The sequence below is a fragment of the Henckelia pumila genome, chromosome 1 (genome assembly GCF_033568475.1).
Source record: "Henckelia pumila isolate YLH828 chromosome 1, ASM3356847v2, whole genome shotgun sequence".
NCBI lineage: Eukaryota > Viridiplantae > Streptophyta > Magnoliopsida > Lamiales > Gesneriaceae > Henckelia > Henckelia pumila.
The window spans coordinates 32,872,196-32,944,284 of NC_133120.1; positions in this window are offsets into that span (position 1 = coordinate 32,872,196).

Here is a 72,089-nt window from a genome sequence, read left to right on the forward strand (position 1 = left end):
AGTAATAAAACCTAGACGAAGCTCCAGCTGGCCAACCACTGACTAGCCCCTCCTGGATCCACCCTCCTCGTCCAATCGCAAACCTACCCCATGGAATAGGGTGTCCAGAAAATACAGAGTACGAGACGTGAGCATAAAACGCTCAGTGCAAGAGTATGAGTATACATGCATGCAAAGTGAACTCCCTATAGACTCGAGGTCAAGGATCAGATAACAGAGACAGACCGGGCCCTGGTATGTAGCACGCTGTGCCGTCGCTTCAGGAGGTGGCTCCCATACCGAGATAACCGTGGAAACGCCGGACCCAAATCGATGGAAGTCCATCCACTAACTAGATAGGGTACAACCCTACTAACAGACATCTCGAAGGAGATACAGCAAGATGAAAATGAATGCAGCATAATATCATGGCATATAAATCATGCAGTCATATAATACATGCATACTCAGTCAGGATATCTCGAACAGTACTTTCGTACCTCAATACAGTGCAAGCTCTACCAACTCTAGGTCCACGCCTATAGTCTGCTCTACACTGCCAAATGATACTACTATCATTAAAGTGCTCTAAAAGCCTTAACTAAGCTATTGCATACGCCTAAATATTTATAGGGAGCAAAAGCTATACCTTCGTCCGTCGTTAGCCCTTTGATGCCGATGCCTCCAGAACTTGGGCACGACTCCGCTACGACTACCGAACGCCTCTCCGACCTCCGGACCAAGCCTAAGAAGACTAGAACAGCTCCAAAAGGACTAGAAAGGAAAGGAGAACTCGGAATTGGCAAATGAAAGTGAAGTCTCGGCCTTCTATTTATAGACAACGATCGGAACTTCCGATCCTTGATCGGAACGTCCGAACCTCGATCGGAACGTCCGATCCTGTCATCGGAGCTTCCGAAGATCCTGATATGCCACGTGTCAAAATATCACTTGATGACTCCGGATAGGGGTGATCGGAGCTTCCGATCCAACCACACGTCATGCCTGACGTAATAACATCGGTGCCTCCGATCGTTCATCGGAGCTTCCGATCCTGTTCGGAGCTTCCGATCATGCCTTCGGAGCTTCCGATCCGTCCGATGCCTAATTCAATTAATTAGCATTAATCTTTTAATTACTCAATTAGGGCACGGGCTACTACACAAACTTAGCCACATACTCTTCAATGTTCAGATTCCCTTGCCTCAGGTTGGCAAACTCTGCTCCCTTGTCTTTGCGATACGAGATAGGGAAAAACCGCTTATAAAACTCAGATTTAAAAAGAGTCCAAGTAACTTCCGTACCTCTACTCTCAAATGCTTTCTTTGTCATGATCCACCAGCTCTTAGCACCACCATGCAGCTGATGAATTACTAACCTGATTCGGCGGTCATCTGTGTAGTCAATGGAATCAAACAACTGATCCATATCATCCAACCAACTCTCACAGTCAACTGGATTTTCTGAACCCATCAACAACGGCGGATTGAACGACTGAAACCTCTTCAGCAAGGTTTCCATAGGCGTTGCTGAAGCATCCAACTGATCAACTTCAGTGCTAGCTTGCTCAGTCGCAGGGATAACTGGCGGTGTGTTTCTATTTATCACTCGACGAGGACCCATCTAAATAACAAAGGTTAGGACACGAGATATCTCAATCGCTATAATCAGTGCCTTACAACCGCTTGGAATACCGGATACCAGTCGATAACAGAAACATTTATATCTCAAGTAGATCATGCTTTATAAATTAAATCACATAACCATGTAATTCAATAATTCTCAATAATAAAGCATGCTCGCATGGAATTAAGTACACAGTTAAAATAATTCAAACACATGCGAGGAGCCAATACACGCAGACTCGATCTACCCGCTCACTCTAGTTCGACCTAGAATCTTGATTCTCTGATACCACTTAATGTGAGACCTCGGTTCTAAACAACTAATCTCGGCTTAAACAACAATTAAGCATACAAGATCCAAGACCAAAGTAAGAAAGGAAAAAAAATTTAAAGGGGGCTGCGCTCGGGGGGGCAAAAACTGCCGCTCGAGCGCGTCCTAAACTCCAGCGCTGCTGGACAGTAAAAAGGGGGGTGCGCTCGGGCGGGCAAAAACTGCCGCTCGAGCGCGCCCTCTGCAACTAGGTAGACATGCTGACACGACTTCTAAACCGAGTCTCACTATTAGCTCTCCCTCTTGTTGCTAACCAGGCTTTTGCTGACTTGGTCCTGCCCCACCTGTTGCCAAGTACACATACAAAACAAAGCAACAACCGGATAAACCGATGAGAATGATAATCCCAGTAAAAACAACATATCAAGTAATACAACAATAAGCATGCTTTCAAGACAACAACGAAATCAATAACGATGTAATGAAATGCATGTCTTTAAACCGGGATATCAAATCTGATAACGAGGGATTGCTGTTGTGCTTTTGGGATCTCGAGGGTGAGATTACGTAACGACTCACCGACTCACCCAATCGAGGTGGTGCCACGTATCCCACTCCTCTAGACTTTGAGAAACTATAATGAGTATGCTAGCACTAGGCGAAACGACTACGACCTAGGCCACTCAATCATAGTTCCCAAACGTCTAAACAAAAAGGGAGGTTCTGCCCGCTGAAAACAAGATTGGCTCAAGATGAATGCATAACAGAAACATAAAACATGGCCATATAACAAAAACTCAATCAAAACAACAAAACACAAGTTCCTCATGCTAGAACAAGTGTAGATGAAAGTATGTGATTTTAAGGGAAACTCGAGAACCAACTGTCCCGAGTATGCTATCCCGCTATCGATGTCTGCTTTTATCTTTCAATGCAGTAGTTCCAACTCTGGATAAGCTACAACAAAAGGTTTAATCAACAACTAAACAATCCAACAACAAAGGCAACGGTTCAAGGTAATCTCTTTACCATTCTTCGTCCAATTCTCGACGACCAAATGCTGCTAACACAGGACTTGACAACTCCAAACGAATCTGTTCAGATACAATCAAAGATCAATTACCATGATCGACTTACAAGCCAAGTTCAACAACTTCAAAAACGGTTCAAATCTCCAAAACTCAAACCGACGGCATAACGGCTATAACTGAACAAACCGACAACGCAGACAACAGTTCAATAGAGATATAACCTCATAAATATTCTAAGACAAACAAAACAAGGCAATCCCAACAAATCTCAAATCACAATTTTCGAAAATAGCTTCCAAAAATCATAACAATTCCGAACGTCGCTCAAATTCAAAACCGACAGATAATAGACGATCAGAACTTTGTAGAGAACAACATACTCGAATCTAGAACGATTCTAACAACATCCAAAAACTAGAATGTATCTGATCGTAGAAAAACTTACAATATAACAGAGCTCTCACTGCAGTGATCGATAATCTGCCTTCAGAAATAATTTCTAACGGACGGATCGAGCTCGGACTAAAATCTAGAAGCTTGAAAAGGTGATGGGGCGTTTCAAAGGAGGAGGATCCGGCTAAGGAAGGAGAAGGATTAAAGAGAAAAGTCAAAATTTGAGTAGATAATATATAAAATCCACTATTTGTGTTTTAGTCCCTGAAATTTCCAAAATTTTCAAAATAGACCCCGATCAAAATCAAGTCGGATCGTGAACTCTGCAATCTCTAATTAACTCAAATAAACTCATTTAAGATAAAAACGGGGCGTTACATACTTTTTCCACCTTCACCCATTTGAGTATTTTCATAGCTAATTTCAGTCTATTCTTTTTCTGCTTGAATTTCTTGGAAGTCCCTATCTCTTGATAACTTCGTCTTTTTTCCATTGATATTTGTTTAGATCGATCTGGAGGAAGTTTTTGCTCAATTTTAGATACCTGCAAATCAGAGAAAAAAAATCTATTATTAGAATTTTCACCAGGTCTTGCAACAATCTCCTCTAAATTATTCTTTTCCACAAATTTAATGTTGTCTTGTGACAAGTGATCGGTGATATCAAGAGTATTAATAGTACTTTCACAACTTGGATATTCCATGGTATCATAAATATTGAATTTAACCACTTCACCATCAACTTTCATAGTGAGAGTACCATTATTAACATCTATGATAGACTTTGAAGTTTTTAGAAATGACATTCCTAGAAAAATTGGACTATTTAAATCACTATTTTTCATATCAAGCACATAAAAATCAGAAGAAAAAACAAATTTATCAACTTACACAAGAGCATCCTCAATTACAACCCTAGGATAAATAATGGACCTATCAGCCATCTAAATTACAATTGTAGTTTCAGTCAAAGGACCAAGTTTCAAGGAAGCATAAATATAGTATGGCATTACATTGACTGATGCTCCTAAATCTAATGGCCTTCTCAAGTTACACATTTCCTATCGTACAAGGAATAGAAAACATACCTGAATCCTTGTATTTTGCCGGTATATTTCTCTGAATCTTAGTAGAAATATTTTCTCCTAATTCTACTTTCTGGAATCCCTTCAATTTATGTTTCTTTTCGCAGTACATAATTCTTTAAAAAATTTAGCATAGCGAGGTATTTGTTTAATAAAATCTAACAAAGAAATATTTACCTCACATCTACAAAAAGTATCTTATAGTTCCTTGATGCCCTCATCTTTCCTAGACTTCTTCAATGCAAGGGGGAAAGGGGGTGCATGTTTGTACTCAGAAAGGGGAGGAAACTTACCTTTTGGTGTGCCTTCCTGAATTGGCTAATTCTCCTCCACCTTGGATTCCTCCTCATTTTCATTCTTTGATGATGCTTGTACAACTTGTTCTTGTATCTTCAACTCTCTTCCAATCCTTAAAGTGATTGCACTTACATTTTCTTTTGGATTTGGCACTGTTTGAGATGGTAAACTGTTAGAGTTTTGTGCCTCCAACCTATTTATTGTTGTCTCCAACAGCCCCATTTGAGTGTTCAAATCTTGAATGATTGCCTTTGTTTCCTGTTGAAATTTCAAAGTATTAGTGGCAAGATCCTTAACAATATTCTCCAAAAACTCACCAGGGGTTGGAATTTTAGAGGATTGCTGTTGTGGAGGATATGACGACCTATATGCTTTGATTATTTGGCTGCACGTGAGGTGTAGGCTGGTTTATCGCAGGATCACCATATTTGAGGTTTGGATGATCCCTCCAACCAGGATTATACGTGTTTGAGTATTGATCATGCTTTTTTTGTTTTTGTCCCGGAAAACCTCCTACTGCATTGACTTGTTCAAGGGATCCCTCTTAAAGTGTGGGACACATATCAGTTGAATGCCCCATCGCAACACAAATTCCACATACCTTTACATTTTACCCATTCCCTAGAGAAATTTTACGCACAAAATACGTCAGATCTATCAATTGTTGTCCAAGGAAAGAAACTTTTACCTCATTGGTCCTCTTGGGTGCGGGGTCAAGCCTGATGGTGCCAAATTGTTGAGAATTTGTTGTCATATTCTCAATTAAATTTCTCGCATCTTGTGGTGTCTTGTCAACAAAAACTCCTCCACTGGCAGCATCAACCATGCTCCTATCCTGGGGTAAAAGACCTTCATAATATTGAATCAAAAGATTTTCACTTATCTAATGTTGCGGACACCTAGCACAATGCTTCTTGAAACGCTCCCAATATTCATGAAGTGACTCCCCTGCATATTACTTAATGCCATATATCTCCTTTCTGATGTTCGCTACTCTCGAAGCTGGAAAATAATTTTCTAAGAAAATCCTCTTCATCTGATTCCAAGTTGTGATGGATCAAAGAGATATATAATATAGCCAATCCTTTGGAGCATCCTTTAGAGAAAAATAAAAGGCTCTAAGCTGAATTTTTTCCTCCATCACTCCAGCTAGTTTCATTCTTGTACAAACCACATGAAACTCCATCAAATGTTTATGAGAATCCTCACCTGCAAGGCCATGAAAAGAAGACAAAATATGTATTAGTATAGATTTAAGTTCAAAAGAAGTTGTAGCCTCTAAAGTAGGAAAAGTAATGTATAAAGGCTGTTGATTCAAATCAGGTGTGTCAAGCTGTCTCAAGCTCATATTTGCAGTCATCTCTTCTCTGTGTTCTTCAAATGGAAACTCTTATTTCTCTTCTTAAGATTCACCTGCACGCATGAGCAAACAAGAAAAGCACTGGAAGAAAAAAAAACACAAAAACACAAATAAATGAAACAACGCCTCCCCGGCAACAGCGCAAAAATTCGATAGCACGTAGTCGTGTCACACCCAAATTAAACCACTCAATTCAAATAAATAAGTATGTAGTAGCAAGAGTATGGATCGTTCTCATGAGAAAGATTGAAATTTATTGTGCTATGAATTAAGAATACGAAAAATAAATAAAAGGGTTTTTTTTTTCAAATTAACTTCTAAAAATTCACGAAATAAATAAATACTAATTCTTAAATTCAAACTAAATAGCATTCAAGATTAATATTAAGTTTACTAACAATAAATTAAACACGCCTTGGTATCGGTCGACTACGCCCTTGAAGTTTATTCACTTGATCATCGATTCTCTAAAAATAATCAATTCACATATGAATATTCATCATTGAAAATTAAATTCTATCTCCCCTTAATTTTTGTTAAATAGAAGCAATCGTTCTAATATTAACTCTTACCAATGAATCAACCAAAATACAAGCAATTAAGGTTTAAGCCCAAGGTATCATTCAAATTAGTGAGATTTATGAAGCTAAACAACACAAACAGAAGCGGTTGTATTTAATCTAATCAAGAGATGTTCCTACGAATTAATAAATTCAAAAGCAAAAATTATCAATCGTAGTTGCTTCGCAATTTAGAGGGATCAAACAATTACGGATTCGATAACTAATTTATCTTTAGATTGTTTGAGAAAATTACTAGGTGATCAAGATGATAATCAAACTCACAAACATGACAATAAAATTCAAACAACTCTTGATATTCAAACCAAAATCAAACAATAAAAGTACCAAAATCTCACGAGAAAAATAAAACTTTAAGGATTCGTCTTCCTCAACCAAGAATTAAAACTTAGCCACGCAGGGCCATTGAAAACTAACAAGAAAAATTGAAGAACAAAAATAATCTAAGAACAAATAAGGGAAACCTAGCCGCCAAAATGTGTTCCACAAGTTCTCTGCGTCCAAAAACTAATGATTTCGTGTGTTTTTATCTATAAATAAAGACCTAGAGTCCTCCCAATCTTTCCTTCTTTTTAAAAATAAATTTTATTTTTCGCGGGCGCGCTCGAGCGCAAGAAGTGGCCGCTCTAGCGCGCCCCTCTTCTGCCCAAGAAAATTTTTTGTGCACAAGCGCGCTCGATCGCAACATCTGACAGCTCTAGCGTGCTACTTTTCTATCCCAAATTTATTTTTCTTGCACAGGCGCTCTTGAGAGCAAGATTTCATGGTTCGAGCGCGCTATACTTCTGTCCATCTTTGAATTTTCTTCTCTTTTTCTCCTTTTTTCTCAATTTTTTCCCCTTCTCTTATATAAAACAAAAAACATCGATTAGGAACTATAAAATCAATTTAATCACTATAAATTCAACAAATCATATAAATTAACTCAAATAAACATAAGAAAATCTCACCACATCATGGTAAATGGGCTTATTTGGGCTCGGGTGGTTCTGAAGGTTCGAACCCAAACATGGTAGGGATCGGAGGGTCCGAAGAGTTTGGAAGCTACAGTACGTTCGGAACTTCCGAAGTGCGGTCGAAGCTCCTGATCTTAGTTAGAACATAAACATTATCGACGTGTCAACTCAATTGGACACACAGGAGATCGGAATGTCCGAAGGTGTGTTCGAAGCTTCCGATCGTTGCATTTCTGCGACGTGGATGGCATGCGAGCTTGGAGCTTCCAAAGAGAAGTTTGGATCTTTCGAACTCTATCTATAAATAGGGCATTCGGGAGCCCATTTTGACTTTCCAATTCACTCTCCCAAATCTCGTTTCTTGGTTAGTTTAGGGGCTTTCTAGCCACCTTTGGCAAGGGGCAAGGCCTTGGCGAGGCGTCCAGAAGTAGTAGTGAAGTTGTGCCAAAGTTCTGGGGCATTCGACAACAAAGGGCTGACGACGTAAAGTGGTATACTCGAGATCCTATAAATAGTTTGAGAGTATCTATTAGCTTAGTTAAGACTTTTAGATGCTATTTAGTGATATAGTAATCTTTTGATTATAGACTTGGACAGTGGAGCTGGTGTAGCTTGCCTAGTATTATTAAGGAATGAAAGTACTGTTCGATATACCCTGACTGAGTTTGCATGTATTATGTGTTGCATTATTAATATGGCATTGGTAGCGCTCACTCGTATCGCGCCCAAATTACCCAACTCAACTCAGATACATAAAATGTAGTAGTGAGATTAGGGATCGTTCCCACGAGAAAAGTGAATTATTTGTGTTCTTAAATATACTGAAAATAAATAAAGGGGGTTTTGGATTTTTTAAAATTAACTACTAAAAATTAAAAGTAAATTAAAATAAATTTTGTCAACTAGCATGCAGTATTAAATTTATAACGAAATAATCAATTAAAAACAAGCCTTGGTATCGATCGACTACGCCCTTGAAGTTATGTAGTAGCCCGTAACCAAAACCATTGATAGTTTGACATGTGGCAGATGAGGATCTTCGGAAGCTCCGATGGAAGGATCGGAGGTTCCGATCGAGGAACGGAAGTTCCGATCGTTGTCTATAAATAGAAGGGTCGAGATTCAGATTTAGACGCACCAATCACCTCTTCTCTCTCGATTCCTTAGCCTTCTAACTCAGATCTAGGAAATTCTAGGCGTCCCATCAGGAATCCGGAAGTGGCATAGCGATCTAGGCGTCGTAGAGGAGCTGTGGCCTAGTTTTGAGGCACTCGACAGCAAAGGGCTAACGACGGACGAAGGTATAGCTTTTGTTTCCTATAAATATTTAAGAGTATGCAATAGCTTAGTTAAGGCTTTTAGAGCACTTTAATGATAGTAGTATCATTTGGCAGTGTAGAGCAGACTATAGGCGTGGACCTAGAGTTGGTAGAGCTCGCACTGATTTGAGGTACGAAAGTACTGTTCGAGATATCCTGACTGAGTATGCATGTATTATGTGACTGTATGATTTATATGTCATTGATTTATGCTGCATTCATTTGCATACTGAGTTATCTCCTTCGAGATGTCTGTTAGTAGGGTTTTCCCTATCCTGTTAGTGGTTGGACTTCCATCAATTTGGGTCCGGCATATCCACTGGTATTAGGGTATGGGAGCCACCTCCTGAAGAGACGGCACAGCGTGCTACATACCAGGGCTCGGTCTGTCTCTGTTATCTGATCCTTGACCTCGAGTTTATAGGGAGTTCACTTTGCATGCATGTATACTCATACTCTCATACTGAGCGTTTTATGCTCACGTCTCGTACTCTGTGTTTCTGGACACCCTATTCCATGCGGCAGGTTTGCGATTGGACGAGGCGGGTGGATCCAAGAGGGGCTAGTCAGTGGTTGACCAGCTGGAGCTTCGTTTAGGTTTTTATTCTGTTGTATTGAGATTATACACTATTCGATCTGGTTGTATAATATTTGGGTATTTACAGATTCCTTTCCTTGGGATTGTATATTGTTTTGGGTTTCCGCAATTTTATTCTGATATCCATTTAATTAAGTTAATTGCATGCCTAAGTTCTGTTTAGTAGGTGATCCAGGTAAAGGTCACTACATTTATGGTATCAGAGCATGCAAAGTATTCTTGGGATTTAGATTCTACATAAAGATAACCGTTAGGTTAATTTTGTAGATGGCAGATTGTGACGACCAGAGTTCTCATGGCAGTATTGGTGGGCGTTGGGGTGATGCCGACCGGGAGACTCGTCGGGAACGCCGCCATCGTCATCGAGATGAGGACCGTTTCAGTGTACGTCGATTCTTGTAGATGGGGCCTAAGCCCTTGGTTGGAGGTGAGTCTCCGGAGGATACGGAGAACTGGTTAGACCGCATGGAGACGACTTTTCAGACTTTCCACTGCACCGAGGAGTAGAAGATGGAGACCCTGGGATATCTTCTAGATGGACGTGCGTGCAGGTGGTGGAGGTTTACTTCTGCACCTTTTGTTGCGGCGAGAGGAGTGGCCACCTGGGCCGAGTTCCGCACAGCTTTTCAGAAGCTGTATTTTCCTCCTGCACTCCGTCAGTCGAAGGCGGGCGAGCTACTGAGTCTGCGACAGGGCCTTAACCCTGAGATTCATGACCGTGTGGCGGTTGGCGACGACATGTCCTACAAGGGTTTGGTGAGCCGTTGTCACCAGGCGGAGGATAGCATTCGGCGGAACAGGTCTTTCTCTCAGTCGAGGCCTGCAGGTGTTGTCCGTTTTGGAAAGAAGGACAAGTGTGATCACTGTGGGAAGAACCATCCATTCGACAAGTGCCGTAGAGCTTCTGGAGCTTGTTTTCGTTGCGGTGAGGTGGGTCACATCCGGAGGGATTGTCCACTATCTGGGGGAGGCGGTTCTGGTTCTGGTTCAGGATCTGGTTCTCAGGCCACCGTTTAGCAGAGGTCGCAGGGACAACCTGCTGGGAGTTCTCATTTGGGGCCATGAGCTTCTGGCCAGGTGTTTGCCCTGAGACATGATCAGGCAGTGGAGGAGAATGATAATGTCATCGCAGGTACATTTCTGCTTTATGGTATACCTGCTCTTGTACTTATTGACACTGGTGCATCTCATTCTTTCATTTCTGCACGTTTTGTTAAGAGGCATAAGTTACCATGCATTGCACTAGACGTAGTGATGTCTGTTTCTACTCCGACGGGCCAATCTGCTTTGGCTAAGCATCTAGTGATGGGTTGCCCTTTAGAGTTCGAGGGGAACATTCTGTTAGCGAATCTCATGGTTCTTGCGATGGATGACTTTGATTGTATTCTGGGGATAGACATGCTGACTACCTATCGAGCTTCAGTGGACTGCTATTAGAGATTAGTACGCTTTCATCCGGAAGGGAGTGAGGGCTGGTTTTTCTATGGAAAGGGAGCGCAACCCCCGATGCCACTAGTATCAGCTTTGAGAGCCTGTCGAGCTCTAGAGTCTGGCGGAGAAGGCTACCTTATCTATGCAGTTGATTTGTCCGCTGAGAGCATTGGGATAGAGAGTATTCCTGCTGTGAACGAATTCCCAGATTTATTTCCTGATGAGATTTTGGGTTTTCCTCCTGTTAGGGAAGTCGAGTTTGGCATAGAGTTGATGTCGGGTACTTCGCCTATTTCTCGAGCACCGTATCGGTTGGCTCCGTCAGAGATGCGTGAATTGAAGAATCAGCTACAGAATCTTTTGGAAAAGGGATACATTCATCCTAGTGTATCTCCTTGGGGAGCTCCTGTTCTTTTTGTAAAGAAGAAGGATGGGTCGATGCGACTGTGCATTGACTATCAGCAGCTGAATCGAGTTACTGTGAAGAACAAGTATCCTTTGCCTCGTATTGATGACTTGTTTGATCAGCTGCAGGGCACTTCAGTTTACTCCAAGATTGACTTGAGATCTGGGTATCATCAGTTGAGAGTCCGAGTTCAGGATATAGCCAAGTCTGCATTCCGTACTCGCTATGGGCATTACGAGTTTCTAGTGATGCCATTTGGTTTGACTAATGCGCCGGCTGTATTCATGGATCTGATGAACCGTGTCTTCAGGGAGTATTTAGACAAGTTTGTCGTTGTCTTCATTGACGACATTCTGGTCTATTCGAGGAATATGGAAGAACATGTTTCTCACTTGTGGTTGGTACTGCAGACTCTTTGGGATGAGCAGTTGTACGCCAAGCTGAGCAAGTGTGAGTTCTGGATGGATCGAGTGGTCTTTCTTGGCCATATCATATCCAGGGAGGGGATTTCTGTTGATCCGAGCAAGATTGAAGTTGTACTTAATTGGTCGCGACCGACGACGGTTGCTGAGATTCGTAGCTTTCTGGGTCTAGCAGGATATTATCGTCGCTTCATTTTGAATTTCTCTCAGCTAGCTCGACCTTTGACGCAGCTTACCCACAAGGGTGTGGATTTCGAGTGGTCCTCCGAGCGTGAGGAGAACTTCTGTGAGCTTCGACGGCGGTTGACTTCTGCGCCGGTGTTGGCATTACCGTCAGGATCTGGAGGGTATGTGGTGTACACTGATGCTTCTCTTCAGGGGTTAGGTTGTGTCCTGACTCAGAATGGGCCTGTGATCGCATACGCTTCTAGACAGCTGAAGCTTCACGAGGACAAATACCCAGTCCATGATTTGGAATTGGCAGCCATTGTGTTCGCTTTGAAGATCTGGCGTCATTATCTATATGGCGAGAAATTTGAGATCTTCACCGACCATAAGAGTCTCAAGTATTTGTTTACTCAGGTGGAGTTGAACATGAGGCAAAGACGTTGGATGGACTTGCTTAAGGACTATGATTGCGAGATTAAGTACCATCCGGGATCTGCTAATCTCACCGCTGATGCATTGAGTCGCAAGGTGCGACTATCCGCACTTCAGACTTGTTCGATGTCTAGTGCGATCAGTGACTGTTGTACTTCAGGATATACTTTCAAGCATAAGAAAGGTATGCAGAGTATCCAGATATTTGCAATATTATCTGAGCCAGCTTTGTATTCGCGGATTTGAGATGCTCAGATGTCTGATTCGAAAACCCAGCATTTAGCTCGTCTAGCTAACGAGGGTAGCTCGTCTGGATTTCATTATCAGTCAGATGGCTTTCTGTATTTGTCTGTTAGGCTTGTGATTCCACAGGATGTAGAGTTGCGAGAGGAGATTTTGTCTCAGGTGCATCGCACTAAGTTGAGTATTCATCTAGGGAGCAACAAGATGTACAAGGATCTACGTACTCGTTTCTGGTGGAAGGGAATGAAACGCAGTGTTTATCAGTTTGTTTCGAGATGTTTGGTGTGTCAACAAGTCAAGGCAGAGCACTGAAGACCTGGAGGATTGCTTCACAGTCTGCCTATTCCTGAATGGAAATGGGAGTTTATCACAATGGACTTTGTGACCCATTTGCCGGTATCCCCAAGGAAATGTGATGCTATCTGGGTTGTGGTGGACCCACTCACCAAGTCAGCGCATTTCATTGCCTATAGTCGGGAGTACAATGTGGATCGTATGGCTCGGTTGTACATTCAGGAGATCGTTCGACTTCATGGAGTGCCTATGAGCATTGTCAGCGATCGGGACCCCAGGTTTACTTCTAGATTCTGGGGGAGTGTTCAGCGTGCGATGGGTACTACTCTCAGTTTGAGTACTGCCTATCATCCGGAGACTGATGGTCAGTCAGAGCGCACTATCCGTACTTTGGAGGATATGCTTAGGGCGTGCGTCATGGATTTTGGTTCAGCCTGGCAGGATCATTTGCCAATGATCAAGTTCGCGTACAACAAGAGCTATCATACTAGCATTGGGATGACACCTTTTGAGGCATTGTACAAGCGACGTTGTCGTACTCCACTCTTCTGGGAAGAAGTGGGGGAGAGACAGGCTGAGGGACCGGAGTTTATCCAGCAGGCGGTAGACATTGTTGGTCAGATCAAGAAACGGATTAAGACTGCATAGGATCGTCAGGCCAGCTATGCTAACACTAAGCATAGGCCTTTGCAGTTCAATGTCGGGGAGAAAGTATTTTTGAGAGTGTCACCTTTCCGCAGGATTCTCAGATTTGGCCTTAAGGGCAAGTTGTCTTCCAGATTTATCGGTCTGTTTGAGATCTTGGAGAGCATTGGCGATTTGGCTTATCGACTAGCTTTGCCACCGCATCTTTCCTATATTCACGACGTGTTCCATGCATCTTTGTTGCGACGGTATGTGGCGGATGAGTCTCATATTCTGCAGCGGTCTGAGGTTCATATGAGCAAGGATTTGACCTATGTTGAGAAACCTATTCGTATCCTGGATCATAAGGATAAGGTTTTACGGAACAAAGTCATTCCTTTGGTTTAGTTCAGTGGCAGCGCCGAGGCACTGAGGAAGCTACTTGGGAGCTTGAGGACAGGATGCGTGAAGACCATCTTGAGTTGTTTTGATTTCATTCTTAAAGTTGTATTCAGTTTCAAACTCTGTAAATGTTTGATTTGAATAAAGAATGTTTCTGATTTCTGTATTACATTCGGTACTTAAGATCTGATTTCGAGGACGAAACATCTTAAGTGGGGGAGAATGTAGTAGCCCATAACCAAAACCAGTGATAGTTTGACACGTGGCAGATGAGGATCTTCGGAAGCTCCGATGGCAAGATCGGACGTTTTGATCGAGGAACGGAAGATTCTGCATGATTTATATTTCATTGATTTATGTTGCATTCATTTGCATACTGAGTTATCTCCTTCGAGATGTCTGTTAGTAGGGTTTTTCCTATCCTGTTAGTGGTTAGACTTCCATCGATTTGGGTCCGGCATATCCACTGGTATTATGGTATGGGAGCCACCTCCTGAAGCGATGGCACAACGTGCTACATACCAGGGCCCGGTCTGTCTCTGTTATCTGATCCTTGACCTCGAGTTTATAGGGAGTTCACTTTACATGCATGTATACTCATACTTTCGTACTGAGCGTTATATGCTCACGTCTCGTACTCTATGTTTCTGGACACCCTATTCCATGGGGCAGGTTTGCGATTAAACGAGGCGGGTGGATCCAAGAGGGGCTAGTCAGTGGTTGACCAGCTGGAGCTTCGTTTAGGTTTTTATTCTGTTGTATTGGGATTATACACTGTTCGATCTGGTTGTATAATATTTGGGTATTTACAAATTCCTTTCCTTTGGATTGTATATTGTTTTTGGTTTCCGCAGTTTTATTCTGATATCCGTTTAATTAAGTTAATTGCATGCCTAAGTTCTGTTTAGGGTCACTACAAGTTATTTACTCAATCATCGATTTTCTAAAAATAATTAATTCACATTCAATATTCATCATTGAAAATTTAATTTCTATCTCACCTTAATCTTAGTTAATTACACACAAGTGTTCTAAATTAACCCTTACCAATGAATTAACCCAAATACAAGAGATTAAGATTTAAATTCAAGGTAGCATTTTAAACTAGTGAAATTGATGAATCTAGACAACACAAACACAAGCGATTGTATTTAATCTAGTCAATCGTTGTTCTTACGAATTAACAAATTCACAAGCGGAAATCATTAATCATAATTGCTTCACAAATTAGAGAGATCAAACAATTACAGATTTGATATCTAATTTAGCTTTAGATTGTATGAAAAGTCATTAGATGATCAAGCCAACAATAAAACATACAAGCATATGATAAATCCCAAACAACTTTTTCTATTCAAATAAAATCAAACAATGAAAATCCAATCTCACGAGTAAAATAAACTTCAAGGACTCGTCTTTATCTATCAAGTATTTAAACTTAGCCACAAATACTCATGAATTCTCTCAACAAAATCCAAAAAGAAAATAAGAAGAAAAACCTAACCGCCAAGAGTATTCTCTGTGTTTGCTACTACTTAAATTGTAATTCACCCAAGTGTAGGTTGTCTGCAAGTAATATACTCGTGAGTACGAGATCGATCCACAGAGAGGATGTTGTAAGTTTAATTTTAGCAATGTTATATTATAGATGGTAAGATTATTATAAAATTTAAAGTACACAAATTATAAAATTGTCAAATCTTCAAAGGCTCATTGTTGGTTTATTTAAGATTGCTTAACAAAAATAAATAAAAGAAACTAATATAACATAAAAGAACAATTAAATATTTAAACAAGTATAACATATAATATATTTCCCACTATATAAATATCAGATTAACCGATATTTAATACATGGTACCCATAATATATATATATATATATATATAAATGCATAAATATAAATTGACATAAAATTAAATGTACAAATTACAATATTTCATTTAGAACAACCGGAAGAGACACACTATTGCCTAAATAAAATATATGACTTTTTTTTTTATGTTAGATGCAAGATAATAAATTTTAGTTGCGGAAAAAGTAAATGTTAGTTGCGGAAAAATAAATGTTAGTTGCGAAAAAGTAAATGTTAGTTGCGGAAATGTAAATGTTAGTTCAAATTATAATATATTATTTAGAACAACCGGCAGAGCCACGCTATTGTCTAAATAATATATATGACTTTATTATAAATTGATACATATATTTATAGGATATAATTATTGTAGTATTTATTGTATCATATTAGACAACAAATCAAGGTAACCACATTCAAGGTACCAAGTATTTTATGTAAACAGATAACAATAAATCATCCAAATTATACCTACAAATAAAGATCAATTAGTAAAACAAAAAAAAAAAGATAAGATAAGAAGATAAAAAATATAAATAATCTTACTTGACCAACAGTGAAACCTTTTCACCTTGACATAAAATGATTTAGATTGCCATGAACTTAAGACTCAAGAGTAAGGATAAAGAAAATTTCATACTTGAACTTGAGAGATATGCCCACTAAAATTTTATTCTCACACACACAATATTTATTTTACAAATGAGGAATTTCTCCACACTCTTGCACACTTCAAAGCTTATACAACACATCTATTTATAGGATAAATAAGGGCAAGATTCCAAGACCATTAAATGTGGAATAGTAAAGTTGGTGGTTGCTTGTCTCCTTGAATGTCAATACCATGACCCAACTTAATTGACATGTTTGATGCTTTAGATTACCGATTCAGCCTTTATATTTAATATAGAACAGGTAGAAAATTTTGAGTAGATGCGTTTGGACATATGATTCACCTTTTTTGGATAAAAAGTAAATTATTTATGATATTTTTACTCCAAACTGGTCATATTAAAAGTAAATTTGTCTTCATTTTGATGTCTGATCATTTTGATCATCTTAATGAGGTTTTTGGAATTTTTTGTCTTGTACAAAGTTGAAGAAACTTCTTTTGTGATTCTACAGGATTTAAAATTATTCCAATATGACCTCTGTAGCTTGAGTAAGTTTACTTTTACTGAACCTGCGTAAATCGTAAAATTTAACATTTTTAGTAAAACATTTAAATATAAACATATAACACTAAAATAATACAACTTCATAATTTTAATGAAGCTTTAATTTTAAAACACAACTTTTAACATATAAATAATTACAAATTTTAAGTTTCATCACACCCCCAAACCGGCTTATACTAGTCCCTTAGTAATAAAATATCATAAAATCACAAGTTAGATTTTTATTCCTTATTATATATATTCAAATTTGCAAACTTTGAAATTTTAAAACACATGAAAATGAGAGGAGTGTTTTTGGAATGAGAAGGATGGAAAGGACTAACAAATAGAAGCACCAGAAGATCGGGAGATACAAGGCGTCCCACTAACAGCCCATCACAAAAAATAGAAGCACCAGAAGATAGGGAGATACAAGACCTGAATGTATATTTAATAAGCACTCATGAGATATGGCCCATACCTGTTTCTCAAGGGGGCAATGAAACCTGGAGCCTTAGAAGTCATAAATCTATCTATGGGCAGGCCAGTACCAGCTAATGCGCATGCACCTAGGGGATAGAAATTCATTCTCTCTCGACAATCCAGCAAACGGCCTGCATCTCGTTCAACTGCTTTGATTCGTTCTGCTATTGTTTCCAACTGCATCCACGACCAATTCAACACGACAAAAAAACATTCCAAGGAACAGAACCAGAAATGCAGTCTCAAATGAATTATTAAAGTCAAATGCAAGACAACTAAATTTCCAAATTTTAACAGAAATAGACAATATCATTTATCAATAATATTCAATATTTTTAGTAAAGACGAAAGCTCCATGCCATAAGTGTAAAAAAATCAATTATATCAAAGAGCTAACTAGAAATAGATGATTCCGCAAATGAGTAGTTTGAACTAGAATAATAGGCAATGGCCACTTGAAGTGTAAAAAAAAATTTAGTAAACAATTCAAAATCGATCGCTTCCATCACTTAGAAGTTAGAAGTGCAAGCTTAATACCTTCTCATGATTAAGAAAAACACAAGGGAATCGGAAAATATTCCCCTGTTTGGCAAGTTAACATATATTTCAAAGGATTATGAACCAAAAGAAAACGAGCAAACACCTGGTGCGAGACCCAAACTCGACCCCCTGCGTGTGAAGAACCTCCTTCGCTGACTCAAGCGAGGAGACAACCACATGATTACGCCGACCTATAAAAACACGTGCAATCGAATGAAATAAGAAATCACTTACGAGATCCGCCATCTTGATGAGAGTTACGAGGTGAGAGTCTTATATAACAAATCGGGAGCAGGAAGGAGGAGGAGGAGGAGGAGGAGGAGGAGGAGGCGACCGGTGAAATCGATGTTAGAAGAAGAAGACACCGGTGGCAGCGAATCGGGCGACTAGGGTTTGGTTTGGGTTTGGTGGTGGTGGAGAATCGATTGTGAGAGTGGAAGTCTGTGCGACCAGGAGAGATGGAAGAAGAAATACTGTAGCTTGGGTGCTCATTAAAAAAACCGCTCATCCACTACGGTAAAACATAACTGTAGTTTATTTATTAAAAAAAATGTTCATAGACTACGGTACAAAAAAATCCGTAGTCTATTTATTTAAAAAAATGTTGATAGACTACGGTACAAATTAAATAACCGTAGTCTATTTATTAAAAAAAACACGCTCATAGACTACGGTATAAAATAATCGTAGTCTATTTATTAAAAAAACGCTCATAGACTACGGTTTTTAAAAACGGATGTTGTAGAACACAAACAACAACGGTTTTTACAAAACTGTAGACATATATTTTAAAAAAACGTTCATTAACTACGGTTTCTGTAAAAACCGTAGTTAATTGTAAAAATACTACAGTTTTATTAAAAACCGTAGTCCTTATGGTGTAGTCTATTACCAAATTTCTTGTAGTGACACTTGTAAGGAGATCATATGTTTATTTATAAATCTTGTTATCAACTAATATAATAATATATAATTGGATGAGTTATACATATATATTTCACACAATATCAAAATATTAAATATATATAATTTTTTTATATAAATATTTTCTAAAAACTTTGAGAATAATATAATTAAAATGATAATAGAAATTATTTTCATAACATGTATATCATCAGGAATATTAATGTAAAAGTCTCAACTCCATATTATCTCGGGTTATGATATTTCATATATAGCTGTTTTTCACTCATGGAGTTGGAAGAAAATTATACACTCATTGAAAATGGCTAATATGTAAAGCAGACAATCAAATAACCTAATATTGAAAATAAGATAGGATAATTTACAAAGAATAAACCAATTTTTTTTTGTTTTTTGTTTTTTTTGATTTTTTTTCTTTTCTTTTGCACTTGGCTGCAAAATTGTTTTTACATAACCAAATACCTCCAATAATCTTTGAAAATGTAACATTTTTTTTTTAAAAGATTATTTATTTGTTTATTTTTTACGAGGTAAAACAATAGTAATGATAATTATAGTAATAATAATTATACTTATCATTATGATCATACTTCATAAAACTTTGCAGCCAAATTTATTTGCACATATTTTATTCTTTTTTTTTTCAAAATGAGTTTAATCTAGTAATCAACCATTTCTTAATAATCAATAAAATCTTATAAGTTGTTTTCTCAAATCTCACCTCTCACTCACAAAATTTATGTGAGTTGTTGTGAAATTTCCTCGCAAGTGTATTAGTGTCAAGTTTTAATATAGTGAATAATTCAGATATCGATCCCACAGGGAGTAAAATGAAAATATTTAGTACTTATAATTAAAATATTCTAAACTTTATCTAGAAAATCAATAATCAAGAATTTTGCAATAAAAATAAATAATCAATGAAGTTTTGATATCACGCACACAACTTTTAGATTAAAATCAATCAGAGAAAAATGGTCTAGAGGTATAGATTTCACCTGGTTTCAACAACAATCAATCCTAATTAATTAATCTTCATGAATTCCAATCAATTAATAACCAAGAACACTTACGTTTATTATTTCCCTCTCCCAAGCAACAAATAATGTTTATCAACTACAATTAAATTCCAATATCCCTATTAAGAATTTATCGCAGTGATCTATCACAAAACAATGTTCTTTTTAAAAGCTCTGTTAAAATCATACACTCTCCCGAGCTGTATAAATAATTAGCAGTGTATTTTCTAATGTCCTATTCAAAATCCCCTCTCCCGAGCAATGACTTCAAATAAATATAACAAATCAATTATTGATCAGATAATTGAAAAGACAATCAATTCTAGAAAAAACAATTAATCTAGAAGAAATCCAATTCAATAAAATCAAAAATTCATGAGAGTGTCTACACCAGGTTCCATCCGACCTCTAGACTATAAAAATTAGTTCATAATAAAATTGCGAAAACAATAAATAATAAATCCAAACATGTTCAGAATTAAATAAAAGATAAGAAACAAATCCGTCGTCGATTCCGTGTCCGGACTATCGAACTCCGTCTTCGTTCTTCAGATTAAGCTCCAGAAAAATCCTCTCAGGAAAATCACACAATCAAACCCTTTGATTTTTGTATTATGAGTGTGTGGCGGCTCTCCCTTCTCTCCTCTCATAATAATCTCTTTTATATCGCTCAGCAAAAGCCCACAAAAAGCCCAAGAATTTATTGCCCGAAATAATTAAAATTTCCAAATCAGCAACAGGGTGGGCGCTTTAAGAACGACGCGGGTGCGCCTTCAACTCGAAATCTCAATTCTCAGATTTCAGAACTCTGCGTGTTATCTCTTGAAGAAGCGCTAAAGATAAGCGCTATCTTTGGCCCAATTGTGAAAAGTCCATTAACCTCTCCTGACTCTGTACGTTGTTTCCTTTTCTTTTCTTCTTTCTTCTTTTCTTTTCCTTTCTCTTCTAAACTTCTTATTTTTCTCCTCAAAATTTCATAATTCATAACATCTCGATAATTTCCTACAATCACAAAAACAACACAATACCCACATAAATTTTCTCGAAACAAATATTTAACAATTAAAATCATATATAAATTAAGTGTATAAAATACACTTATCAAATACCCCCAAACTTAGACTTTTGCTAGTCCCGAGCAAAACTATTAAATTCCAAAAACTCATTCTCTCAAAAACCAACAAGAATAGTCAAGAAATATTATGGAGCAATGACCTCATCAATGATTTCAAAAATATCAAATCCAATCATATCCAACCTACTAACACTTGAAAGTTTTAGCCAATCACAAAATAATAACCGCATAAACTCACAATCTCCGCAACTCAAGTTCAAAACACCATTCTCCAAATTCAATTCAAACATTCATAGATCATGAGTACTTTTCAAGGATAGCATAGGATCAAAAATAGGATATAAATAAAAAACACTCACAATTAGGTAAATGCAAAGAATAAACGTGTAAGTGTTTAGATCAAAATTCATAATCATTAAAAGCATCAATCAACAGTCCATAGGCTAAATTCTCGCAACTCTTCTCCACTAGTATATTGGACAACTGAGACTCGGTCAATAGGACTTATTCAGCTTATAATGTAAGGCCTGGCTCATGGCTACAAATGAAGGATAATAATTCAAAATAAGGAGTAATTCATATTTTTATGCTCATTCTAACTTCAACTCCTTTTTCATTCACAATTTCACATTCTTTCTTCCTTCATTTCATTTCTCAACTTTTTCACAACTCTCTCACAAATTTTTTATTTCTTTCACAACTTTTTCAACCACATTTTTCAACTTTTTTTTCTACTACCTTTTTTTTTTCTCTTTTCAATTCATCCACCACACCAATCCTTTTTCTCACAAATAAAACTAGGAGCATAAAACATTTTAGCATTCAAATTACTCCCTTAAAGGTAGGAAATAGTGTATAGGCTATTCAGATAGTCAATGTAGGATCTTGAAATAATTACGAATGGGGGTTTAATCACACGTTTACATGCATGCCATTTGATTTTCAATAAAGCTCAAACAAGGTACTAGGGATAAAATAGTAATAGGTAGCTTGAAAGGCTCAAACGAATTCAGAAAAATCACCTAAATTTTTCCTAATCTCAATTTTACCCGTATTTCGCCTCGAAGAGTGTTCGAACTAGTTCTAGACAAGTCTCAATCCACAATTAAATCATACAAATCTCAATCAGTGCAGAAAAAATAATCATCAGCAGTTAACGATGATTTTCACAAAAAAATTCAGATTTTCTCTTACCTCAATGTACTAATATACAAGTGTAGCTCAAATGGGCAACTAAGGATAAATTCAATGAAAATTAGGCCCAAAAATTTCAAACAATGCCTCAATCATATCTATGTCTGTATGTCTCAAAAATCAGATTCAAGTATTAATCACAGAGTAAATAAGAAATTGTTCATCTAATTGGTCCATATTTTCAAAAATATTTGTCAGATAGGTAGACAATCATGGATTTCAGTTATAGCACAAAAATATTTTTCATTGACCATGCATCCATATATTTCTCAACTTCTTTTAAATTCAACTCAACTCAACCAAAAACAACTAAACTCAACAAAAATTTTATCTATGAAATTCAAAACTCAACTTTCAACCAAACAACCAAACAACTAAATCAAACATTGATTCACCCCCCCAAACTTAATGTAATCATTGTCCCTAATGATTAAAAACAATAAAAAGAACAAGGGACTCATACCTTCGACACCGAGCATCAGGACTCGGCGTCAACATCATCATCTCCATGGAAAGAAGGTGCAGCAGCAGCAGTATCATCAGAAGACCACTGCGGAGGAGCTGGATAAGGCACAACAGTGGGCGGATAATTCTGGGCAAGAGCGGCATTGAAGTCATGCATATATGTCATGTGTGCTCGCATCATCTTCCACTGCTTCTTCATCTGAGAAAGCACGGCCGTAGAATCATCACGAGTAAAATACTCAGTGGCCGGATGCGTCGGTAGTGACATAGGTCCTTCCAAATGGGAAGGTGCTGGCTCAAAGTGTGGTAGTGGCTCCGAGGGTTGCGGTGGTTCAGCTGCCTGTTCAGAAGTACTGGCTGCTTTCTTCTTCTTGTCCCGTCTCAATGCACCAGTAATTCTTATAGGACCTCGAATTGGAAGAATCTGCTCCGTATCATCCCACACAACACCAGCTAACCGGCAAAGTTGAGTAATCAAAGACGAGTGGGGTAAACTGATAGTCGAGGAACCCCTAACTGCAGCAATAATAGACTCCTGAATCACCCTCCCAGCATCAACAGATTTTTTAGTGACAATGTAGTACACAAGACCAGCTCTAACCTTAGTCACATCAGATGTATGCCCAGATGGAAAAATTCTGGCAGCCACAAACTCATGCCAATTATTCGCTTCTCGTCTAAGAAAGATGGATGGAAATGTAACAACTTCATCCTTTGAATTCCTCTTCCATTCCACCCCATCATGACACAAAGTCTGAATTACAATATTCTCTTGATATGACTCATTCTTAAATACCTCATACTCATCATCAGAAATGTCCAAATCCGGCATTTCATAGAGACGGTTAATTGTACTCTTATCAAAAGGCACCAATTTCCCCCGAACTCGAACTTTCAGATTCACGTCTTTGACCATCAAATTTGCATAAAACTCATGAATCAATGATATAACAGCATCTGGTGGACTCCTAACAAATGTCTCCCAACCTCTTCTCTTAGCTTCAATTAACGCCGGCGCACTATGCTCTCTCAAACTCATTCCTCTTTCTTTGTGCATCCCTCGCTCCATTACATCAAAACAATATTCCTCTGCTGTGGCATTCCAAAATCTGTGTCTATCATATGAAGCAGCAGAGGACGAAGTTGCTCCTTTCCCTTTGGTTTTCGGTGGCATTGTAACTCAATAATTCAACTCAAATCAAATCAAATGCCTCAAACAATGCACTAAACTCCCAATAATTCCAGCAACCAACGTTCAAATATAACCCAATCAATTCAAAAAACACTTGGTAGGCACGAATAAAATGATATAGAATCAAATGTACTACACACCACAGCTCAGACAACCCAATAGCCTCAAATCACAACATTTATCAAGAATCAAATGTAAGAGATAAAATTTCAGCTTTTGTACCGTTCACAAATAACATTTTCCAAATTCTCCAAATTACCCTTTCTCGACAAGCGTAGATGGAGCAAGATCAATTCTGAGAATATATGCCTTGTAATAAAGATCAAAATCCTTGAGATGATGATATTTTGTTGAGTGGAAGATTTACGATGATCGTGCCAGTGCGTGAGTTTTAAAGATGGACTCGAACGAGGGATCGTGATTTAAGTCTGGGAGGAGTAGACTCTGGAGTGTGCTTTTAAATTTCTGAAGTAATGCTTGCACGATAGCGCCTAGTAATGCGCTGTTCAGAAGCGCGTTAGCGCTTGATGTGGTGTGGTAAAAGAGCGCGATAGCGCCTAAGATAGCGCTATTACTGAGCGCGATAGCGCCTGAAGTGGAGGGGTAAAGGACCGCGTTAGCGCTAGGACGCAGCGCTGTAGAGAGAGCGCGATAGCGCTTGTGTGGCGTGGTAGAGGATGCGCGTTAGCGCTGTCTTAGGCGCTATTGAGAGGGCGCGATTGCGCTGGTGGAAGAGCTATCGTGTATTAGTGCAACGAAGGGGAGGCACGGGGGCTCGAATGGAGTCGCGCGAGCGCGCCTTTAAGTCGCAAAATAACTCCACTTTCGTCCAGGTAAGGCGCGGGCGCTCCCATAAATGGGGCGGGCACGCCTCTTGCTCGAATTTGAGATTTCTGGAGCCTGCAAATTTTTGAAAATTAAGAAAAATTAGCTCAAAAATTTAAAATAAATAAATAAAAACTTAAAATAATTAAATAACAAAAATTAAATAAACTAAAAATAAAAACAAATAAAATAAAATAAAAGAAAATGCTTGGGTTGCCTCCCAAGTAGCGCTTGGTTTAAAGTCGTCAGCCCGACTTTAACGGGATTAATTCTTCCCCCTCTCTTTCACTCGCCAAATAAATTCCACGAACCGCCTTTTAAATTTTACTTTTTTCGTGGCCTTCTTTGGTGGTTTTGGCGCTCTCTCGTTCGATGAATCAACCGCAATATTGGCTTTTGAACGACCCTCCAAATTCATAACCGGCTCTATCAAGCATAATTTTTCAATAGGGGTGTTAGATGACTTCATGAATATATTAAAAATTACACTCTCACCGTCCACACCCATTGACAATGCACCTCTCTTCACCTCTATCTTGGCATCGGCAGTGGCCAAGAAAGGTCTCCCCAATATCAGGGGCATGTTTGCATCCTCCTCCATATCTAACACAATAAAATCCGCTGGAAAAATAAATTTATCTACTTTTACCAAAACATCTTCAATGATTCCAAGCGGATATGTGATAGATCGATCAGCCAACTGCAACGCGATCATGGTGGGCTTCACCTCACCAAGTCCTAAGCTCCTGAAAACAGACAAGGGCATGAGATTAATGCTAGCTCCTAAATCGAAAAGTGCATTATTAAAATAAGAAGAGCCAATAGTGCAAGGAATAGTAAAACTCCCTGGATCCTTAAGCTTTTGTGGCATCTTCTTTTGGATCACCGCACTGCACTCTTCCGTTAAATTCACTACCTCATTCTCGAGCAGCCTCCTCTTCTTGGACATCACCTCCTTGATGAACTTCACATAATTCGACATTTTCTCCAAAGCTTCAGCAAAGGGAATGTTGATGTGAATCTTCTTAAAAATCTCCAAGAACATGGAAAATTGCTCGTCCAATGATTTCTTCTGAAAGAGTGGGTGCCCAGTGAGCCAACTTGTGGCTATGGGCTTTGATGACTCTTTGTACAAACGATCTTTTGTTTAATGTAATTTACACTTTTATTAATGGCAATGACTTTATCTTTCTTCATATTGTTATATTATGATATACTATTGTTGTTTTGATAAAGACCTTGAATATACTATAGTGTATGTAAGATGTGGTAGAACATGGGGATGTCTATCATGAAATACATCTTATAGTCACTGTATATTCTAAACTGTTCCTAGTCGATTGAGCCGTCCGATAATAAGGATAAGGATCGCTCGAGTTTGAGACTAGCATTTGCGATGCGGAGTACCACGTTTCATTGGTAGGGAACATGGAGATGTTCGAAGCATGCAAATGGATATTCATAGGATGAATAATCGAACTACCCTATCCGGACTTTCCAAGTGGTTATCACTTATCGAGTGGATAAAGTCCGCGGTTTTGGTTGTACACCATTAGTCCTTACTACTTGAAACATCATGGAGACTCTATATGCTAGTACTGTGCTTTGACTCATTTACCGACTCTATGGGGGTCATCAGGTGTCGGGATTGGGTACAGTTACAACACATATAGGAGTCGATGCATTGTTGTCAAGGATTCACCACATACTTGCGAGTGTGGATATCCTATGCGATCTGAGGAAATATTAGTGTGACGAATCTCTGGCCAGAGTACTTGATGTGATTTAAGAAATGGTTTCTTAGTAGCACATGCGATGTCACTAATTTGATCTTCAAGATGTATTGCATAGTTATCGAATCTTGAGCGACTCTCGATATACCAATGGTTGTTGATTCGATCGGGATATATGGATGAAGGGACCGTACTGTACGCTAACCAAAATCTACTGGTTCTTGTAGGCACTATTAGTGATACCTAGGGAATCATGGGGCGATGTTGCTAGGCGCTTTACCATGATTCGTTGGGCAAGTCGGAAAGTGTTGTTCTGAGTCACAAGGAGTTGTGAGCCCACGGCTAGCTGTATCCCTGAACCATTGAGGGTCACACAGTGTAATGGAGTTTTAATCCCCGTTGAGATAGTTAAATTTAAAGAGTTAAATTTAATGAATAAAGAAGTTGGACTTCTTAAATAAGAGTAAGGGAGTAGGATTTCCTAAAATGACATAGGGATGTACATTTTTGGAAACCACTGAATTCGGATTCAGGAAAATTTATCTTGACTTTAAAATGTGCAGAAATGGTTTCTGTGCACATTGGTAAAATCGGTTTATCAATCGGAGTCACGATGAATTTTATATTAATTTCTGAACATGCGGGCTTTGCTTGTCGGGCCTCAACTTATGACTAATGGGCCCTAAGGTGTTAATGGCCTGGCCTGCATTATAAATAAGTTATTGCAGTACAGAAATTACATACAACTGGTCATAATTTGAGAGACAGAAAATCGAAAACCCTAGCTCTCTCTCAAAAGAAATTCGGCCGCCCCCCTCCCTTCTCTGCGTGAGAAATTCCGGTCTGTGATTTTGAATTGCAGTCTGGAATAGCGAATCAAATTCGTTTATTCTCTTCGTAGAAAACTTCTGATAGATTTTCTAGTGCAATCTATCAGAGGGATTAAACCTCCATTCGTGGACCTGATTGAAGGACAGAATATTCATCAGTTCCAGGGAGAGACAACAAGAGCAGATTAAATCTGTTGGTGTCCAGAATCTCGATTCGAGATTAAAGGTAAAAATTACATAATAGTTATTTAATTTTTACACACACAAATAATTTAATCGTAAAAGGATTGATACCCACACTATGGAATTGTTCCATACAAAATTTTAAACTTCCGCTGCACCGGGTATCAATACCGGTTGATCTGAGAGCCGCGTTTTCCAACAGTGGTATCAGAGCCAGGTTGCTCAGATCAAACGATTAAATTAATCGATTGTACAAAAATTTTTGAGTCTTGGTTTTTTTTTTTAAAACAAAATAAATATTTTAAATAAAAATTTTTTTTTTTCGGGCAAAACCCGGGCAGCGATTGGATCGCTGCCCGGTGGGGCAGCGACGGTCGCTGCCCCGGGCGACGCACGGTGCCGCCCAAAGGGGGTGCACAGCGCCGCCCACGGCGGCGCTCAGCTCCTCTAGGGCAGCGCTCGGCGCAGCGCGGCGCAAAGCGCTGCGCAGGGCAGCGCACGGCGCCGCCCAGGGGCGGCTCCAGGCGCCGCCAGGGCAGCGATTGTCGCTGCCCTAAAGGGGCAGCCGGGCTGCCCCGGCCCGCGCCCACGGGTGCGGGCCGGCCCGAGAGTGTCCCAGGCGGCCCGCGGGAAATTTTTTTTTTTTATTTAAATTAATTTTAATGTGTTAAAATTTTATTTTTTGGTCCGGTCAAAAATTGTTTTTGATTGCTTCACGAGGCATCGGATCGAATTGTTCGAGTCCGAAAATTTTAAAATTGATTTTTGGATAAATTTGAATTTTTGGAAAATTTTAATATTTTATCCTTAAATTGAATTTTGAAATCAATTATTTTTGGTACAATTGATGATAATATTTGATCTTATGTATATATTAAGTAAAATATGATTTTATCTATAAAATTAGATTCTGTAGATAAAATATGATTTTATTTAATAAAAGGTAAAATATGATTTTATATGAAAATATGATTTTATATATAAAATATGATTTTATCCTGTTTAAATTTAAATTGCCATATGCATGATATCCAATAAATTAATTTTGAATTAAATGTTATTGGATACGGATGATCGATTGCCATGACCAATTTTGTAGGTCTATGTTAGGAATTTACATTTGTTTTATTGTTGTTGGTTTTATTAATGGGCCTGGTTTATGGCCCAATATGAATGTCATATGTAATAAAAGTGGGCTTGGTTTATGTCCCGTTCCCACCCCTAAAATGTATCCCCTACTTGTCATTGCTATTTATTGTAAATACATTAGATTTAGTGGGAGATCAAGATTTGAAGATGGTGGGCCCAGCAGACAATAAAGACGAAGAAATGTAAATTGGAAGCTAATGTAATAGGATTGCATTGCATACTGCATATTACCTAGGATTGGACTAAGACTCGTGATTGGCAACCACGAGTCAATTAGAAATGGAATCGATCATCCTATATATAATATATGATATTATGATTGTATGCATGTTTTAGACATAATTGTATGAATCCGGCAAGCATACAATAAATTGAAAAATGATGAGACAAATTTTCATAATTAAAATCCCTCATTTTAAATATAATTTAAAATTGATATCAAGATAAATAAAGGAAATTTAAATTTGTTTAAATGTTCCTACCTTCCATCAACGGTCAATGTATGTGATGCTACCCGCGGATACGGTCCGGCTCATATTATTGGGGGGGGCCCGTCCGTCGGAAAGCTGTACATTGGATCGACACATGTTGTAAGTTGGGTGGAACTCCCATGGGATCGGCTCATATTATTGGGGGATCCACATGGCGACCGTCCATCACAACTTAATATTGATGGGTCATCTTGACATGTCACTATAAACGGCGTCATATTATTGGGCCCTTATTGGACATGAGGTAAAAACATGGGGGTTGCTTTGGAAGCAATTGGGCTCTACCTTTTGAGAATTATGGTTGGCTGATATTATTCGGGACCATAAGTTTGTCAATTGGACTCCATGTTCTCACTAAGGAAAAAGTTTCCCGTTTTCACTAGAGGGTAGTGAAATCGTTAAAATAGTGGGAGTGAGATTCATAAAATTAAATTCGCCTATTTTATGTCTTAGTAAATTGCTTAAACAATCATTGATATATGTCTGTTTTTCTTTTCAGTATTTCATACAATGAATTCGCGTAATCCATTATTCTCGATCCTCGAACAAAACAAGTTGACTGGCGCAAACTATACGGAATGGTTCCGGAAGTTGAAGATTGTCTTGACTTCGGAGAAGATGCTCTACGTGTTAGAGAAATCACCTCCGAAGGAAGCACCAGCTGACGTAAGTCCGGAGGAATTGGCCAAACTTGATGCATGGTGGGACCATGACATCAAGACCAAATGCTATATGCAAGCCTCGATGTCTGATGAACTCCAAAGGCGATTTGAGGACACCGTGAATGCTGTTGACATTCACGCTCAACTCAAGGAACTTTTTGGGGCTCAATCGAGGGCTGAAAGGTTCGCTACTGTTAAGGAGCTAATGACGTGTCGCATGCGTGAAGGGACTTCGGTCCGTGATCATGGGGTACGAGTGATTTGGCTCATACAGAAGTTAGCAACTCTTGATTTGGTGTTGGAGCATGAACTCAACGTGGATTTACTGCTTCTGTCTCTTCCTTCTTCGTTTGATGGATTTGTGGTAAATTTTAATATGAACAAGATAGAGGCCACCCTTGTAGAGATGGTCAATATGCTTGTGACATATGAATCCACACTAAAGAAGGATAAACCAGCTTTCTTGGTGGGCTCCTCATCTTCTGCTAAGAAGGGGCCAAGTACGAAGGGTAAGAAACGTTCTGCCCCACCCAAGAAAGTCGAACCCGAGAAGAAGCACAAGACAAAGGCTTCAAACAATGGAAAATCCAAGGATGTTTGCCATTACTGCAAGAAGCCCGGTCATTGGAAGCGCAACTGCAAGGAATATCTAGAGCAGTTGGGAACTGCAAAGGGTATGTTCTATATTGAAATAAACATTTCACTTAATACTACTTCTTGGGTATTGGATACCGGATGTGGATCTCACATTTGCAATGATTTGCAGGTGATGACAAGAAGTCGCAGGCTTAGAATGGGTGAGACCCAGCTGAGGCTCGGGAATGGTTCCAGAGTTGAAGCTACAGCCATTGGAGATGTTTGTTTAATTTTGCAGAACGGTTTTAAGTTATTTTTAAGAGATGTTTTATTTGTTCCGGATTTAATTAAAAACATTATTTCTATTTCTATGCTAGATAGAGAAGGTTATTCTTGCAATTTTGTGAATGGGATTTGCAATATTTACAAGAATGAATGTTTGATTGGAAATGGACAACTTGAAAACATCTATACAACTTAAAACTAAAAGACGTTCCAATAAATTATGTTGATAAACCGGCGACAACAAACAAAAGAAAAATCGATAGTCAAAATCCGGCAAACCTTTGGCACGCTAGACTAGGTCATATTTCCTCAAGGAGGATGAACAAGCTAGTGGGAGAGGGCATGTTTGATATGTCTGATATTAACTCTCTACCTACTTGTGAATCCTGCCTAAAAGGGAAAATGACTAAATCTCCTTTTAAGGGGAAACCTGAGCGTAGTCAAAATCTGTTGGATTTGATCCATACAGATGTTTGTGGTCCATTTAGAGTTGGGACTCAACATGGCCACACCTACTTCATTACCTTTACTGATGATTATTCAAGGTATGGGTATTTATATTTAATGAAATATAAGTATGAAGCATTTGAAAAGTTCAAAGAATTCAAGGCTGAAGTAGAAAATAAGCTAGGTAAAAGTATTAAAGCACTTCGATCGGATCGAGGTGGAGAATACTTAAGTACCGATTTTTTGGACTATCTAAAAGAGAATGGGATTCTCTCTCAGTGGACTCCTCCTATGACACCACAGCTTAATGGTGTATCGGAGCGTCGTAATCGAACTTTGTTGGACATGGTTCGATCCATGATGAGCTTCACTGAGCTTCCACCTTCGTTTTGGGGCTATGCGCTTGAAACGGCGGTATTGTTGTTGAACAACGTCCACACTAAAGCAGTGGACAAAACACCATACGAGTTATGGAATGGCAAAGCTCCTAAGTATTCGTACTTAAGGATTTGGGGATGTCCTGCTTACGTGAAGCAGACAGTGGGAGATAAGTTGGATAGTCGATCCAGCTTATGTTATTTTGTAGGGTATCCGAAGAATTCAAGGATATTATTTCTATTATCCTGCTGAAACAAAGGTGTTTGTTTCTAGGAATGCCACCTTCTTGGAGAAGGAGTTATTATTGGATAAGAAAGGCGAGATGATGGAACTCGAAGAAGTTCGAGAAGAACCCGAAATACAAAATAACGATCCTACGCCTCAGGAACCATTACTGGACACGCCTGAACCTAGAAGATCCGAGAGGACTTCTAGACCTCCTGTTCGATATGGTCTTCTTCTTGAAGGGGATCAAGATGAACCCGACATTGGATGTGATCCAAGAAACTTCAAGGAAGCAATTTCTGATGCGGATTCAAATTTATGGCTTGAAGCTATGCAGTCTGAATTGGATTCAATGCATACAAACCAAGTTTGGTCTTTAGTAGATCCTCCTGATGGAACTGTTCCAATAGGGTGTAAATGGATCTACAAGAGAAAGCTTGGGCCTGATGGTAAGGTATTGACCTACAAGGCGCGATTGGTGGCGAAAGGTTACACTCAAAGACAAGGAGTTGACTATGATGAAACCTTTTCACCAGTTGCAATGTTCAAGTCCATAAGAATCCTTATTGCCATAGCTGCATGGTATGACTATGAGATATGGCAAATGGATGTGAAGACTGCTTTTCTTAATGGAGACATTAAGGAAGAAATCTATATGAAGCAGCCGGAGGGGTTCACATCCATGGGAAGCGAGCATAAGGTATGCAAGCTTCAGAGATCAATTTATGGTCTAAAACAAGCATCAAGAAGTTGGAACCAAAAATTTGATGAAACAATAAAAGATTTTGGTTTTATCAAGAACCCGGAGGAACCGTGCGTGTACAAGAAAGTAGTTAAGGATGCTGTGACATTCTTAGTACTTTATGTTGATGACATCCTACTCATTGGGAATGATGTAGGGATGTTGCAGTCAACAAAGATATGGTTATCAGGTAGATTCTCGATGAAGGATTTGGGTGAGACATCCTACATTCTTGGGATACAGATCTATAGAGATAGATCTAAGAGAATGATAGGACTCACTCAATCAACCTACATCGACACCATATTGAAACGGTTTTCAATGGATAGGTCCAAGAGAGGACATCTACCCATGTGTCATGGAGTTTCTTTATCCAAGTCTATGTGTCCCAAGACTGATGCAGAGATAGAGAATATGACACATGTACCATATGCGTCAGCTATAGGTAGTATCATGTATGAGATGATATCTACCAGACCGGATGTAGCATTTGCTCTGAGTGTCACGAGCAGATATCAGGCTAATCCTGGTCAAATGCATTGGAAAGCCGTGAAGGACATTCTTAAGTACTTACGAAGGACTAAGAATATGTTCATGGTATATGGAGGACGAGATCTGAAATTGGAAGGCTATACCGACTCTAGCTTCCAAAGTGACGTGGATGACTCAATGTCAACCTCTGGATTTGTGTTCATGCTCAATGGCGGTGCTGTCTCTTGGAAGAGTTCCAAGCAGGACACCACAGCGGATTCCACCACTGAGGCTGAATACATTGCAGCATCAGCTGCTGCTAAAGAGGCCGTTTGGATGAGGAAGTTCGTCCAAGAGTTGGGCGTCATTCCTGAATTTGTTGGTCCAGTCCCGGTGTACTGTGACAACACGGGTGCCGTTGCTCAAGCAAAGGAACCAAGGTCTCATCAAAGATCCAAACACGTACTGAGGAAATACCACATCATCCGGGAGATTGTGGAAAGAGGAGACATCACTGTCGAACGAGTGGCCTCTGCAGGCAATATCGCTGATCCGCTTACTAAGCCCTTGCCAGGACCATTGTTTGACAAACATCGCGAAGCAATGGGTCTACGTAGTATGACTAGTTGGCTATAGGGCAAGTGGGAGATTGAAAGAGTGGGTGCCCAGTGAGCCAACTTGTGGCTATGGGCTTTGATGACTCTTTGTACAAACGATCTTTTGTTTAATGTAATTTACACTTTTATTAATGGCAATGACTTTATCTTTCTTCATATTGTTATATTATGATATACTATTGTTGTTTTGATAAAGACCTTGAATATACTATAGTGTATGTAAGATGTGGTAGAATATGGGGATGTCTATCATGAAATACATCTTATAGTCACTGTATATTCTAAACTGTTCCTAGTCGATTGAGCCGTCCGATAATAAGGATAAGGATCGCTCGAGTTTGAGACTAGCATTTGCGATGCGGAGTACCACGTTTCATTGGTAGGGAACATGGAGATGTTCGAAGCATGCAAATGGATATTCATAGGATGAATAATCGAACTACCCTATCCGGACTTTCCAAGTGGTTATCACTTATCGAGTGGATAAAGTCCGCGGTTTTGGTTGTACACCATTAGTCCTTACTACTTGAAACATCATGGAGACTCTATATGCTAGTACTGTGCTTTGACTCGTTTACCGACTCTATGGGGGTCATCAGGTGTCGGGATTGGGTACAGTTACAACACATATAGGAGTCGATGCATTGTTGTCAAGGATTCACCACATACTTGCGAGTGTGGATATCCTATGCGATCTGAGGAGATATTAGTGTGACGAATCTCTGGCCAGAGTACTTGATGTGATTTAAGAAATGGTTTCTTAGTAGCACATGCGATGTCACTAATTTGATCTTCAAGATGTATTGCATAGTTATCGAATCTTGAGCGACTCTCGATATACAAATGGTTGTTGATTCGATCGGGATATATGGATGAAGGGACCGTACTGTACGCTAACCAAAATCTACTGGTTCTTGTAGGCACTATCAGTGATACCTAGGGAATCATGGGGCGATGTTGCTAGGCGCTTTACCATGATTCGTTGGGCAAGTCGGAAAGTGTTGTTCTGAGTCACAAGGAGTTGTGAGCCCACGGCTAGCTGTATCCCTGAACCATTGAGGGTCACACAGTGTAATGGAGTTTTAATCCCCGTTGAGATAGTTAAATTTAAAGAGTTAAATTTAATGAATAAAGAAGTTGGACTTCTTAAATAAGAGTAAGGGAGTAGGATTTCCTAAAATGACATAGGGATGTACATTTTTGGAAACCACTGAATTCGGATTCAGGAAAATTTATCTTGACTTTAAAATGTGCAGAAATGGTTTCTGTGCACATTGGTAAAATCGGTTTATCAATCGGAGTCACGATGAATTTTATATTAATTTCTGAACATGCGGGCTTTGCTTGTCGGGCCTCAACTTATGACTAATGGGCCCTAAGGTGTTAGTGGCCTGCATTATAAATAAGTTATTGCAGTACAGAAATTACATACAACTGGTCATAATTTGAGAGACAGAAAATCGAAAACCCTAGCTCTCTCTCAAAAGAAATTCGGACGCCCCCCTCCCTTCTCTGCGTGAGAAATTCCGGTCTGTGATTTTGAATTGCAGTCTGGAATAGCGAATCAAATTCGTTTATTCTCTTCGTAGAAAACTTCTGATAGATTTTCTAGTGCAATCTATCAGAGGGATTATACCTCCATTCGTGGACCTGATTGAAGGACAGAATATTCATCAGTTCCAGGGAGAGACAACAAGAGCAGATTAAATCTGTTGGTGTCCAGAATCTCGATTCGAAATTAAAGGTAAAAATTACATAACAGTTATTTAATTTTTACACACACAAATAATTTAATCGTAAAAGGATTGATACCCACACTATGGAATTGTTCCATACAAAATTTTAAACTTCCGCTGCACCGGGTATCAATACCGATTGATCTGAGAGCCGCGTTTTCCAACATCTTCTTGAACCTTTGCGGGTAGGGAAGTGGAGGCTTGTACATCGGTTTTGGCTCCACTTCAGGCTCCTTCTCTTTCTCCTCAACGTTTTCCTCAAGTTTCTTATCCGCAACAGTAGGAATTTGAACTCCAACGTCTTTGGCACTCCGCACTTTTATGGAATTGCACTGCTCCTTAGGATTCACCTCAGTATTGCTAGGGAACTGGACGCGATTGTTGTCCTTCAGTGCGTTCGCCAACTGCCCAATACTAGTCTCCATGGATTGCAACACTGCACCCATGTTGGCCATGTGCGTCTCCAAGCTGTCAAGGCGAGACTCAGTTCTTGCCATCCACTTACCTGATTCCTGCACAAAGGTACTAACCATATCCTCCAAAGACAACTTACCATCACCCTTATTAGTATTGTTAGTATATGAAAAATTTTCATTATTCCGCAAATTAGGGTGAAAAGTATTGGAAATAGGATTACCTCTGTACGCTCCATAACCTCGGTAGCCATTTGGATTTATATAATTGACTTGCTCTATGGCCGGTGATCCTTCAACTCCTGTTGAATCTGCAACATTAATTTTATTCAGAGAAGCTACCTGTGTAGTCAGTGCAGATAACTGAGCAGTGATGGACATGAGAGGATCCACTGCATACACTCCAGCTGGTTTCTTTACTCTTATACGCTCCGATGGCTATTGGAAACTATTGACCGTCATCTCCTCCAACATATCATAAGCCTGAACATGATCCTTCGCAAATATAGTACCTCCAGCAGCAGAATCGACATTCATCCTTGTAGGCGCATTCAGTCCGTTGTAAAACCACTCGATCTGTTCCCAATCTGCAAAATTGTGGTTAGGACAACGTCTTAATAATTCTTTATACCTTTCCCATGCCTCGTATAATTGTTCAGTGTCCATCTGCCGGAAGGTGCTGATCTCGATCCTCAGTTGGGTGGTTTTGACAGGAGGAAAATATTTTGCAAGAAATTTTTCTGCCATCACCTCCCAAGTAGTGATTCTTCCAAGTGGCAGTGATTGCAACCAACTTCTGGCTTGATCCCTGAGAGAAAATGGAAACAAGCGTAAGCCTATAATATCTTCAGGAACACCATTAAATTTTACCGTATCAGTAATTTCTAAGAAGGTCCTGAGATGCAGATGAGGATCAGCTGTGGCACTCCCATTAAATTGGTTCGATTGAACCATGTTTATCAATGCAGGCTTCAGCTCAAAATTGTTTGCATTGATAGTTCCTCGAGCGATTCCAGAATAGTGAGCCTGGATCGTCGGTCTGAAATGATCTCTAATTGGCACTAGGGGAGCTTGATTTGCTTCTTGTTCAGCCATTCTTTCAATTTTTTCTTTTCTAGCTCGTCTTAAAGCACGTGCAGTGCGCTCGATCTCCGGATCAAACAGTAGAGAATTAGCACTTTGAGATCGTCGCATAAACTGCAATTAAAAGATAAAAAGAAACTAATTAGTAACTTAAAAAATAAAATAAAAAACTCTAAATTAAAATCTAGACTAATTGGTAACAAGACTAAAAAATAATCAAAATTTACTCCCCGGCAACGACGCCAAAAACTTCTTGTGAAATTTCCTCGCAAGTGTACGAGTGTCAAGTTTTAATATAGTGAATAATTCAGATATCGATCCCACAGGGAGTAAAATAAAAATATTTAGTACTTGTAATTAAAATAGTCTAAACTTTATCTAGAAAATCAATAATCAAGAATTTTGCAATAAAAATAAATAATCAATGAAGTTTTGATATCACGCACACAACTTTTAGATTAAAATCAATCAGAGAAAAATGGTCTAGAGGTATAGATTTCACCTGGTTTCAACAACAATCAATCCTAATTAATTAATCTTCATGAATTCCAATCAATTAATAACCAAGAACACTTACGTTTATTATTTCCCTCTCCCGAGCAACAAATAATGTTTATCAACTACAATTAAATTCCAATATACCTATTAAGAATTTATCGCAGTGATCTATCACAAAACAATGTTCTTTTTAAAAGCTCTGTTAAAATCATACACTCTCCCGAGCTGTATAAATAATTAGCAGTGTATTTTCTAATGTCCTATTCAAAATCCCCTCTCCCGAGCAATGACTTCAAATAAATATAACAAATCAATTATTGATCAGATAATTGAAAAGACAATCAATTCTAGAAAAAACAATTAATCTAGAAGAAATCCAATTCAATAAAATCAAAAATTCATGAAAGTGTCTACACCAGGTTCCATCCGACCTCTAGACTATAAAAATTAGTTCATAATAAAATTCTAAAAACAATAAATAATAAATCCAAACATGTTCAGAATTAAATAAAAGATAAGAAACAAATCCGTCGTCGATTCCGTGTCCGGACTATCGAACTCCGTCTTCGTTCATCGGATTAAGCTCCAGAAAAATCCTCTCTGGAATATCACACGATCAAACCCTCTGATTTTTGTATTATGAGTGTGTGGCGGCTCTCCCTTCTCTCCTCTGATAATAATCTCTTTTATATCGCTCAGCAAAAGCCCACAAAAAGCCCAAGAATTTATTGCCCGAAATAATTAAAATTTCCAAATCAGCAACAGGGCGGGCGCTTTAAGAACGACGCGGGCGCGCCTTCAACTCGAAATCTCAATTCTCAGATTTCAGAAATCTGCGCGTTAGCTCTTGAAGAAGCGCTAAAGATAAGCGCTATCTTTGGCCCAATTTTGAAAAGCCCATTAACCTCTCCTGACTCTGTACGTTGTTTCCTTTTCTTTTCTTCTTTCTTCTTTTCTTTTCCTTTCTCTTCTAAACTTCTTATTTTTCTCCTCAAAATTCCATAATTCACAACATCTCGATAATTTCCTACAATCACAAAAACAACACAATACCCACATAAATCTGCTCGAAACAAATATTTAACAATTAAAATCATATATAAATTAAGTGTATAAAATACACTTATCATGAGTATATATTGCACTTTTAAAAATTAATTCCTTCGATTATACATGTTATTATTCATTCAATCAATATCACTTTAACTATATACACATAAAAGTTTTAGAAAATATGTTATTTGAAAACACACAATTATATAATTATTTATAACTTATATACCATCAATTATATATTTTATATTAAATTCATAAAAAGAAGAATAAATAAACATATATACAAAAATACTTCATTTTCTTAGTATTTTGCAATTTAAATATCTACGGAATATTAAAATCTAATCTCTTGTGATAATATGATAAATAAAAACTAATGCGTGTCAGGAGTTTTTGACTCCTTACTCTTCCATTGAAAAAGAAAAATAAATATTATTATTATAGCAATATTTTTTTATTTTTAATAATTTTTAAATTTTTTTTAAATAAAACCTCTCCCAAACCTGAATATGACATTGTTTCTAATTGTTTTTAAAGATAAAGGAAATAAACAGTAAATGATGAAAGAGATATCACCTGCGATTTATTGAAGATAAGGAACAAACACAAACCAACTCACTACATGTTGAATCAATGATCCAGTTTGCTTTTCTTACTAGCTGGTTGAGACCAATTGATCTTTTTTTATAGCCGAATCAGGTTGATGAACAAAAGCATGGAGATCATCAATTAATTGGTCGTCATTTGAAGCAGAGATGAGCATCCTTCGTGAATTTTTTGAAATGAAATTTTGTTCCACAGATTGTTGAAACTTTCAAATCTTTCCCAACCGTAACACATGTAATATTTTCTTCTGATAAAACTGTAGGAATAATACCCAAAATCTGACTACCTTCAAGATGAGTTGCTGTTGAAATAGATCTCATTAACCCAATATTGCCTCCTTCGTATACCAAGTGGATTGTTCTCTCTGCTAACTTTTTTCCAAGATTAATTGCTGCATCAACAAATATTTCATTTTTTCCAGTATTAGAACCACAAAAGACACAAATATTTTTCAATTTTTGTGAAGAAGATCCTGCCATGTTTTGTTTTTTTTTTTTCAAGAAGTAAAGAAAATCAAGCATGCATTTATAGAAAAACAACTACACGAAAAGTCAAAATATAATAGTAAAACACATACACACACATAAATAAATTATGAAATATATACATTACCATCGGGGATAGTACCATTTATCTCTTGATGTTGGAGTTGATATACCCAATTATTCTGATAAACGACATACATGATCCATATTAAATGCAAGACAATCTATATAATGATCCCTGTCATAAAGAAATTTTGTCCACAATTTAAGAAGTTCATTTTGAACGTATCCACTGGAATTCGTCTCAAGAGACATTGGAAATGGATCCAATGGTTCTTTACTCAGCCCATTCCTAATGAATAATATTTTTTCTTCTCTGTTTGTGGATGTCATTCCAACATTCCTACAACGTCCGTGACAAGTTCACCTAGCACATTTGTAACATTCACCTAATTTTTTAGCTCTACATTTTTTAGCATAAGTACTTTTTTCAAATCCAGGCATTTGTTTAATAATGTTCTTACTTGCTTTCCCATCAAGTCGAACCTTTGCTTCAATAATAAAACAAATATCATCATGAATATTATACAACATAAGTAAACGTAATCTCTCGCATTTAGCTTTATAAATATTTTTTAACTTATTATTAGCTATACCACGAAAATATTTACAAAGATTCAAAATACAAACATCCATATTAATTTTTAGGATCGAAATACGTGTAGAGGGGGGGTAAATACACTATTTAAAACATTAAAGATTCTTCAATCTGATTTGTGAAAATCAGACAGAAGTTTAGTTGCTTAAAAACTTTGATCTGCTCGAAAGATCTGAAGTTATCAGGCGAAAGAAATATTCCTCGCAGATTTGAAATATTAGAAAGCTAAGGGATATAAAATAAAGTAAATACAGTAAGTAAAAGGGACATAGTTTTTTTATGGATGTTCGGAGATGAATTCTCCTATGTCACCTGTTCTTCTGTTTCCAGAAGGATTCCTCTAGAAGACTTTGATTATGCAATGCTTTGTACAAATTCAATCCAATCAATCTTTGAGAAGAACTCCTAGCAACACTCTCTCTCGAAGCAGAACAATCAATCTGCTTTGACAAAATGAAGCTACAGAATGTGCTTCGGTGTTTTGATCTGAATAGCTGTGAATGACTTTGATCTGGATCGTTCTTGAATGTATTTCTTTGAGCTCGATCGATCTTTATGAAATACTCTCTAACTCAGTGCATCGAAACTTTGATCTGATAATATGGGTTTCTGAGTTAGGGTATTGAGTGAAGACTTTTTGGATTTTCAGATGAACGAAATAATCTTAGAATTCAGTATCTTGTGTTGTTCATTCTTCGTCTTTACATTGAATCTTTGAGTAACTTGGGTATTTATAATCTTCAAAAACTAGCCAGTGAGCCGCCAACAACTTCTGAAATTGAGCCGCCAACATATCTCATAAATTGGCTCACAAATCTTGACTTTTAGAGAGAGGTCAACTAACGTTCAAAATCTTATTAAATGCTTCTTTTTTAGCAACTTCGGCAACTGATATTTCAAAATGAAGCCTTGATCTGGTTGATGGCTACATGATTTGGCTTTGAACGATCTAGATTGTTCTAGTGGAGGTCTGGTGTATTTGATTCGTTGAAATAGATTGTCGTAAGAAAATATGGATCAAATACTTGTTTTATTATAATATTCATTGGACATTTGATCTGGCAGCGTTGTTGAGCTTTGGTCCGAAAGAGTCCAATCTGATTTTTCTTTAATTTACTTTATTACTTGGTTTTGTTTTGACTTGTTGTCACCAAAACTTTAGAGTTTGATCTCCAACAATTTCCCCCTTTTTGGTGATGTCAAAACCAAGTCAATATCCGGATCAAATTAAGATAAAGACGATAGATCAAAGTGCTTTCCGAAAGTGTTCTTGCATAGATTGAATAATTTTTTAGACAAAATAAATGTCAAAAATTAATTTGCAAGAAGATTGTTGAATTGATCTGATCTACTCTACTCTTCTTCTGATCCGATAATCCTTACTTCTTTTCTTTGCCTTTGGCCTTTGATGAGATAGCCTTTTCCCCCTTTTTGACATCACTATTTTCTGATAAAAGATCCAAAATAATCGTGAGTTGGGTACCAAAGGTATCATAAATCTGTTTGTGGTGAGCTTCTGTGGAGGCTTGAAGGCCTTCGATTTTCCGAATAATGTTCATATATTCTGTTGTATGATGCCTTCGAACATGTATTACGGATTCACTAATATTATTGACCATTGTGAGCATGTGTGACTTGAAATCGCAAAGCTCTATAGAAGTTTGGACTTGATTGATTTGAAAGTCAGAAACCATATTGAATAGCTGAGTAAGAGATTCAGAAAAGAATTTATCTGTTTTGACATCGATCGGATGAGAAGTAGAAGGAGCAGTATCTACAAAATGAGTAGAGTCACATAGTTGAAGCATTGGAGCAGTAACATCAGTAGGTTCAAGATCAACATCTTCCATGATTTCAGATGAATCAACTTGATCTGAAATGGATATTTCCGATATAGTCGCAGATGGAAGAGCCAACTTATCCTTGAACATGACAGTAATGGGCCTGAATATATTGTGAACTAGATCAGTCCTAATTATTTTAAAAATAGGAGGCAGATCCATTACCAAATGTCTAGACGGAACTGTTTCCACTGATTATGTAGGCAATACTTGACTTTGTTCTGCAACCGAGATGAATGGAACAATTGTTGTGTTTAGATCAACGTTTGAGGCCAGCATCTGTTCTGGTGGTTCAATAAAAATTTCTTCAGTAAAGGAATCGTCAAGAGCAGGAATGTCGATCCGTGGTTCATCCATAGCTTGATCTTCAGATGGAATTAGATGCTTAACCAGTAGATCATCAAGAACAACTTTTTCAACCAATGGTTCTTCAATTGAAACTTCTGTAACCAAAGGTTCTTGAGAAGTAGAGGTTTCAGGCTGTTGTGCATCGAAGATTTGATCACTCGATGGATCTTCATTGTGAGGTGTGATCAGTGGTTCCTCAGATAATAACTCCAAATGCAAAGGTTTTGTAGGAACAACATCAATAATCAGAACTTCCTTTGGAGAATAGGCAGCTCTAACCGGTGGGGCAGTTGGTGAGATTGGATCATCAAGCAGACCGATTCCATCTGAGAGAGTTAGATCATCTGCATCAGAGTGAGTAGGAGATGAAGAGGATTGTTTTTTTTGGATAAAGTTTCCAGAGGAAAGTCTTGTCTCATCATTTGAGCAGTAGAGGTCATCAAATGAGCGTCATTCTCCAGTTTGTTAAGTGCTGCAGTTTGATAAAAAACATCCAAACTTGCGGGATTGTTCTTTGTGTTGGAAAACGCGGCTCTCAGATCAATCACGATTGATACCCGGTGCAGCGGAAGTTTAAAAATTTTTATTATGGAACAATTCCATAGTGTGGGTATCAACCGTTTAACGATTAAATTATAAGTGTGTGTAAAATTAAATAACTATTATTAAATTTTACCTTCAATCTCGAAGCGAGATTATTGGACACCACACAGATTTCTCTGCGCTTCTTGTATCTCCCTGGAACTGATGAACAAGCTTTCCTTCAATCAGGTCCACGAATAGAGGTTTAATCCCTCTGATAGATTGCACTAAAAAATCTATCAGAAGTTTTCTACGAAGAGAATAAACGAATTTGATTCGCTATTCCAGACTGCAATTCAAAATCACAGACCGGAATTTCTCACGCAGAGAAGGGAAGGGGGGGCGGCCGATTTGAGAGAGAGGAGGCTAGGGTTTTCGAAAAACCTGTCTCAAATTATGACCTGTTGTTCTGTAATTTCTGTACTATAATAACTTATTTATAATGCAGGCCACTAACACCTTAGGGCCCATTAGTCATAAGTTGAGGCCCGACAAGCAAAGCCCGCATGTTCAGAAATTAATATAAAATTCATCGTGACTCCGATTGATAAACCGATTTTACCAATGTGCACAGAAACCATTTCTGCACATTTTAAAGTCAAGATAAATTTTCCTGAATCCGAATTCAGTGGTTTCCAAAAATGTACATCCCTATGTCATTTTAGGAAATCCTACTCCCTTACTCTTATTTAAGAAGTCCAACTTCTTTATTCATTAAATTTAACTCTTTAAATTTAACTATCTCAACGGGGATTAAAACTCCATTACACTGTGTGACCCTCAATGGTTCAGGGATACAGCTAGCCGTGGGCTCACAACTCCTTGTGACTCGGAACAACGATTTCCGACTTGCCCAACGAATCATGGTAAAGCGCTTAGCAACATCGCCCCATGATTCCCTAGGTATCACTGATAGTGCCTACAAGAACCAGTAGATTTTGGTTAGCGTACAGTACGGTCCCTTCATCCATATATCCCGATCGAATCAACAACCATTGGTATATCGAGAGTCGCTCAAGATTCGATAACTATGCAATACATCTTGAAGATCAAATTAGTGACATCGCATGTGCTACTAAGAAACCATTTCTTAAATCACATCAAGTACTCTGGCCAGAGATTCGTCACACTAATATCTCCTCAGATCGCATAGGATATCCACACTCGCAAGTATGTGGTGAATCCTTGACAACAATGCATCGACTCCTATATGTGTTGTAACTGTACCCAATCCCGACACCTGATGACCCCCATAGAGTCGGTAAACGAGTCAAAGCACAGTACTAGCATATAGAGTCTCCATGATGTTTCAAGTAGTAAGGACTAATGGTGTACAACCAAAACCGCGGACTTTATCCACTCGATAAGTGATAACCACTTGGAAAGTCCGGATAGGGTAGTTCGATTATTCATCCTATGAATATCCATTTGCATGCTTCGAACATCTCCATGTTCCCTACCAATGAAACGTGGTACTCCGCATCGCAAATGCTAGTCTCAAACTCGAGCGATCCTTATCCTTATTATCGGACGGCTCAATCGACTAGGAACAGTTTAGAATATACAGTGACTATAAGATGTATTTCATGATAGACATCCCCATGTTCTACCACATCTTACATACACTATAGTATATTCAAGGTCTTTATCAAAACAACAATAGTATATCACAATATAACAATATGAAGAAAGATAAAGTCATTGCCATTAATAAAAGTGTAAATTACATTAAACAAAAGATCGTTTGTACAAAGAGTCATCAAAGCCCATAGCCACAAGTTGGCTCACTGGGCACCCACTCTTTCAATCTCCCACTTGCCCTATAGCCAACTAGTCATACTACGTAGACCCATTGCTTCGCGATGTTTGTCAAACAATGGTCCGGGCAAGGGCTTAGTAAGCGGATCAGCGATATTGTCTGCAGAGGCCACTCGTTCGACAGTGATGTCTCCTCTTTCCACAATCTCCCGGATGATGTGGTATTTCCTCAGTACGTGTTTGGATCTTTGATGAGACCTTGGTTCCTTTGCTTGAGCAACGGCACCCGTGTTGTCACAGTACACCGGGACTGGACCAACAAATTCAGGAATGACGCCCAACTCTTGGACGAACTTCCTCATCCAAACGGCCTCTTTAGCAGCAGCTGATGCTGCAATGTATTCAGCCTCAGTGGTGGAATCCGCTGTGGTGTCCTGCTTGGAACTCTTCCAAGAGACAGCACCGCCATTGAGCATGAACACAAATCCAGAGGTTGACTTCGAGTCATCCACGTCACTTTGGAAGCTAGAGTCGGTATAGCCTTCCAATTTCAGATCTCGTCCTCCATATACCATGAACATATTCTTAGTCCTTCGTAAGTACTTAAGAATGTCCTTCACGGCTTTCCAATGCATTTGACCAGGATTAGCCTGATATCTGCTCGTGACACTCAGAGCAAATGCTACATCCGGTCTGGTAGATATCATCCCATACATGATACTACCTACAGCTGACGCATATGGTACATGTGTCATATTCTCTATCTCTTCATCAGTCTTGGGACACATAGACTTGGATAGAGAAACTCCATGACACATGGGTAGATGTCCTCTCTTGGACCCATCCATTGAAAACCGTTTCAATATGGTGTCGATGTAGGTTGATTGAGTGAGTCCTATCATTCTCTTAGATCTATCTCTATAGATCTGTATCCCAAGAATGTAGGATGCCTCACCCAAATCCTTCATCGAGAATCTACCTGATAACCATATCTTTGTTGACTGTAACATCCCTACATCATTCCCAATGAGTAGGATGTCATCAACATAAAGTACTAAGAATGTCACAGCATCCTTAACTACTTTCTTGTACACGCACGGTTCCTCCGGGTTCTTGATGAAACCAAAATCTTTTATTGTTTCATCAAATTTTTGGTTCCAACTTCTTGATGCTTGTTTTAGACCATAAATTGATCTCTGAAGCTTGCATACCTTATGCTCGCTTCCCATGGATGTGAACCCCTCTGGCTGCTTCATATAGATTTCTTCCTTAATGTCTCCATTAAGTAAAGCAGTCTTCACATCCATTTGCCATATCTCATAGTCATACCATGCAGCTATGGCAATAAGGATTCTTATGGACTTGAACATTGCAACTGGTGAAAAGGTTTCATCATAGTCAACTCCTTGTCTTTGAGTGTAACCTTTCGCCACCAATCGCGCCTTGTAGGTCAATACCTTACCATCAGGCCCAAGCTTTCTCTTGTAGATCCATTTACACCCTATTGGAACAATTCCATCAGGAGGATCTACTAAAGACCAAACTTGGTTCGTATGCATTGAATCCAATTCAGACTGCATAGCTTCAAGCCATAAATTTGAATCCGCATCAGAAATTGCTTCCTTGAAGTTTCTTGGATCACATCCAATGTCGGGTTCATCTTGATCCCCTTCAAGAAGAAGACCATATCGAACAGGAGGTCTAGAAGTCCTCTCGGATCTTCTAGGTTCAGGCGTGTCTAGTAATGGTTCCTGAGGCGTAGGATCGTTATTTTGTATTTCGGGTTCTTCTCGAACTTCTTCGAGTTCCATCATCTCGCCTTTCTTATCCAATAAGAACTCCTTCTCCAAGAAGGTGGCATTCCTAGAAACAAACACCTTTGTTTCAGCAGGATAATAGAAATAATATCCGATCGAATTCTTCGGATACCCTACAAAATAACATAAGCTGGATCGACTATCCAACTTATCTCCCACTGTCCGCTTCACGTAAGCAGGACATCCCCAAATCCTCAAGTACGAATACTTAGGAGCTTTGCCATTCCATAACTCGTATGGTGTTTTGTCCACTGCTTTAGTGTGGACGTTGTTCAACAACAATACCGCCGTTTCAAGCGCATAGCCCCAAAACGAAGGTGGAAGCTCAGTGAAGCTCATCATAGATCGAACCATGTCCAACAAAGTTCGATTACGACGCTCCGATACACCATTCAGCTGTGGTGTCATAGGAGGAGTCCACTGAGAGAGAATCTCATTCTCTTTTAGATAGTCCAAAAACTCGGTACTTAAGTATTCTCCACCTCGATCCGATCGAAGTGCTTTAATACTTTTACCTAGCTTGTTTTCTACTTCAGCCTTGAATTCTTTGAACTTTTGAAATGCTTCAGACTTATATTTCATTAAATATAAATACCCATACCTTGAATAATCGTCAGTAAAGGTAATGAATTAGGTGTGGCCATATTGAGTCCCAACTCTAAATGGTCCACAAACATCTGTATGGATCAAATCCAACAGATTTTGACTACTCTCAGGCTTCCCCTTAAAAGGAGATTTAGTCATTTTCCCTTTTAGACAGGATTCACAAGTAGGTAGAGAGTTAATATCAGACATATCAAACCTGCCCTCTCCCACTAGCTTGTTCATCCTCCTTGAGAAAATATGACCTAGCCTAGCATGCCAAAGGTTCGCCGGGTTTTGACTATCGATTTTCCTTTTGTTTGTTGTTGCCGGTTTATCAATATAATTTATTGGAACGTCTTTCAGTTTTAAGTTGTATAGATCGTTTTCAAGTTGTCCATTTCCAATCAAACATTCATTCTTGTAAATATTGCAAATCTCATTCACAAAATTGCAAGAATAACCATCTCTATCTAGCATAGAAACAGAAATAATGTTTTTAATTAAATCCGGAACAAATAAAACATCTCTTAAAAAACTTAAAATTGTTCTGCAAAAATGTCTCCTATAGCTTTGGATTTATCTCTGGAACCATTCCCGAGCCTTGACTGGGTCTCACCCATCCTTAGCCTATTACTTCTTGTCATCATTTGCAACTCATTGCAAATATGAGATCTACATCTGGTATCCAATACCCAAGAAGTAGTATTAAGAAAAATATTTTAATGTAAAACATACCCTTTGCAGTTCGCAACTGCTTGAGGTATTCCTTGCAGTTACGTTTCCAATGACCGGGTTTCTTGCAGTGATGGCAAACTTGTTTAGACTTGTCCAATTTTGCATGTAACATTTGGCCTTGAGATCATGGTCCAACCATTTCTCTAGTTCGGCCAACCTTTCGGCAGTTACATCAGCCGGGGCTGTTTTTGGAGAAGCCTTTTCTAACACTTTAGAAAATCTTTTCCGAACTTAGGACAATCTTAACTTATGGAATCATTCTGTATTGTTTGCGCCAATAAGTTTGTTTTGTTGGAGAATAGAAACATGTGGATTACTGAGATGAAACAGACAATTATCGATGATTGTTTAAGCAATTTACTAAGACATAAAATAGGCGAATTTAATTTTATGAATCTCACTCCCACTATTTTAACGATTTCACTACCCTCTAGTGAAAACGGGAAACTTTTTCCTTAGTGAGAACATGGAGTCCAATTGACAAACTTATGGTCCCGAATAATATCAGCCAACCATAATTCTCAAAAGGTAGAGCCCAATTGCTTCCAAAGCAACCCCCATGTATTTACCTCATGTCCAATAAGGGCCCAATAATATGACGCCGTTTAAAGTGACATGTCAAGATGACCCATCAATATTAAGTTGTGATGGACGGTCGCCATGTGGATCCCCCAATAATATGAGCCGATCCCATGGGAGTTCCACCCAACTTACAACATGTGTCGATCCAATGTACAGCTTTCCGATGGACGGGCCCCCCCAATAATATGAGCCGGACCGTATCCGCGGGTAGCATCACATACATTGACCGTTGATGGAAGGTAGGAACATTTAAACAAATTTAAATTTCCTTTATTTATCTTGATATCAATTTTAAATCATATTTAAAATGAGGGATTTTTAATTATAAAAATTTGTCTCATCATTTTTCAATTTATTGTATGCTTGCTGGATTCATACAATTATGTCTAAAACATGCATACAATCATAATATCATATATTATATATATAGGATGATCGATTCCATTTCTAATTGACTCGTGGTTGCCAATCACGAGTCTTAGTCCAATCCTAGGTAATATGCAGTATGCAATGCAATCCTATTACATTAGCTTCCAATTTACATTTCTTCGTCTTTATTGTCTGCTGGGCCCACCATCTTCAAATCTTGATCTCCCACTAAATCTAATGTATTTACAATAAATAGCAATGACAAGTAGGGGATACATTTTAGGGTGGGAACGGGCCATAAACCAAGCCCACTTTTATTACATATGACATTCATATTGGGCCATAAACCAGGCCCATTAATAAAACCAACAACAATAAAACAAATGTAAATTCCTAACATACACTACAAAATAGGTCATGGCAATCGATCATCCTTATCCAATAACATTTAATTCAAAATTAATTTATTGGATATCATGCATATGGCAATTTAAATTTAAACAGGATAAAATCATATTTTACATATAAAATCATATTTTACATATAAAATCATATTTTACCTTTTATTAAATAAAATCATATTTTATCTACATAATCTAATTTTATAGATAAAATCATATTTTACTTAATATATACATAAGATCAAATCTTATCATCAATTGTACCAAAAATAATTGATTTCAAAATTCAATTTAAGGATAAAATATTAAAATTTTCCAAAAATTCAAATTTATCCAAAAATCAATTTTAAAATTTTCGGACTCGAACAATTCGATCCGATGCCTCGTGAACCAATCAAAAACAATTTTTGACCGGACCAAAAATAAAATTTTAACACATTAAAATTAATTTAAATAAAAAAATAATTTTTCCCGCGGGCCGCCCGGGACACTCCCGGGCTGGCCCGCACCCGTGGGCGCGGGCCGGGGCAGCCCGGCTGCCCCTTTAGGGCAGCGACAATCGCTGCCCTGGCGGCGCCTGGCGCCGCCCCTGGGCGGCGACGTGCGCCCCCTTTGGGCGGAGCCGTGCGCCGCCCAGGGGCAGCGACCGTCGCTGCCCCACCGGGCAGCGATCCAATCGCTGCCCAGGTTTTGCCCGAAAAAATTTTTTTTTTTATTTAAAATATTTATTTTGTTTTAAAAAACAAAGACTCAAAAATTTTTGTACAATCGATTAATTTAATCGTTTGATCTGAGCAACCTGGCTTTGACACCACTGTTGAAAAACTGGCGTTCAGATCAATCACGATTGATACCCGGTGCAGCGGAAGTTTAAAAATTTTATTATGGAACAATTCCATAGTGTGGGTATCAACCGTTTAACGATTAAATTATAAGTGTGTGTAAAATTAAATAACTATTATTAAATTTTACCTTCAATCTCGAAGCGAGATTATTGGACACCACACAGATTTCTCTGCGCTTCTTGTATCTCCCTGGAACTGATGAACAAGCTTTCCTTCAATCAGGTCCACGAATAGAGGTTTAATCCCTATGATAGATTGCACTAGAAAATCTATCAGAAGTTTTCTACGAAGAGAATAAACGAATTTGATTCGCTATTCCAGACTGCAATTCAAAATCACAGACCGGAATTTCTCACGCAGAGAAGGGAAGGGGGGGCGGCCGATTTGAGAGAGAGGAGGCTAGGGTTTTCGAAAAACCTGTCTCAAATTATGACCTGTTGTTCTGTAATTTCTGTACTGTAATAACTTATTTATAATGCAGGCCACTAACACCTTAGGGCCCATTAGTCATAAGTTGAGGCCCGACAAGCAAAGCCCGCATGTTCAGAAATTAATATAAAATTCATCGTGACTCCGATTGATAAACCGATTTTACCAATGTGCACAGAAACCATTTCTGCACATTTTAAAGTCAAGATAAATTTTCCTGAATCCGAATTCAGTGGTTTCCAAAAATGTACATCCCTATGTCATTTTAGGAAATCCTACTCCCTTACTCTTATTTAAGAAGTCCAACTTCTTTATTCATTAAATTTAACTCTTTAAATTTAACTATCTCAACGGGGATTAAAACTCCATTACACTGTGTGACCCTCAATGGTTCAGGGATACAGCTAGCCGTGGGCTCACAACTCCTTGTGACTCGGAACAACGATTTCCGACTTGCCCAACGAATCATGGTAAAGCGCCTAGCAACATCGCCCCATGATTCCCTAGGTATCACTGATAGTGCCTACAAGAACCAGTAGATTTTGGTTAGCGTACAGTACGGTCCCTTCATACATATATCCCGATCGAATCAACAACCATTGGTATATCGAGAGTCGCTCAAGATTCGATAACTATGCAATACATCTTGAAGATCAAATTAGTGACATCGCATGTGCTACTAAGAAACCATTTCTTAAATCACATCAAGTACTCTGGCCAGAGATTCGTCACACTAATATCTCCTCAGATCGCATAGGATATCCACACTCGCAAGTATGTGGTGAATCCTTGACAACAATGCATCGACTCCTATATGTGTTGTAACTGTACCCAATCCCGACACCTGATGACCCCCATAGAGTCGGTAAACGAGTCAAAGCACAGTACTAGCATATAGAGTCTCCATGATGTTTCAAGTAGTAAGGACTAATGGTGTACAACCAAAACCGCGGACTTTATCCACTCGATAAGTGATAACCACTTGGAAAGTCCGGATAGGGTAGTTCGATTATTCATCCTATGAATATCCATTTGCATGCTTCGAACATCTCCATGTTCCCTACCAATGAAACGTGGTACTCCGCATCGCAAATGCTAGTCTCAAACTCGAGCGATCCTTATCCTTATTATCGGACGGCTCAATCGACTAGGAACAGTTTAGAATATACAGTGACTATAAGATGTATTTCATGATAGACATCCCCATGTTCTACCACATCTTACATACACTATAGTATATTCAAGGTCTTTATCAAAACAACAATAGTATATCACAATATAACAATATGAAGAAAGATAAAGTCATTGCCATTAATAAAAGTGTAAATTACATTAAACAAAAGATCGTTTGTACAAAGAGTCATCAAAGCCCATAGCCACAAGTTGGCTCACTGGGCACCCACTCTTTCACTTTGTTCTCTGTAATCTCAGATGAGCTCGAAAAAGGCTTTCCTTTAACCTGAGCTTGACAAACTCTCTTATTTCCAGTGCTCGAAAAATAACTTGAGTCTCAGCCCACTCAAGTATTCTATTCTCAAGAGATGCAATATTTTCCAACTTTACTAGTGTCTTGATCTTTGAAAAGTGGACCTCGGTGCGATGAAAGACCCATTTGTTAAAGATTTTCATCTTTTTTTCTGTACTTTTGATGATGTAATCAGCACTCAGATCAATTATCTGTTGAGAATTGGAGGATGGATCAGTTTCTTTCCCTTGTACACCGCAATTGCCCTTTCATTCAAAGTCTTGTACGGATGAAGATTAGAAGAGGGTCCCAGATGAACATTCAAGTCATTCAATATTTCTCCGATCTGAATTGCAAAGCCTTGAGATTGAAATGTTGGAACAGTGATCATAGCAGATAAAATATCAAACAAAACAGTAGACAAATTCACATAACTACCCACAAAACTGGAAACCATAATATAAAATTTTTCAGATGTAATTTCATCGAAAGAACCTGCTTTGGCCGCAATGTCGTGCAAGATTCTGAATTCCATCTTTAGTTCCTTCTTTTTGCAAGGTATCTTGATTGGCTTATCTGTCAAAGAGTACATCCTATTCATGTGTTTCTTCGTTTCCGCAGAGATTTTCAAGAAATCAGTGATTCCCTGTCTGGGTAGATCAAAAGAAGTAGTGAAAAGATCATATGTAATCCGTACTGATTATCCACCCAGAGTAGCAGAAATAACATCATCTTCAAACTTCGCTGTCTGAAAGAATTTGGGAAGTTCTTTCTTGTAAATCGATTTCCCTCCTTCGAGAAATTTTTGTAGCCCAGAGGCTTTAATCGTTTTAAACATGTCCACCATTCCTTGATCTGTAAGATCGAACACTATGTGGAAATCAATGAGAAGAACATTTTGAGTGATTGGCGTTATCTTGTTCCTGAAAAATGAAAAATGATAAGATACAAGTAATTTGTTCTTTCAGAAGAATATTTAGGCTCAAACGAAATGTGAAGTATCGAAGAAGGAAATATCAGATAAGTTTTAAAAAGATTTTCCCAAATACGTGGCTATCTGACATAAGAAATGTTTCAAATTCAAAAAAATGCGGCTGATAATTATTAAGTCCAAACATGAAGTAAAAATAATAATATTTTAATGTTGTCTCGGGAACACAAAGCGATTAATATCCTTTATAAATAGGACATTCGGATGAAAAGTCCGATTAAATTCTCATTAGCAAAACCGAGTTTCAGATAAATTCACTATGAGTGCAGATCAATCTGTCGAAGAGTTTAAGGAAGAACTTCAAGAGCTTATCCTAAAATGGGTGATGAGGCTTTGGTTCAAAGTCGAAGAGATTCGGATGTATCATCAAGCTCCGTTCCCTCCACGCAAACAAGAGGATGTGAGGGAACTTGAAGATTGCAAGGACAAGTATTTGGAGTTGTTGGGGTCTGAGAATGTTGAGGACATTCTTTCTGACAATGGCTTGTCTTTTCTAAGTCCTTACTCATCTGATAAATGTAGATGAATACAAGGACATGCACTTTGATCGGCTGCTGCGAAAGTGGTTGATCAATTGGAGTATTGAAGCAGGTATGAGGAAGAGGATGTTAGCTCCTGAGAGAAGGTCTGAGGATGAAGATTATAAAAGTGATTAAGTTATGTATGCAAAGTATGTAGTAGAATAATGTAAGCGTTTCAAGTTTATGCAATGAAATATTTTGCCTTATTCTGTGTTTCTGTGTTCGTATGAAATTGAGTTGTGCAGATGAAAATAATGTATGTGAGTACTTAATTCTTATGCAGAAGAGATATGACTTAAACAAAAAGAAATTTAAGATCAAATACAGTCACATAAATCATATAATATTTAAATCAGTTAAAAATTACAACTAATCGGATGAAAGATTATCCTAGAATTTTAACAATCAATAATATAAATTTATTTCATAGTCAGATAATAATGATGAGATTTGATATATTGAAGATACGATTTGATATGTAATGCATAAGTGCAAAAAAATGATTGGGCATGCTGTCTTTGAAATAATTATGTGACTGTTCAACTTCTTGCATAAATAAGGAAATAGGGTTAAAGTCAAAATAAAGCTGATAAATTTTGAGAATCTGAAGGAGGATTGATGCAATCCATCTGTGAGATATGCAAATCAAGTTTAAATAGCCTTATTAAATAATCAAACATTGATTGGACATTTGTGAGGCGAAGACATCGCATGGCCTTTCATCTCCTTGAAATATGCCTATAAAACACGTCTAATTGAAAGAAGTTAGTACAAAAAAAGTTATGCAAGTATTATGGCAGATCAAAATATTCCATCTGCTGAACAACAGTACGAGATCCGAAAAGAACAATATAGAATAAGAGTTATTGAAAGAGGTATGAGGATGTGGAACTTACTGGATTTTCTTCGTCATTATCTGTCATTCAACAGGCCTCCATGTTTTACTGAGATGCATCATCGTTTTGCAGTAGGGATGCGTCAGTGTAAGAGGAAGCTAAGAACACATAGGAATCAAGATGTGTTGAAAACTTCTGGTGTCCTGCTCCTCATACTTCTTACAGAACAAAATGAGATGCAAAAAAATTGTTTAGAAGACGATGTTTGCAATGGTCAGGGCTCCCTAAGTGTGTGGATGATCAATTGGAGTCATGAAATGCATAGTAGAATAGCACTTGCCCATGTAGCTTATAATGCAGATCAATGAATGAAATGCAATGATTTTATGCTTCTTATCTGTTCTTGTCCAAACATATAATCATTATAGTATTAAGTTGATATTCTCCCTTAACACGTGCATAATTAATCAATATCAATTAAACCAAGAACATTTCGAAAATAAGAAAACATAGCGTAGGGTAGAGTCTTGGTGAAGATATCAGCAACTTGCAGATCAGTTGAGATATGTTCCAGACGAACATCTTTCTTTTGAACATGATCTCGGATGAAATGGTAACAAATGTCAATATGCTTTGTTCTGGAATGTAGAACAGGGTTGTATGTGATGGCAATTGCACTTGTATTATCACGGAAAATTAGTGATTCAGATGAATCAACACCATAATCTCTGAGTTGCTGTTGAATCCAGAGCAATTGTGCACAACAACTTCCCGCGGCTAAGTATTCTGATTCAGCTGTAGATGTAGCAATAGATGTTTGTTTCTTACTGAATCAAGAAATAATCCTATCTCCAAGAAATTGACAAGTCCCACTTGTGCTTTTACGATCAATTCTGCAACCTGCATAATCTGCATCTGAGTAACCAATCAGATTAAAACTTGAATCCTTTGGATACCATATTCCAACATTCTGAGTTCCCTTTAGATACTTTAGAATCCTTTTGGCAGCAATAGAATGAGATTGTTTCGGATCAGATTGAAATCTTGCACGCAGACCGAATGAGAACATAATGTCTGTTCTGCTTGCTGTCAGATAAAGTAAGGATCCTATAAGTCCCTATGAATAGAGTTTGATCTACTGAAGGTCCAGCTTCGTCTTTGTCCAGTTTGATTCAAGCACTCATTGGAGTACTAGCAGAAGAACTGTAGTGACCCTTACCAAGATCACCTATTAATCAGAAACTTAGGCATGCAATAAACTTAAACAGTAAACCAGAATAAAACCGCGGAAGCAATAACAATATACAATCCCAAGAATAGGAATCTATAAATACCCAAATAATTATACAACCAAATCGAATACTATATCAACCCAATACAATAAAAACCCTAGGCAAAGCTCCAGCTGGCCATCCACTGCCTATCCCCTCTTGGATCCACCCGCCTCATCCAATCGCAAACCTGCCCCATGGAATAGGGTGTCCAGATACACAAAGTACGAGACGTGAGCATAAAACGCTCAGCATGAGAGTATGAGCATACATGCATGAAAGTGTACCTCCTACTGACTAGAGGCCATGAATCAGATAACAAAGACAGACCGGGCCCTGGTATGTAGCACGCTGTGCCATCGCTTCAGGAGGTGGCTCACTTACCGAAACCAGTGGATACTCCGAACCCAAATCGATGGAAGTCCATCCACTTACAGGATATGGTAAAACCATACTAACAGAAATCTCAAAAGAGATAGCTGAAGATGCAGATGTATGCAGCATATAATCATGTCATATAAATCATGTAGTCACATAAAACATGCATATAAGTCAGGATATCACAAACAGTACTATCGTACCTTAAATACTAGGCAAGTTCTACCAGCTCTCGGTCCACGCCTATAACCCGCACTACACTACCAAATGATACTAATATCATTATAGTGCTCTAAAAGCCTTAACTAGGCTATTGCATACTCCTAAATATTTTTAGAAAGCAAAAGCTATACCTGCATCCGTCGTCAGCCCGTTGTTGTTGCTTGCCTCAAAACTAGGTCACAGCTCCGCTACGACGCCTAGATCGCTATGCCACTTCTGGATTCCCAATGGGACGCCTAGAATTTCTATTACTAAGCTGGAAGACCAAGGAATCGAGAGAAGAGAGGTGAAAGGTGCATCTAAAAATTAATCTCGGCACCCCTATTTATACACGGAGTTTGGTCCGTCCAAACCGGCTTCGGAGCCTCCGAACACGTTCGGGCCATCCGAACTCGACTCCAGGGCGTCCGAAGTCCCATTAATGCGTTAGAAATGATTTCATCTTGCTGACGTAAGCAATGACGTAATACTAGACTCTTATCGGGCAGTCCGAACCTGCCGATGGAGCGTCTGAACATGTTCGGAGCCTCCGATCCTGGCTTCGGATCGTCCGATCATGTTCGGAGCCTCCGATCTTCCCTTCGAAGTGTCCGAACTCAAGGTTCCTAATTGCAATTAGTTTTTTAATCTCTTGATTTGGTTACGGGTACTACATTCTCCCCCACTTAAGATATTTCTTCCTCAAAATCAGATCTTAAGTACTGAAAGCGAAACAACGTGCAAAAACATCCTTATTCAAATTAAACTTTTACAGAGTTTACAACTGAGTACAACTCGAAAACAAAATTAAAATAACTCAGGATGTTCTGAACGCATCCTGCTTTCCAGCTCCCAAATGGCTTCTTCAGTGCCTCGGCGCTGCCACTGAACTAAAACCAGAGGAATGACTTTATTTCGCAATACCTTATCCTTACAATCTAGGATATGAATAGGTCTCTCTACATAAGTCAAATCCGTATCCACCTGAACTTCAGACGGCTGCAGAATATGAGACTGATCCGCCACACACCATCGCAATGGAGATATGTGGAACACGTCGTGAATACTAGACAGATACGGTTGCAAGGCTAGACGATAAGCCAGATCGCCAATGCTCTCTAAGATTTCAAATGGACCGATAAATCTATGAGACAACTTTACCTTGAGGGCAAATCTGAGAATCCTGCGGAAAGGTGAAACTCTCAGAAACACTTTCTCCCCAACATCAAACGGCAAAGGCCTACGTTTAGTATTAGCATAGCTGGCCTGATGATCCTGTGCAGTCTTAATCCATTTCTTTATCTAATCAACAAAATCTACTGTCTGCTAGACTAACTCCGGTCCCTCAGCTTGTCTCTCCCCCACCTCTTCCCAGAAGAGTGGAGTACGACAACGTCGGCCGTACAACGCCTCAAAAGGTGCCATCCAAATGCTACTATGATAGCTGTTGTTGTACTCGAACTCAATCAATGGCAAATGATCCTGCCAGGCTGAACCAAAATCCATAGTGCACACTCGAAGCATATCCTCCAAAGTACGGATAGTACGCTCTGACTTTCCATCTGTCTCCGGATGATAGGTAGTACTCAAACTGAGAGTAGTACCCATCGCACGCTGAACACTCCCCCAGAACCTAGAAGTGAACCTGGGGTTTCGATCGCTGACAATTCTCACAGGCACTTCATGAAGTCGAACGATCTCCTGAATGTACAATCGCGCCATATGATCCACAGAGTACTCTCGGCTATAGGCAATGAAATGCGCTGACTTGGTGAGTCGGTCCACCACAACCCAAATAGCATCACAATTCCTCGAGGATACCGGAAAATGGGTCACAAAATCCATCGTGATAAGCTCCCATTTCCACTCAGGAATAGGCAGACTGTGAAGCAAACCTCCAGGTCGTCGGTGCTCTTCCTTGACCTGCTGACAAAACAAGAATTTTGAAACATACTGATACACACTGCGTTTCATTCCCTTCCACCAAAACCGAGTACATAGATCCTTGTACATCTTGTTGCTCCCCGGATGAATGCTCAACTTAGTGTGATGTGCCTAAGACAAAATCTCTTCTCGCAACTCCTCATCCTCTGGAATCACAAGCCTACCAGACAAACACCGAAATCCATCTGACTGATAGTGAAATCCAGACGTGCTACACTCGTTGGCTAGACGAGCCAAGTGTCGGGTCTTCGAATCAGACATCTGATCATCCCGAATCCGCGAATACAAATCTAGCTCAAATAATATCGCAAACATCTAGATACTCTGCATACCTTTCTTGTGCTTGAAGGTATACCCTAAAGAACAACAATCCTTGATCGCACTAGACATCGAACAAGTCTGAAGTACGGATAGTCGCACCTTGTGTTGGATAACGGTGATCAGATCAATCAGGATTGATACCCGGTGCAGCGGAAGTTTAAAAATTTTATATGGAACGATTCCATAATGGGTATCAAAACTTTACGATTAAATTGTGCGTGTAAAAATTAAATAACAATTATAAATTTTTACCTCCAATCTCGAATCGAGATTATGGACACCAACAGATTACTCTGCTCTTGTTGTATATCCCAGGAACTGATGGACGAGCAATTCTTCAATCAGCTCCACGAACAGAGATTTAATCCCTCTGATAGATTGCACTAGAAAATCTATCAGAAGTTTCTACGAAGAGAATTAACGAATTTGATCCGTTAAACCAGACTGCAAATTCAAAATTCACAGGCTGGATTTTCCCGAGAAGAGAGGGAGGGGGGCGGCCACTTAGAGAAAACACAGCTAGGGTTTTCGAAAATATTTTGTGACCTCTGTTGTCTAATTTCTGTACTGTAATAACTTATTTATAATGTGGGCTGCTAACAGCTTAGGGCCCATTAGTCATAAGTTCAAGCCTGACAAACAAAGCCCGCATGTTCAGAAATTAATATAAAATTCATCGTGACTCTGATTGATAAACCAATTTCACCAATGTGCACAGAAACCATTTCTGCATCTTTTAAAGTCAAGATAAATTTTTCTGAATCCGAATTCAGTGGTTTCTAAAAATGCCCATCCCTATGTCATTTTAGGAAATCTTACTCCTCTACTCTTAAATAAGAATTCCCACTTCTTTGTTCATTAAATTTAACTCTTTAAATTTAACTATCTCAACGGGGATTAAAAATCCATTACTCTGTGTGACCCTCAATGGTTCAGGGATACAGCTAGTCGTGGGCTCACAACTCCTTGTGAGCCTGAACAACAATTTCCGACTTGCCCATCGAATCATGGTAAGAGCGCCTAGCAACATCGCCCCATGATTCCCTAGGTATCACTGATAGTGCCTGCAAGAACCAATAGATTTTGGTTAGCGTACAGTACGGTCCCTTCATCCAAATATCCCGATCGAATCAACAACCATTGGTAAATCGAGAGTCGTTCTAGATTCGATAACTATGCAATGCATCTTGAAGATCAAATAGTGACATCGCATGTGCTACTAAGAAACCATTTCTTAAAACACATCATGTACTCTGGCCAGAGATTTGTCACACTAATATCTCCTCAGATTGCATAGGATATCCACACTCGCAAGTATGTGGTGAATCCTTGACAACAAAGCATCGACTCCTATATGTGTCGTAACTGTACCCAATCCCGACACCTGATGACCCCAATAGAGTCGGTAAACGAGTCAAAGTGGGATCCGCTTTTCCAAGTGGACCCCGGAATTCAAGTTCGAGGCTGAGTCGCCTATTGCCCCAGTCTGGGTCCGATTTCCTGAGCTTCCCTTGCACTTGTATAACAAGAAAAGTCTGTATGCTATCGCCAGAATTCTTGGGAACCCAATTAAATTGGATGAGCATACGGCGAAGAGATCGAGAGGGGCTTTTGCCCAGGTTTGTGTGGAAATGAACGTGCTTGACGAGCGAATTAAGCAAGTGTGGGTTGGATGGGGTGAGCACACCCAAGAGATTGAGGTAGTTTATGAGAAGGTCCCGTCCTTCTGCACTAATTGCAAGATGTTGGGTCATTCTACCGCTGTGTGCTATTCCCACGGGAAAAACCCAAGACCTCCTCGTCCAAAGCCCTCCGTTGGGAAGGAAAAGGTTGTGACCGAGAACCCTCCTCCGCAGCCTCAAGAGGCAGGTCCCTCAGTGACCCCGGGTGGCCCTGCTCCTTTTGCCCCTGGTGCGGGCACTTGGACCACAAAAAAGAGAAGACGTAACCAGCAGCGGCGGCCACCTCCTCAGGCTGCCCCGCGTACTCAGAATGTCTTCCAAGTTCTTGAGTCATTACCTGAGGAGCCTGATCTTTGTCGCTCTGAGTTGAGGACTGAGGCTCCTTTTGAGTCTGCTGAGCAGAGTCCAGATCTCCCTGTGGATGAAGATGTTTTTAAGGACCTTGCTTCTGGGTGTAGTGATGCTACGATGGGAGGAGATGCTGGTGCTCCCGCCCCGCAGTCAGTTGTCGCTCCCCATGAGGGACCTGACCTCGGCTTGGCCCTTTCTTGGGCTCGTCAGGTGGAGGAAGAGGTTGGTGCTTCTTCAGGGGTCGGTGAGATGGATCTTGGTTTTCCGCAAGCTGTTCCTGTGCCTTCCTTGGAGGCTACTGATACCTGCACTCTGAATCACAGTAGCCACTCCATCTCCTCGCTTCCTGGGACTCCTGTGGAGTCCTCCGCCCCGTCCTTTGAGGGGCTTGTCTCTCAGCAGGGTACTTTTTGTCAGGACGTTGATCCGATCACTGAGTTTGTCAGCGAGGACGACTCAAGTTCCTTCTGTGGGACTGAATCGTGTGATGGGAGAGATTTTGGGAGATATGATGAGGATTTTGATTTCTCTGTCTCACCCTCTAAGAGAACGCTTCGTTCTGACACGAAGCGACAGCAGACTCGCCAAGAGTCTAGAAAGAAGACGGGGCCTTACTCCACCCGTTCCAAATGCAGTGCCTAATTTGGAACATCAGGGGACTCAGGAGCTCTGAGTCCCAGGAGAGGCTTCATGCCTTGGTGAAAGAGAAGCGTGTCAAGATCTTGGCTATCTTGGAGCCGATGATTGCACTTGACCAGCGCTTCATGACCCGTCGCCTTGGTTTCCAGAGAGTTCTGTCGAATGTCTCTGGTCATATTTGGGTTTTTTTGGCGGACGATGTGAAGGCGGAGTGTGTCCTTGATCACGCTCAGTTCCTCCATCTTCGCGTGGTGGCTCCCTTTTTTCCGACCCATGTTTTTTGCTCTTTCGTGTATGCCAAGTGTGACTACATTTTACGGCGCGACTTGTGGGCTTCTTTGCTGCAGGTCAAGCCTGTTGGTGGTCCTTGGCTTGTCGGGGGGGATTTTAATGTCGTGAGGGATGCCTCCGAGTGTCTTGGATCTTCTGGTGGGAGGCAGCTCCCCATGGACGAGTTTAATCATTTTTTTTTGGAGTCTGCGCTGGTTGATGCTGGTTTTGAGGGCTCTTCGTTCACCTGGATGAATAAGTCCATTTGGAAGCGTCTGACAGAGTTTTTGTTTCTGTGGATTGGGGTGACCATTTCAACTCTATCAGGGTTGAACACCTCAGTCGCACGGTTTCGGATCATTGTCCTCTTTTGGTGTCTGCTCCTGTCTTTGCTCGGGGGCCGAGCTTGTTTCGGTTCCAGAGCATGTGGACTCGGCACCCGGGGTTCCTTCAAACCGTCAGGCTGAACTGGAACATGCCCTGCTCTTTGCAAGGCATGCCCAGGCTCTTTACCAAGCTGAAACGGTTGAAGGGCCACCTCAAGTGGTGGAACCGGGATGTTTTTGGGAACCTTTTTGATAATATCACTGAGGCGGAGAGGTCGGTTAGACTGGCTGAGGCTGCCTGTGAAGCGGATCCCTCTGAGAATAGCTGGACCCTCTTGTCCAGATGCAATGAGGAGCTGTCTAGAGTCACCGCTATGGAAGCGGATTTTTGGAAGCAGAAAGCTGCTTGTAATTGGCTTGAGGATGGGGAGAGGAATACGAAGCTTTTCCACAACATGGTGAAGAAGAAGAATGTGGTTAATAAGATCTTTCGTATTTGGGAGGATGGTAATTGCCTCACCTCTCCTGGTCTCATCAAGCAGTCTGGGGCTGCCTATTTCGAGCGCCTCCACACTGGAGATCCTTTTTTCCTGGATCTTCCGGATTTTTCTGGCTTCTCCTCGGAGATTTCGGAGGAGGAGAACCATAGCTTTGCCGCCGCACCTTCCTTGGAGGAGGTACGTGCTGTCGTCTTTTCCATCCCTCGGGATAGTGTGGCGGGCCCCAATGGGTTTTCTTCGGTTTTCTTTCAGAGATGCTGGGATTTTGTGCAGTATGATGTCATGGATGCTGTCCTTGATTTCTTTCGGGGCTCTCTTATGCCCCAGGGCTTCACTGCCACCACGATCACTTTGATCCCCAAAGTCGAGGGTGCGCATTCTTGGACGGACTTCCGTCCCATCAGCTTGTGTAATGTTTCCAACAAGATTATCTCGAAGCTTTTATACTCTCGTCTGTGGTCGGTGGTGGGGAGACTCATTTCTCAGAGTCAGAGTGGCTTTGTGCCGGGGCGGATGATTGCTGACAATATCCTTCTCGCACATGAGCTCACTCACAGTCTTAATCTCCCTGCCCGTGGTGGTAATGTCATTCTGAAATTGGACATGGCTAAGGCCTATGATAGAGTCCAATGGTCTTTTCTTCTGGATGTCCTCCGAAGGTTTGGTTTTTCGGAGCAGGTTGTGAGAATGGTGAGGGCTTGCATTTATTTTTGCAAGTTCTCGGTTAATGTCAATTGTACCCCTGCTGGTTTCTTTGCTTCCTCGAGAGGCCTAAGACAGGGTGACCCTTTATCTCCCCTCCTCTTTATTCTTGGAGCGGAGTATCTGTCCCGTGGCTTGGACCGGTTGTTCCTCCAGCATGCTGATTTGAGGTATCGGTCTGGGTGTGATTTGCCGATTTCCCATTTGGCCTATGCTGACGATGTCATTATTTTTGCCAATGGGGGATCCCGTGGTCTTCAGCGTCTCAAAGATTTTCTGGCTCACTATGAAAATTGCTCGGGCCAGCTCGTTAATGTGGCCAAGAGTGCTATGATCTTTCCTCCGGGGTGGACCGCTCGCCGCCATTCCCGTTTGCTGCAAATCACTGGATTTGCGGAGGGGCATCTGCCCTTGAAATACCTTGGAGCTCCGCTTTTCCGTGGGAACCGCAAGTGCTCTCTCTTTGAGCCTCTTCTGCAGTCGGTCCGGAAAAAGCTGGAGGGCTGGGAGTCCCGTTCCCTTGCTCCTGGGAGTAGGATGACGCTGATCCGTAGTGTGCTCCTTTCGATCCCGATCTATCTTTGCCAGGTGATCCAGCCTCCTTTGGCTATTTTGGAGAAATTGGAGCGTATTTTCAATGCTTTTCTTTGGGGCTCCAGACCCTTAGAAAAGAAGTGGCACTGGGCCCGCTGGTCTCGCGCCTGTCTCCCTGTGAAAGAAGGAGGTCTGGGTTTTCGCAGGCTCAAGGACATTGTTGATAGCTTTTCCATGAAGCTGTGGTTCAGATTTCGGCAGGGTTCCTCTCTCTGGGCGAGATTCCTTTCGAGGAAGTATTGTCGGACTGTCAGCCCTATTTGTGCTCCTTCTCGTGGAGCCATTTCCCCCACTTGGAGGCGCTTGCTCCAGATTAGACCTCGTGCGGAGCCTGGTATCCGGTGGAGGATTGGTCTTGGGGATGTCTCTTTTTGGGATGATACTTGGTTGGGTGATGCCCCTTTGTCGAGCAGGTGTAATGTCAGAGGGGATCGGTGTGTGCGTGTTTTCAGCTTCCTTTTGGAGGGAGACTGGGATTTTGATCTCCTTTGCGCTGTCGTCGCTCCCTCGGTGGCGAAGGAGATTGTTCAGATTCCTGTTTTGGTGGATGAACCGGATGCGACTATCTGTATCCACAGCACCGATGATGCCTTTTCTGTGAGATCTGCTTGGAAGCAGGTCAGACCGAGAGGCTCGGTCTTGGATATGTTTACTCCCTGTTGGGGTCGCTGGATGAGGCCCACCATGTCCTTCTTTCTGTGGAGGTTTTGGCATCGGTGGTTGCCTGTGGATGAGGTGCTCCAGCAGCGGGGTTTCTCCCTTGTGTCCAAGTGCCAATGCTGTGAGATGTCGGAGACATTTACTCACATTTTCATCGACGGTCCCATCGCCCGCTCTGTGTGGCATTTCTTTGGGGCTATCTTTAGAGTTCGCATCCCTGCCACTGAGAACTTCAGTCTGTTTCTCAGTGCTTGGAAAAGGGGTCGCGAGTGGTCTCCGGGGGTAATGTGAGGGAATTCATTCCTTTTGTCGTGCTTTGGTTCCTCTGGACTGCACGCAATGATACTAAGCACCGTCACTTACCCTACTCTGCGGAGAAGGTTAAGTTCCAAATTTTGTCTTATTTGAGACTTGCTCATTCCGCAACTGTTATCAAGCCCCGTCTTTGGCTGGGGGCTTTGCAGGCTGCGAGGAAGATGGGCATTTCGGTCGGCCTCCAACGGATTCACAAGACTGCGATCGTCCATTGGTTGAGGCCTCCACCTGGGTCCTTCAAGCTCAATGTGGATGGGAGCTCAAGAGGTAACCCGGGTGAGTCGTCTGTGGGGGGGGGGGGGGGGTTGTCCGGGATTCTTCTGGTAGGGTCTTGGCATTTTTTAGTGAGTTCATTGGTTTGGGGTCCAATGTCCGTGCAGAACTCTGGGCGATTTGGAGGGGTATTCTTCTCTGTTCTGACCTTAGTCTTTTTCCCCTTTGGATTGAAACTGATTCCCAGATTGCTATTCAGATTCTTAGATCTCGGAGGTGCCGTTGGGATTTGGACCATATTGTTTCGAGGACGCGTGTTTTGGTGCGGAATAGGCCGGTTCATTTCTCGCATATCTATCGGGAAGGGAATTCGGTTGCGGATGCGTTGGCGCGGCAGGCTCATGATCATAGGCAGTGTTTGTTGGAGATTGGTGTTTCTTTAACCACTCCCATCGCTGCGTTGGCCCGTTCTGACTCTTCCGGGCTTCCTTACCTTAGATCTAGGTTTTCTTAGAGCCTCACGCTCGCTTATAGCCGTTTCTCTTGGGCTTTCTTTTTTTTTTGTTTGCTCTCCTTTTTGGTCTAGGTCATCCTAGATTTAGATATATGTAGCTATTTATTTTTCTTTGCAGGTACAGCTCTCCGGCCCTTTTCCGGAGTTTTTGGAGTTAGTCTGTTCCCCTGTCGCTTGCTTTGCTTTCTTCAGGGTGATGGATCATCAGGCATTCTCTGTGCTTCCCCTTGCCTGGTTCTTGCTGTTGTTTGGATGTTTTGTGGGCGGTCTCTCGTGCCCCTCGCTTTTTGGATTTCCAGTCTTCTTGGGAGTTAGGTTATGGCTTGAGTTTCCTTCGCCATTCTCCTGTTTTTTGCTCTGGGTCTGCTGGTTTGCGGTCGCTCCTCTTTTTCCTCGCGGCCTATGTATAGTGACTTCCCAGCTGATCATGACTTTTGGACATATTTCTTGCATAGCTTTGATCTGTTGTTCAGCTCTGGATGGTGCCAGCCTCTTTTCGCGCTTTAGTGTCGGATTTGATTTTGCTGGCCTGGAGTTGTGGATCTCCTCTAGGTTTTACTGCACAGGCTGATACCAGCCACTCTTCGTGCCTCAGTGTCCGTTTTTGATTTTGCTGGGCCGAGCTGTGGCTCTCTTCTAGCTTTTGCTGCTCAGGATGACTGCTGACGTTGATTTAGTTAGCTATCTTTGATGTTATTTGTTTATACTTATTTCATAGGGATGCTTTGGTTGTATATTTTCGATACCCGAGCTGTTCTGAAGTTCTTATTACCTTTGTATAGCCTTTTGGGGAGGTCTTGGCCTAGTCCCCCTCCCCCGTTAGGTTTTATTTGTATCGCTTTTTTATGTTTATATACAGGTAGGGGTCTGCCTAACCCCCCCCCCCCCCCTCCGCTCCCGGCGGGTTTTTTAAAAAAAAAAAAAAAAAAAAAAAAAAAAAAAAAAAAAACCAAAACCGCGGACTTTATCCACTCGATAAGTGATAACCACTTGGAAAGTCCGGATAGGGTAGTTCGATCATTCATCATATGAATATCCATTTGCATGCTTTGAACATCTCTATGTTCCATACCAATGAAACGTGGTACTCGGCATCGCAAATGCTAGTCTAAATCTCGAGCGATCCTTATCCTTATTAACGGACGGCTCAATCGACTAGGAACTGTTTAGAATATACAGTGACTATAAGATGTGTTACATGATAGTCATCCCCATGCACTACCACATCTTACATACACTATAGTATATTCAAGGTCTTTATCAAAACAACAATAGTATATCACAATATAACAATATGAAAAAAGATAAAGTCATTGCCATTAATAAAAGTGTAAATTATATTAAACAAAAGATTGTTTATACAAAGAGTCATCAAAGCCCTTAGCCACAAGTTGGCTCATCGGGCACCCACTCTTTCAATCTCCCACTTGCCCTAAAGCCAACTAGTCATACTACGTAGACCCATTGCTTCGCGATGTTTGTCAAATAATGGTCCTGGCAAGGGCTTAGTAAGTGGATCAGCGATATTATCTGCAGAGGCCACTCTCTCGACAGTGATGTCTCCTCTTTCCACGATCTCCCGGATGATGTGGTATTTCCTCAGTACGTGTTTGGATCTTTGATGAGACCTTGGTTCCTTTGCCTGAGCAACGGCACCCGTGTTGTCACAGTACACCGGGACTGGACCAACAACTTCCGAAATAACGCTCAACTCTTGGACGAAATTCCTCATCCAAACGGCCTCTTTAGCAGCAGCTGATGCCGCAATGTATTCTGCCTCAGTGGTGGAATCCGCTGGGGTGTCCTGCTTGGAACTCTTCCAAGAGACAGCACCGCCATTGAGCATGAACACAAATCCAGAGGTTGACTTCGAGTCATCCACGTCACTTTGGAAGCTAGAGTCGGTATAGCCTTCCAATTTCAGTTCTCTTCCTCCATATACCATGAACATATTCTTAGTCCTTCGTAAGTACTTAAGAATGTCCTTCACGGCTTTCCAATGCATTTGACCAGGATTAGCTTGATATCTGCTCGTGACACTCAGAACAAATGCTACATCCGGTCTGGTAGACATCATCCCATACATGATACTACCTATGGCTGACGCATATGGTACATGTGTCATTTTCTCTATCTCTTCTTCAGTCTTGAGACACATGGACATGGATAGAGAAACTCCATGACACATGGGTAGATGTCCTCTCTTGGACCCATCCATTGAAAACCTTTTCAATATGGTTTCGATGTAAGTTGATTGAGTGAGTCCTATCATTCTCTTAGATCTATCTCTATAGATCTGTATCCCTAGAATATAGGATGCCTCACCCAAATCCTTCATCGAGAATCTACCTGATAACCATATCTTTGTTGACTGCAACATCCCTACATCATTCCCAATGAGTAAGATGTCATCAACATAAAGTACTAAGAATGTCACAGCATCCTTAACTACTTTCTTGTACACGCACGGTTCCTCCGGGTTCTTGATGAAACCAAAATCCTTTATTGTTTCATCAAATTTCTGGTTCCAACTTCTTGATGCTTGTTTGAGACCATATATCGATCTCTGAAGCTTGCATACCTTATGCTCGCTTCCCATGGATGTGTATCCCTCAGGCTACATCATATAGATCTCTTCCTTAATGTTTCCATTAAGAAATGCAGTCTTCACATCCATTTGCCATATCTCATAGTCATACCAAGCAGCTATGGCAATAAGGATTCTTATGGACTTGAACATTGCAAATGGTGAAAAGGTTTCATCATAGTCAACTCCTTGTCTTTGAGTATAACCTTTCGCCACCAATCGTGCCTTGTAGGTCTATACCTTACCATCAGGCCCAAGCTTTCTCTTGTAGATCCATTTACACCCTATTGGAACAATTCCATCGGGAGAATCTACTAAAGACCAAACTTGGTTTGTATGCATCGAATCTATTTCCGACTGCATAGCTTCAAGCCATAAATTTGAATCCGCATCAGAAATTGCTTCCTTGAAGTTTCTTGGATCACATCCAACGTCGGGTTCATCTTGATCCCCTTCAAGAAGAAGACCATATCGAATAGGAGGTCTAGAAGTCCTCTCGGATCTTCTAGGTATAGGCGTGTCCATCATTAGTTCCTGAGGTGTAGGATCATTATTTTGTATTTCGGGTTCTTCTCGAATTTCTTCGAGTTCCATCATCTCGCCTTTCTTATCCAATAAGAACTCATTCTCCAAGAAGGTGGCATTCCTTGAAACAAACACCTTTGTTTCAGCAGGATGATAGAAATAATATCCGATTGAATTCTTCGGATACCCTACAAAATAACATAAGGTGGATCGACTATCCAACTTATCTCCCACTGTCTGCTTCACGTAAGCAGGATATCCCCAAATCCTCAAGTACGAATACTTAGGAGCTTTGCCATTCCATAACTCGTATGGTGTTTTGTCCATTGCTTTGGTGTGGACGTTGTTCAACAACAACACCGCCGTTTCAAGCGCATAGCCCCAAAACGAAGGTGGAAGCTCAGTGAAGCTCATCATGGATCGAACCATGTCCAACAAAGTTCGATTACGATGCTCCGATACACCATTTAGCTGAGGTGTCATAGGAGGAGTCCACTGAGAGAGAATCCCATTCTCTTTCTGATAGTCCAAAAACTCGGTACTTAAGTATTCTCCACCTCGATCCGATCGAAGTGCTTTAATACTTTTACCTAGCTTGTTTTCTACTTCAGCCTTGAATTCTTTGAACTTTTCAAATACTTCAGACTTATATTTCATTAAATATAAATACCCATACCTTGAATAATCATCAGTAAAGGTAATGAAGTAGGTGTGGCCATATTGAGTACCAATTCTAAATGGACCACAAACGTCTGTATGGATCAAATCCAACAGATTTTGACTACGCTCAGGTTTCCTCTTAAAAGGAGATTTAGTCATTTTTCCTTTCAGGCAGGACTCACAAGTAGGTAGAGAGTTAATATCGGACATATCAAACATGCCCTCTCCCACTAGCTTGTTCATCCTCCTTGAGGAAATATGACCTAGCCTAGCATGCCAAAGGTTTGCCGGGTTTTGACTATCGATTTTCCTTTTGTTCGTTGTTACCGGTTTATCAACATAATTTATTGGAACGTCTTTTAATTTTAAGTTATATAGATCGTTTTCAAGTTGTCCATTTCCAATCAAACATTCATTCTTGTAAATATTGCAAATCCCATTCACAAAATTGCAAGAATAACCATCTCTATCAAGCATAGAAACAGAAATAATGTTTTTAATCAAATCTGGAACAAATAAAACATCTCTCAAAAGTAACTTAAAATCGTTCTGCAAAATTAAATAAACGTCTCCCACAGCTTTGGCTTCAACTCTAGAACCATTTCCGAGCCTCAGCAGGGTCTCACCCATTCTAAGCTTGCGACTTCTTGTCATCACCTGCAAATCATTGCAAATGTGAGATCCACATCCGGTATCCAATACCCAAGAAGTAGTATTAAGTGAAACATTTATTTAAATATAGAACATACCCTTCGCAGTTCGCAACTGCTCTAGATATTCCTTGCAGTTACGTTTCCAATGACCGGGTTTCTTGCAGTAATGGCAAACATCCTTGGACTTTTCCATGTTTGAAGCCTTTGTCTTGTTCTTCTACTCGGGTCCGGTTTTCTTGGGTCGGGCAGAACGTTTCTTACCCTTTGTACTTGTCCCCTTCTTAGCAGAGGAAGATGAGCCCACCAAGAGAACCGGTTTATCCTTCTTTAAAGTGGCTTCATATGTTACAAGAATATTGACCATCTCTTCAAGGGAGGCCTCAATCTTGTTCATATTGAAATTCACCACAAATCCGTCAAACGAAGAAGGAAGAGAGAGAAGTAATAAGTCCACGTTGAGTTCATGCTCCAACACCAAATCAAGCATTACCAACTTCTGTATGAGCCAAATCACTCGTACCCCATGATCACGGACCGAAGTCCCTTCACGCATGCGACACGTCATTAGCTCTTTTACAGTAGCGAACCTTTCAGCTCTCGATTGAGCCCCAAAAAGTTCCTTGAGTTGTACGTGAATGTCAGCAGCATTCACGGTGTCCTCAAATCGCCTCTGGAGTTCATCAGACATCGAGGCTTGCATATAGCATTTGGCCTTGATATCATGGTCCCACCATTTATCAAGTTTGGCCAACTCTTCCGGACTTATATCAGCTGGTGCTTCCTTCGGAGGAGATTTTTCTAACACGTAGAGCATCTTCTCCGAGGTCAAGACAATCTTCAACTTACGGAACCATTCCGTATAGTTTGCGCCAGTCAGTTTATTTTGTTCGAGAATAGAGAATAGTGGATTGCGCGAATTCATCTTTATGAAATACTGAAAAGAAACAGACAATTATCAGTGATTGTTTAATTAATTTACTAAGACATAAAATAGGCGAAATTTATTTTATGAATCTCACTCCCACTATTTTAACGGTTTCACTACCCTCTAGTGAAAACGGAAAACTGTTTTCCTTAGTGGGAACATGGAGTCCAATTGACAAACTATGGTCCCGAATAATATCAGCCAACCATAATTTTCAAAAGGTAGAGCCCAATTGCTTCCAAAGCAACCTCCACGTTTTTACCTCATGTCCAATAAGGGCCCAATAATATGACGCCGTTTATTGTGACATGTCAAGATGACCCATTAATATTAAGTTGTGATGTACGGTCGCCATGTGGATCCCCCAATAATATGAGCCGATCCCATGGGAGTTCCACCCAACTTACAACATTTGTCGATCCAATGTACAGCTTTCCGACGAACGGGCCCCCCAATAATATGAGTCGGACCGTATCCGCGGGTAGCATCTCATACATTGATCGTTGATGGAAGGTAGGAACATTTAAACAATATTTAAATTTCCTTTATTTATCTTGATATCAATTTTAAATCATATTTAAAATGAGGGATTTTAATTTTGAAAATTTGTCTCATCATTTATAATTTGTATGCTTGCGGGATTCATACAATTTAGTCTAAAACTTGCATACAACGATAATATCATATATTATTTAGGATGATCGATTCCATTTCTAATCGACCCGTGGTTGCCAATCACGAGTCTAAGTCCAATCCTAGGTAATATGTAGGTATGCAATGCAATCCTATTACATTGAGCTTCCAATTTACATTTCTTCAGTCTTTATTGTCTTCTGGGCCCACCTCCGTCTTCAAATCTTCATCTCCCACTAAGTCTAATGTATTTACAATAAATAACTATGACAAGTAGGGGATACATTTTAAGGGGTGGGAACGGGCCAATTCATATTGGGCCATAAACCAGGCCCATTAATAAATCCAACAACAATAAAAACAAATGTAAATTCCTAACATACACCTACAAAATTGGTCATGGCAATCGATCATCCTTATCCAATAATATTTAATTCAAAATTAATTTATTGGATAACATGCAATGGCAATTTAAATTAAAAGGATAAAATCATATTCCATATATAAAATCTTATTTTACATACAAAATCATATTTTATCTTTTTATCAAATAAAATCATATTTTACATATAAAATCCAATTTTATACATAAAATCATATTTTACTCAATATTTCCATAAGATCATATCTTATCATCAATTGTACCAAAAATAATTAATTTCATAAAATCTGATTTAACGGATAAAATCTATAAATTTTCCAAAAATTCAAATTTATCCAAAAATCAATTTTAAAATTTTCGGACTCGAACAATTCGATCCGAAGCCTCGTGGACCAATCAAAACAATTTTTGATTGGACCAAAAATAGAATTTTAACATATTAAAATTTTAATTTAAAATAAAAAAAATTAATTTTTCCCGAGCCGCCCGGGACGCTCCCGGGCAGCCCGCGCCCCAAAGGGGCTCGGGCCGGGCAGCCCGTCGCTGCCCCTAGGGCAGCGACCCTCGCTGCCCCCCCCCCTAAGCAGCGATCCAATCGCTGCCCGTGTTTTGCCCAAAAAAAAAAAATTTTATTTTAAAAAATTTATTTTGTTTCAAAAACCGAGGCTTAAAAAATTTTTGTACAATCGATTAATTTAATCGCTTGATCTGAGCAACCTGGCTCTGATACCACTGTTGGAGAACGGTGATCAGATCAATCAGGATTGAT